Consider the following 61,428-nt stretch of genomic DNA (forward strand, 5'->3'; position numbering starts at 1 on the left):
AGATCTTGAGCAATTGCCTTTTTAATATTCATAAACTTTGAAGTGTTTACAAAGGGCATATAAAATTTAATTTTAAGTAATTAAAATTGCTAAAGGGTAGGGTTTTTTTGGTTGAAAATTTATCAAGTTGAGACCAAAATTGAAGGCCTAACATGGGAATGAAGATGCTTGGAATATAATGGAGAGCTGCAAATGATGACATTGATCACCACTTGACAGCCATGAAGGTGTAAATGAAAGTTAGTACAGGCCGGATAGCATACTACATGCATATGACCATATATCTGTGAACATTCCTTACAACTTACATATACATACATATATATATATTCTGTGTGGTGTGTATATATTTGGAATAAATGGTGGGTCCCCATTGTGATTCAAAAATCAACAAACCTGCAGCCTGAATTGCCTTCCATGCATCTAGTTGGAAGGTTCTTTACATTTTACCAATTTATAACCCACACCCCTAGCTAGCTAGCTTAGCCTAGTCTAGGCTTAACTTGTCCAACAAATTGAAGTGCTGATCTGATCTGATCAGATCATTTGGTTCCTCTCAGCTCCTTCTTTAGGCCAAACAATGGTTCATAGTCTCCTTCCTCTAATGGTCATTTGTCATTTGACAGTGACATATTCTTGGAGAAAATGATAGCTCCAATCAAGTAGATAGAACACTACATCATTTTTTGTTACCTAGCTTCCTTGTCTTATACCTTCAAACTTATCCATTTTGTCACCTTTCTTCATCTACAAATTTAACAACTTAAATTTCTACCATACCTACTTTATTACCAAACATAATTACTTTATGTTTTTAAAATAAAATAATATAATATAATGGGTATTCAAATTACTACTAATTTGGGCTAATGCTATGGAGACTAGTATTTGAAGATCGACGGGGTGTGCCTTGTTTAAGACTCCTTACTGTGAGAAGAGACTGTGTTTAGTCTCTTCTAGTTGTCCCCCTTCCTTTTGTCATAAGAGTAATCGTTCATCAACAGAAGTCGGAAGGCCGAGTCATGTCTTGCATCTTGCTACTAGTATGATGAATTTAAAATGTGACAATAACTATTGCATAAGTATAAGAAAATATAACTGCACCATTGCTGCTACTATCTATAACTTTTAGTATAGTGACAAACACTTAATCCTAGCAATTAATATCAGAGTTGTTTGTTGACAGATATTATACATTCAATATAATATATATTATTTTCTTTTGTTTGATTATATATATAGGGTAGGGAGTTGGAGGTGGGTAGTGTTGGGACATGCATGATAATTATATATGGAGTTGAAAGCAGTAATAGGGTGGGAGTACATTGAATAAGAGTGTGGCTATGAAATGAAATAGGAAAGATAGTTTTTAGGAAGAATGATGAGCATAATAATAGTGGTAGTAGCTAGGGAGTCCTTTAATGCAAACCCTACATATTTGTACGGCGTAACAATGCAACATGCATCTCCCAGGTCAGGTGTTTAATTAGACCACAAAACAGCGATGCTTTTACGTGGCTAACTCCAAAACCTAGGCAAGGCAGGCATAATGTTAATGTACGTCACTCGCGTACGGGGACGTCGTAGCTGTTCTCTCTGGCCCGCCCCCACATTTTCATTATATATGTACCTTTGATTTGATTAACCAATTCAAGGTAGTTTAAACTTTAAATTAGCTGGTGCATGTGTTTTGTTGTTATCTAACGTTGTAATTTTAGTTATTTTTTTGTCAGACCACGAAGTATCAATGAGCATACTCTAATTGTATGAGGCATTTTTGAATTAAATCGGCTCGTACCATACCATACTTAGACTAATCTCTGTTCACACTGGCCCGGTGATTAATGTAATTTTAGTTATTGATCGAGTTTGTAAGAATGTTTTGCTCATGATGATGTGATGCAATATAATAGTGTTAAATGTGTACAACTATATGTAGTTGATACAAGTGAGTTGAGAGAGTACCGATACAATAATAAGTATTATTTGGTGATGCGAAGGAAGAAATTAAAGACACGAGTAATATATTATTATCTCACCAAGCATTATTCAAGAGCACAAACTTAGTTGGAGTTCTAATTAATATATTTTCTTTGTAAATTTACTTCATAATATTCATGAACTCTTTTAATTTGATGCATGCATGGTGTTTTTCTATCTTTATTTTCAAGGGATCGGAACAAAATTTTTCTTAATTATTCCACTTGTAAAAGTTATATAAATATGCTAATCGAAATTATTTGGATCACGTGCTTATCACTATACTGGTATTGTTAATAGTGAAGATCGACAAGTCAAAATTTATAGTTAGTAATAAAAACACAATCATATTTTTTTTTATATCGGTTATTGTTTAACCATTAACATCACATTTTGATGACAAAAGTTGGACTTGACTTTTCATGCCTTGTTCAAAACAATCCCATTATTATTATTATCAACTTTATTGCTCTCTCATGGACTTCTTCTTCTTTTTTTTTTTTTTTTTTTTTTTTTTTTTTTGTTCCCTTTACACTTCATAACCATCCGATATGATGGCTAAGACCAAATGGCCAATAAAATATAGTATAAAGGAAATTTCCTCTCCTTTTTTGTTTTTCCCCTTCTCATTATTAAAAAAATGGGCAAATTGGGAGAATAGAAAGAAAACAAAAAGCCTATTTATTAACATTTAAAAACAGGTGAAAAATGAAAAAGTGGTGATTTTTTGATTTTTTCAAATGAATGGACCATGGTGTATATTCAAAACAAGAACGATATATCTATAAGGATCGGGAATGCACAAAAGATGAGAGGTAAACCACATAAATTGTTGAGCCTAATCCAATCGAAAAAAATGCCATTATAATTTCACAAGATTCCTTCTCTACTAGCAGTGGCACTATATACACAACGAGACATCAACATTCAAATTTAAAAATTTGTCAAGACTAACTAATAATACTATGTATCTAAGAGTACTTTTAACATCCATATTTTATAATGTATGAGCTATATTTATATTTGAACTTGAACCATAACTCAAACAAAAAATTTAAATACTAATTAACTTTTTTTTTTTGAAACAAAATTCTAATTAACTTAATTACATATATAAGTATTAATGCATGGATACAACCGCGTCGTCGGCTAGGAACTAAATCATAATCGCATGGCTGTGAATGCGTCTACGTGTCTAACTTCTTTGTCAGTCTACTATACATATATGTACTAACACATTTTTTTTTTTGGTTAAAAAAAACAAATAGAAAAGTCATGAATATTATTAGTCAATAAGAATGGACAATGACTTTTCTAATTATTGGAAGTGTGTATACGAAGATAAATAAATCCTTACGATTTGAATTATTATAAATTCATGCGATATATATAAGTTTGAACCTTAATCCTAATTTTAATTTTTTTTTTACTATTTTTGTCTTAGAGATGGGTGGAGAAAATAAATCATAAGATGGGGTTTCTCACCGTTCCTATTTTTAAAATAAATTATAAAGTAAATTTATTGTAACCAATATTATTATTCTAATTTTTTTTTAAGTAAAAATATGAGTATTTACTATATTCGCTTATATGATTTATAACTATAAATTTGAAACTAATATAATATAATTATTTTCAATTCTTTGGAGTGACCTCATCCAATTCATGTTGCGATCAACATCCCTAGATATTTAAGATGGGAATTTGAGATTTAAATGGAATAAATCTTTTTTATTTAATTTAATGAATGATAATTGAAGAGTGATGCTAAATATGGCAACATGAAGTTTAGACCAATAATATTTGGTTGAAGATTAGCGGCCACTAATTACGTGTCATACAGTGGACTAATATAAGTGGGGCCCAGAAACATCTAAGATTCTACCCAATTGCTACATAGTGTCACTATTGGTCAACAAAAACAACTCGAAAGTTGAAAATAACGTTAGGCATTGCCTCCCAACTTGCATCAGTTTGGCCTAATATAACCATAACTAGTGGCTCTAAACAAAACTCCATCCATCATTTTTTGTTTCTTCCATTTCACCTACAAATCAACTCTTTCAGCCAGCCTGTGTACTGTTTGCTTTCATTAAATACTCCCAGCAATAATGTACATACAAAAACTGAGTACTAACATGCTGATTTTGACTTTTTTTTTTAGTTACTAGTTTTTCATGCATCGAAATCCGTGTACTCTTCATCACCTGCGCTTCAAGTTTTAGGCTCAAATATTATTTTATACATTATGCAAGTATGGTGTTTTTGTTATTTAGGTTTTTTAAAGTTGTTAGGTGAAAGTTTAGATGGTCAAATATAGCATTCTATTGTTTGATGCGGATTATTCAAAAGGTTATGCAAATAAAAAGGGGTATGATGTCTCCCAAGCAAAAAAAAAAAAACGTTTTCTCATTGTATCTATAACGCATAATTTTTCTGGTATGAGTATTTGTCAAAAATAAAATTAGATGCTAATAATTTAGAAACAATAATGGATGTAATATATATGAAGAATTATTAGATCTTGAAAAAGGTTGAACAACAACCAAGAAGACTTGTAAATCTCCCAAGTCGATTGTATCACGTGAGTTGACCCCAAATGCTGGGTCTTCTTCAACGTCGGTAGGAAATGAAGAAAATTAGAATAATCAAGCAGTAGTCAAGCGCAATATGTGTTAATTTTTAATATAAAATTGCGGCTAAATAATAGTATTTGTTTATTAATTAATCAATTTTTTTGTTTGGCTTGATTGCGTGTGAACAAAGGATCATTTGATCATAAAGTTGACAAAAAGGCAATCGAATAATGTGCTCTTGACGTGGCAGACTCACAAGAAAATATTTTCTATCTGTTTGGGATAAGTCATCCCCATTTTTATTTTATTTTATTACTATAGGTTGGACCATTTTTTATTACAACTAAACTATTTTTTTTTTTGAATGCAACTAAACTATTTGATTTGATTTTTTTGGAAGAAAAGCTGTATTCATCTTACTATATACAAGTGTTTTTATCTTTTTGTTTCTCTATATTCCTTTGATGATTTATTCTTTGTCAATATTCTTTTGATAACTATGACAATTTGAACTTTTTATCTATTTTGATATTATATTAAAAAATATATTTTATTCAAATTAAATTAAAAAATGTGTTCTATTTAAATTAAAATTTTAAATTATTAGTGATAGTGTAAATGTTTTGGTGATCAACTTACACTTTAGATATAAATAACATGATAATGGTAACGAAACAAGATATTTTACGTAGAAATTCAAAAAGAGAAAAATAACGAGACTTTTTAGGTTGCGCTAAATTGCAACCCACTATTATTGAATAATACATGTTGAACAATACATGTTCTGACTTACTTTACTTCGTGCTATTGAAATACAAATTAAATGAAAGGATGTGGTCGGAATTGAAAGCCAACTAAGTGTGAGTAATGAGGTCGGGAATCTAACTAATAAGCGTGAGTGGTGAGGTCGGAAAGGCCACTAGGAATTTGACTATACGAGGTCGGGAAGCTCCAGTTGACATGCAGCAAGTTTGGGAGTCAAAGCCTCCCTCACATTAGGTAGAGTGCTCTATTTAATTTATACAAAGTGGTAATGTGACATAATGATGGTAATTTATAAATACTAATATAGCTAATGTGGCATCCATTGATCGGACACCCAGGCCGATCACGGTATGTGTAAGTTGTTGAGGTCAAGGCAGAGTTGACCTATCTAGCTAGCAATGATGGTTGAGAAGTACACAGATGTTTATGTTGGCAAGTCTACTAATAAGGAGGCCAGTTAATCCACTGATATAGAGGGTCAGCAAATAGACATACTGGATTGGGAAGTGCACATTGCATATAGGCCATTTTGGGGTTGGAAAGTGCACATGTAGGTTATTCTAGAGTCTAGAAACGCACATGTAGGCTCTTTTTAGAGTCAGGAAGTGCATATGTAAACCCTTCTGGATGGGATCAGGAAGTGCACATGTATACATCTATGGGGTTGAAGTAGACATGTAAACCCTTCTAAGGATGGGAAGTGACATGTAGACCATTCTAGGGTCGGAAAGTGCACATGTAGACCCTTCTAAGGTCGGGAAGTGCACATGTAGACCCTTATATATATGGTTGGGAAGTGAACATGTTGGCCGTTCCAGGGTCAAGAAGTGCATATTTAGACTCTTTAGAGGTCGAGAAGTGCAGATTTAGACCCTTCGGAGGTCAGGAAGTGCACATTTAGACCCACACAGACCATGTGGACACGAAAAATAGACCACATAGGACAAGTAGGCCGGGTTGTTCTATAACCTATCAATTAACTAGGACACGCCTTTATTATTATTTTATATTTATTTTTAATAATTAAGAGAGTTTGTATTTGTGAGAGATATATTGTGATGAGAATACTTAAGATCGAGTTGGAAGTAAGAGGGAGTTTTTTATTTTTTATTTTTTTATTTTTACATAGGGAATGTTTGTATTCCTAGTCCACAAACTATATATAAGCAAGAGAATGATGACAAGATTAAGTGTGGACATATAGCAATTACGGTTTGTCAGGATCAAATATATTATAGGATGCTAGACGTGACTCTTTAAGCCTTCGTCTAACAATTCTCTCATAGCATGTCAACCTTAATTACACAACGTGCCTTAGCTTGTTTATACATATTTTCTTGTATCAGGTAATACTTGTAGTTTTTCTCTCGTTATATATATATATATATATATATATATATATATATATATATATATATATATATATATATATATATATATATATATATACACACTAGACTATATTATATTATTTTCAAAATAGGATGCAAGGAATTCTTGGTCAGCTACAAGTCATCATATTGCGTAAAGCAAATAAGATCAGATGCACTTCTATCTTCATCGTATGATGATGTAATAAAGTAATATAGGATAATCCTTAACCATCTAGAAACCATTTTATAATCTTAAAAAGAATAATAAATTATATATTTTTCTCCTAAATTCTCCGAGCAAAGATTCTAATGCCGTCATTAACGATCGACTTGTATATGGTTTTCGCATTTCTTGGTAACGCATGATATGAGAATAGTGAGGTGCATATATAATTAATTAATTCATAAATTACAATAAATTCTAAGCTGATTAGAGTTCATCACCTTCGATTTATATAAATATAAAGGATCCCATTTGTGTGAGACCGTCTTATGGATCAAGATCTGTGAAACGGGTCAAGTCGGGTCGAGTTAATATGTAAATCTAATAATTATAGTAGTGAATGTAATACTAAATTAGAAATAAAATGTTTGTTACTTATAAGAGAAAACATAATACTTTTGAGGACAAATATAATACTTTTATATTTTGATGTAAAAGTTATTTTTTAATCAAAAATATTATATTTTTTCTTATAAGTAATGTTGCACTTATAAAGAAAAATGTAATACTTTTACATCAAAGATGTAAAAGTATTATATTTTTATTCAAAAATATTACATTATATTCTGCCATATAAATATTAAAAATTTTATTCAGGATTTAGTATTACATTTGCGAGTATAAGTATTACATTTTATTTTGACTCGACCTGTCTCACGAATCGGATAAGGATTCGTGGGACGATCTCATAGAAGTTTTTGTCAAAGATAAAATAAACGATGCCACTTAACAATTCATCAATTTAAAAGAAGTGTATATAAAATGAGTAAAATACCAAGTTTGAATTAAACACCATGTTTCAATGGCTAGATTTGGCTTTTCTCCCATGCGACAATGCCGATTGTCGAGTTCAAACGCTTACCATTATGTCAAAAAATATAATTAGTAACAAAATTCAACTTTATTTCATTATATTTGCACATAATCGTCAATGTCGTCACATTTCAATGACAGTAGTATGCTACACTCAACTCTCCGAGCCTTCGCGCAACCGGATTGATTAATTAAATGGCTTAATTAAGTAAGTGGTTATTGATTCTGATTATCCATTTAATAATTACTCATATTAAGTAATCATCATCTGATCTGCTGATGATAACCTTGGCACTTGGAAAGTGTAGTATGGTAAATCTTGAATAATATCATTTGGATAATCACAAATCATTATAAATATATACCAATAACATGCTGAAAAGGAATGAATATAATTGAATATATTTTAACCAGCTGGCCAACTTTGCCCATAGTGCTAGGCTGCACTTGGCAAGGATTCTTGATGGAATATGATTATATCACATTTACAAGATGGGGTGGCTATATATATATATATATATATATATATATATATATATATATATATATATATATATATATATATATATATATATATATATATATATATATATAGGGTAGGGTTCTAGTGAGAACGTGAGAACACATCATGTGCATTCATCTAATATTTTTTAATGGTCTAAATTAGTGTGTGAACGCGCATTAAATTTGTGCAAACACACTAAATCGCGTTTGCACACATTTAATGCGCGTTCCCATACACTTAATCTAATCTAGACCATTAAAAAATGTTAGATGGATACACATGATTGGATGTGTTCTCACCTAAGCACATGTTCTCATATGATCTTTTATATATATATATATATATACACACACACATTTAGGTGCACCTATAGTTATAAGTAGGTGCATCTAGGTGAAAGTAGGTGCACTTGTAAGTGATTTTACCTGCATAGGTGCACCAACTACTTGCACATATTACATGCATCGAAAGACACGTGGCGCACGCTGGATGGTTCACAATTTTCTCTTCTTCCAAAAGGCTGAACCCCAACCCTAAGGGCCCCCCACACCCCGGCCCGACAGAGCGGTGGGAGGTTGTAAATCATGGTGACTCAACTGAACATTAATCACAGAGGCTAGACCGGTACTCACTGCGCACAAGGAGCCCCCCTCACTTTGAGAGGTTGCTCCCACACTACCGCTGGTGAGACTCGATCCCTGGTCATTCTCCCAAAGTTTCACCTCTATGACCAGTTGAGCTACCCATGTGGGCATTCACAATTTTCTCTTGAGCAACCGTTCGCATGAGGTCGCACCCCAAACATCATAACGTAAATAATTTAAAATCGAGATTTACATTGGTCGATCACACAATTGTTAATAAAAATTTGAGAAAAGAATATGTGAACACGTCAAAGATATGGTTGGTGATTAACAGAAATAATTTATATGATTATTTGATGAAGGTGGGTGGCATAATATAAGATAATTAGATGATGATGTATAAAAGGCAAAAGGGTATGAGTAGAAGTGCACAAGATGAGCAAAGTATATCTGCTTAAATATAATTTTAAAATAGAGTTAGTGCATTGAAACATAAAATTCTTGATAAGGATGGAATTTCTATAACTACACAATAACTAATAATAATGTGTACTCGTGTTAAACGAGATTGCTAACATTGTTTGGACCAACTACCTTAAGTTTAAGTGGAATCATCATATCGATCAGATCATAGCAATTGCCTAGATAAGATAACGTATATTATTACCATGATGTATGTCTATATTCTCCTTAACAATTATAACTATCCATACCGGAAGTACCAATTAAGAGAATGGTTACAAAAAGCAGTTGATAACATTTGTGACATGCATGCATATGCATTGAATGAGACATGATTCTTTATATATAATACCCCACCACTAACTTGGATTATGCAAACATGATCCCATTTGGGGAAAGGTGCTATTCATAAGATAGCAAAAATCACACATGTTCGCCGCCGGAAAAAAAAAAAAAAAAAAAAGTAGTAAAACATACACTTTTTAGTGCAACGTTAAAAAATAATAATAATAAAATAAAACAAAATAAAATCAATATTGATTTTACCTACTATTGTTTTATAAGAAATGAAAAACATGAAGTGTTAAGATCATATCAATAATAGAAAACAAAAACGAATAAGAAGAGTTTAGGTGAATCGGTTGAGAACGTATGTTCATGAGAGGGAATGAGATTTTTGTTAATTGTGATGATCAAATATCTAGAGTTATAATTAAACATCATATTTATAGATAACAATAATGATACATTATAAAAATTGCTCTTGTATTGTACTACAAGAGCACTACCCCCGCACCCCCGATCCACTTAGCAAACCAAGTTTAGGTTCAAATCATAAAGATAGATGGTATTGCTTCGTTGCACTCTACTCCAACCCTTATCATCTCCAATAACATATAAAACATATACAACAACAAGAAGTAATTTTATTTATTCATTGTTTTTTCAGTATGTTAGGCAAAGGGTTGGATCTGAGGACAAAATCCAATCCAACATTCTACCGTTTGTTGTGAATTTAAAATATGACATATTGGCATTGGCTACGCCCGCAAGCATATAAAGAAATAAAGTTATGTTTTTACTATTATTAGTTACGACTTTTGACATAGTAATATATGTTTGATCTTGACTATGAATATCATAACATATCAAAATGTTATGAGCGTTTCAATTGTTTAAGCAAGGCACAATCAAAAGCGAAACGGAAAATTCACTCACATAATTTAATGTTAAATTACAAGGTATACTTTATACTATTAACAGTTAACATACACATGCTTGGCGCGCGTAACAAACACGTTGGTGCTTTCATAATTAACTATAAAATAAAATAATATATTTAGCTAAATGATTAACCATATAATAACATTAAAATTAGTTAAATGATCTAAAACTGCTAGCTGCTTAGTTGAGAAGTCATGAACCTTGGGATATCAGAACAGATTTACTTGTCTGCATATATATGTTTTCGTTTACTATTGTTTTATGTCGCTGATTGTGACTTTTTGTGAGCTCATAGCTGGGTACATAGAATTCAGACTAACTATACAAAATATGCACTATACATGAGTAAAATAACATAAAGTATTGTTATTATTTTATTTTGAACTGCAAACAAACGTGCATGGAGTTGGAGTGTTGGAATTAATTTTCATCTTTTTTTTTTTTTTTTACTTTTTTTTTTCCAATGAAAAGTAAGTATCTACGATCTACTTTTTCACTTTCACAGTTTCAGGTAATGACACATTATATACTCCTTAATTCATTCATTATATTCGTCAAGTGGCAAGAGCTAGTCTTGAAACTTGAATTTTTGGTTAAAAGTTTGAAATTCACTATGGGAGAAAGTAAGGGTAAACAAATAACTGGTGGTGATTTGGCAAAGTACAAGCAATCGAAGGTGAAATACATAAATAAATGAGAGTGAGTAGAGTATGAATTATCATTACAGATTTTCAATCAATTCACCGGTTACATTTCTAAGCTTGTAGTGTGTGTATTAATTCACACTCTACTCACTATCACCAATCGTAGCTGTTCACGTGTCCAAATTTAACGGATTAAAAATACTATTTTTTTTAAATGCGGTATGTAGCATTTTCATAAATAATTGAACTTTGATGTGCAAGCAAATTGTATTAAAAGTACATGTAACGGTTTCATATAATGAACCGTGTTTCTGATCCATTAAATCTGTTCACGTGGACGGTTGCGACGATTGATTCTCAATTCTTTCTTGGACATTCGTTCTCACCTGAGCTCGTCCATATATATATATATATATATATATATATATATATATATATATATATATATATATATATATATATATTCGCGTCGGCGCGTGAGTCCACCTTCAGCGAGTTTTTCCGGCGAGATATTCCAGATTGGTTTTTTGCCCTTCTTTCGACTTTTTGGTGAAATTTGAAGGTTCTTTTTTAGATTTGTTGCAAAACTTCTCCCTATGGTGTTTGTGTTTTGGTATAATCGTGTTTGTTTCTTTATCTCCAGTATGCCTTATCCCATGGGGCTTCAGTTTCAACACTATTATAAAGGCCTTTGATTATTTTCTATGTTTGAAGTAAAGGGGAATGTGAATATATATATATATATATATATATATATATATATATATATATATATATATAACTTTTTAAAAATAATAAAAAACTAAAATTTAAACCTAAATTGTAAATATTAAACTCTCAGTAAAAAGTGAATCTCTAAACCAAATAAAATCAAAAAACAATCATACACTCTAAAATCCACACGTTAAGTTCATTGCACTTTCGTATTTTGCAAAATGTAATTTTTAATATTATAGTTTACACTTTTTAATGTTTTACCATGTATTTTTAAACAACATAATGCGTATTTCTAAAAAATCCTGTAAAGTGCACAATATAATTTTAAAAACTGCAATAAATTCGCCTTAGTTATGATAGGGACGTGTTTATTTGGGTAACTTTTTTTTTTTAATACATTATCTTCCCTAATATAATTATTCCTAGATGTTTGACTGCGTTTACATGCTTCTTTTTAATGACTTAAAACCATCCAACTAAGCATAGAGCAAAGTCACCATGGTTAAAATTCAAGGTCTAAGCTATGGAATCTTTGACTATTCTTAGATCTAAATCATACTATACCTACATATATACACATACAATTATACAATGTATATTATATTAGGTATTATCACTATTAATATCAATAGTATCGGATATGACTAGATATATATTATATTAGGTATAATCTGCACAAGTGCTAATAAACTAAATATACTTCGTATTATATATCGATATATCTAACACGATGTGTATCAACTTTTTATTGAGAAAAAACGTGTACAAAAATATTTTGGACCATCAGACCAAGTCAAAGTGGGTTTATTAGGAAGCTAGATGAGCTGTTGAAGATTATTTAGCAAGAAAAGGGTTTGAAAAAAAAATAAAGAAAAGAAAATACTACATGGACTTTATTTCTTACTCTCAACTCTTATTACTCTCCATAAATTTTTGATATAGACATTTTTCTGAAATTCATATAATATATATATATATCATATTCTTATTTGCCACATCATGAAGTAAAAGTGGGTAAGTAAAATTTGAGAATACATATAATTAAACTAGAAATATGAGATAAAATGATGAAAAAGATATACATATAGACCAAGTCTAGTCTACGTGGGATGCGTACCACTAAACCATTGGCGTAGGTCCATCCCCACGTGACAAACCAAACAACATAATAATATTCATTAACACACTTCCCACTTGTAAGGAATGGCACCACTTCCCTGCTTGCTTACATACCTAATTCCTTCATGTACCGTACCTCTACGCTACTTGTATTCTATTTTATTTACTCCCCCAACTTACATAAAAAACAATTCGTTAATAATGTCCATAAGAGTGATCAATTGGGTGAAGCATAACTCTCATACTTAAATGTCACGAGTTTGATTATTACATTACACACTCTCAAATTGTGAATTAATTAACTCATTACGAACAGTTGGTAAGCAAACTGTTAATGTAATTATAAAGTTGAAAAGTCAACGTTTAACTTGAATGGGATCCAAACTAGTCTTAGAGTGGGATGATGTTAATGAAAGGTGTTGTGTTGATAAATCTAAATCTAGTTGATATTAGGTTAAAAAATTAGTTTTACCGAGAATAATTTTAATTTGGAATAAAAAATTGGGTGTTAACGTAGAGGTTATTTCAACCAGATAAAACTTAACTAAAAATATGGTACAAAGTGGGGACAACATAACAAACGAATAAGGTCACAACCAATACGGAAAGGCAAAACCCACCGTTTAACGCGTTGGGTTTTATCAACTTGCGTGGGGCCCTTGAGTAATTGGACTCGTCCGTACAGAAATTAAACAACCATTTTATATCCTTTCTTTTGTTTTTTAAAGAATTAAACCATTTTATATCTAATTTATGCACTAAAGTTCAACTACAGTATAATGCATCATAACATAGAATGTCAATACTCAATATGCGATTGTTTAGAACATTTAGTTTGTAGAAACTAATAAACCGAATTATTTAAAGTAAAATAAATAATTGTTTCATTAACAGCCAACATTTAATTTCTTGCATCTATCATGAACGTAATAATTTTTGTATTCATTTTTTTTTAATAATAAATGTATCATATTATATAGGTAAGTGGGTGTGCCGAGAGGTCAAAAAGGGTGGGAGAGAAAATTGAATGACATTTTTATTATCTAAATAACAACCGTTATATTACTTTGTATATCAAAATATATGAAGGATTATATTGACTTTTGTAGGCGTGCGTCAAGTTAATTAAGAGGTTTTGTGTTAGATTTTCTTTCGAGTAAGAGTTATATTTTGTTTGTGTGACACGGTCGAATCTCGAATATCGATTAGTTTTAGATCAAGATATTAGATGTCGTATGAAAAGGAAATAGAGAATAGTGTGGAAGCAAATTAAAAGCTAATTTAAGCATTAGCCTTAAAAGTTGAAACTTTATGCATGCTAGAGAATAATGAGGCACCATAAAATTAAAGTTCAAGAATCATGGTTAACTAATTAATGTTATTATGAGATTATGTTTGTGTCAATTAGTAAATAGGAAAGCTAGTTAAAATTTTAAAAATATATAGAAGTATTAGTATAGATTGAATAAAAATTAACTATACGCATCACTGCATGGTTAGAAAATGATGCTTATAATTAAGGGAGAAGGATAGATGTAGAGGTATATAAGAGAATTAATGGAGGCATGGAGTTTGAATGTGGGGAATTAAACAATGGCTAAAAGCCTAAAATTGAATGGTAATGCAAATTAAAACAAGGGAATGGGCAGCTGTGGTAACAAGGACTAAGGAGATGGATAGATATTGTCAATGTTGAACATCATTAAATGATTGAATTTTCTCATAGACATTAAGGTTTTTGAATCTAGGCAATAAGACAAATTGGAGATGGGAAGGACGAATCAAATCATGCCAGGTAAGATTTTATGGGAATTCCTTTATTGGATATGATGAGCTTTTGTCCTCAAATCTATCCATCCCCTTAATTTACATTGCCCCATCTCCTCCCCATCCCATTGGACTTCAACATGCATTTACTACTTTTCTTCTTTCTTCATTTCATTTTTCCGGTTTTAGATAAGTTCTACATTTCTAATATTTTTCCATTCATAGAGAAACCTAAGAACTACTTAAATTGTGATAGAGTCACGCTAATATTGCATTATCAGCTATCACCCCAATACACGAATACCTTTTTCTTTTTCAAATACAACTATAGAAACCCATATTACCATCATTATTATAATTATAGTTTGAATTGAATTGGTCAATTATGTACAGAACCTATCCTAGACTGGTTTATCCCCTTGTAGTCATTTTGTCGATTAGGGTCATGAGGTAGAATTTACCCAATGCACACTTCAAGTAATGGTTGCAAATTTTCTTTAGACACAAAAGATTATAGAATGAAGCATAAGAAATTAAAAAAAAAAGTCATAATTATGTAATTGTGATATTTGAGGCTTTGTGTATTATTTGTTGATGCTTTTTAGCTAGTACACCAACTACTGCATTCCAGATAAACATTATAAGTAGAGAGAGAGAAAGAGATGCCAATGCCATGCCGCAGTAGCAGCAAAGTTCAGGGGGGATGAACTTACTATATTACAAGGTCCACACTCATGTGAACCCCATCAACTTGCTCATTATCCTAACCCCACACCCCATCACAACATATACATACACCCACATGTATCTATGCATATAAATGACATATATAAACTACTACCCACCCCCCTACCCATCGCATGAATCTTCCTAGTTCCTTACCTTAATTGTCCTTGGGTTGACCCACACTATCCACATCTCCATATTTTTTCTCAACATACACAATTTCAAACAACTTGTATTTACTACATTAAACATATAATAAAAATAGCCATACAAAACTTGAGGGCAGCTATATCTGTTTGTATATATATGCTACAACTTGCTCTATCATCACCAACCCAATTCATACTTCTATTCCTTCTTTTGCTTTCTCTCTCTCTCTCTCTTCTCTCTCTTGGTCTGTCTCTGAAATCAAGCTAAGAAATAATGGATGCAAGCAGCATAGATGAGAGCAGTTCTAGCGACTCTATGTCGGTTGCGCATGCTTCGGCATTGAATTTGCCGGCGACCAAGTCGCCGGAGAGCCTGTGCCGAATGGGGAGCGGCGCGAGCGTGATCATCGACGCGGAGAACGGGGTGGAGGCGGAGTCCGGCAGGAAGCTGCCGTCGTCGAGATTCAAAGGCGTGGTCCCCCAGCCGAATGGGCGTTGGGGGGCCCAAATCTACGAGAAGCACCAGAGGGTGTGGCTAGGGACGTTCAACGAGGAGGAGGAAGCCGCCAGGGTGTACGACATCGCCGCCCAGCGCTTCCGCGGCCGCGACGCCGTCACCAACTTCAAGCCCCTGTCGGAAACAACCGACGGCCGCAACGGAGACGATGACTACGAGGCCGTGTTCTTGAGCTCCCACTCCAAGGCGGAGATTGTCGACATGCTCCGCAAGCACACCTACACCGACGAGCTGGAGCAGAGCCGCCGAGCCTTCAACATTAACAATATGACTACTCCCCGGAAACCGGAGGCCGATAGATCCGCCAAGTCCCGGGAGCGGCTCTTCGAGAAAGCCGTGACTCCCAGCGACGTCGGCAAACTGAACCGCCTCGTGATCCCCAAGCAGCAAGCGGAGAAGCACTTCCCCCTCCAAAACGGCGCCGTCACCTCCAAGGGAGTTCTCTTGAACTTCGAGGACACCAACGGAAAAGTATGGCGGTTCCGGTACTCGTACTGGAACAGCAGCCAGAGCTACGTCCTCACCAAAGGGTGGAGCCGTTTCGTGAAGGAGAAGAGCTTGAAAGCCGGAGACATTGTGAGTTTCCACAGATCGACCGGACCGGAAAAACAGCTCTTCATCGACTGGAAGGCCAGGAATGGGACCGGATCCCCCGACATCTCCACCGTCCCGGTTCATCCGGTTCAAGTGTTTAGACTATTTGGAGTCAACATAAGCAAGAGTACAGTATCCCCTATGGCTATGGCTATGGATACCACCAATAATATCAGTAGTTGCAGTGGTGGCAAGAGGATAAGAGAAGTAGTAATGGAGTTCTTGCCATTGGAGTGTAGCAAAAAGCAAAGGGTCATTGATGCTTTGTAACATCGATCTCCAAACTCGAATCTCAAACATGAATAGTATATGTTATCTCAACTAGGCCGGTTTTAGAAATCACCTTTTATTTCTAATCTTTGGTTTTTAATTTTTTTTTTTTTTTTTTTTTTTTTTTGTTTTGTTTTTGGTTTTGGTTTTGGGAAGGAGTTGAAGGGAGGGATGGGCAGTTGCAAGTTGCAAGTTCCAATTTGTATATTAGTGTTTTTAGGGAAGCTAAGAATGGTGGCTCTAATAAAGAGCTCATCATCATCAACAACTAGGTAAACATTACCAAAAAAATGTGGAAATAGAAATAACATCTTTTAACTTGTTCATGCTCAAAAGTACATACGTTTCTTGTATTGTTTTTATATCTGTTCTTATGCTTCACATGCTACCTATTTCATTTTAAACCTTTTCCCTTTGTCAGTGCTTTCCAAATATATACATCTATATCTTGCCATACATAAAGCCTATCTAGCTATCTAAATTAGCTCGAACTCGAGACTTCTGATCAAATTGGAAGAAACTCGTACCACTTCATTCACATCATCCATATATCGTGTATGAAGAAAGTGTTTTTGGTGGTGTTAAAGCATAGGAACATGGGATGCATGTTGTTAGAACTTTAATTTACTACTTTTAGATAACTTTAGTTGAACTGTAGAGGGATTTAAAACAGGATAATACGATAATGTTTTTGTGTTGTTGGATTGTGAAGAATAATCTGAATCAGCATTAAAGGGTAGAAAGTTTGGAGCCATCTAAACCAATGTTCCAAATCTGGGGGAAGTATGTTGTGGAGTTAATCTTTCCATTAGTGGCCTACAAACATCAGCAAAAGAAGGATTGATCTGAAATCAATTCAAAGGAATTGAATTATATTGAAGATGAGATTCTTGTTCTTGTATTATCAATTTAGTACCAACCAAAATGCCAACATTATTGTACGTATATAGTGATGGTTTCTCCGTATTCACTTATCATGTTTTGTACTAATCTTGCTTTATCCCACTAGGTTTAAGAAATAATATATATTGTTCCAGTATAAAACGATTCTTTTACAGTGAAGTTGATCATTTTTATGGAATATTTTAAACACCATTCAACTATATATAATGTCTACAAGATTAACATCCGGGTAATATATATATATATATATATATATATATATATATATATATACCCACATGTACATATATGTATGTATATACATGTATTCTCCCCATTTTCCATTCCTGATATTCTTTGGTCTAAATTTCTTGGAACAAATATTAATAATTATCAGTTTTATTTGAATTCCGGGTTTCCCACCCAGTCATCAATCAAACACTGTTTTAAGTTTGTTAGGTAAAGTCTACGTTAGAGAATGTAGTTGTGGAAAAGCTGGTTTAGTTGCACTGGTCTGGCTGCATCCAGATTTAGTAATATAATATGCCTACTTGCTTTGTTTTTTGCTTTATATATATTTCCAATTTCCAAAATTGTTAGGCACTTTATCCCTTCATTCTTCCACGGAAAACTATACTTTCCCAATATCAAAATAAAAACAATGTTTCAATTCTATATTTTCAATTCTATATATATATATATATTCTTGGGTTTGGAAGAATGGGTATAATTGAATAATGATGGAAATTAAAGTGATTTAGAGATGATGGCGGATCCGAGTGATTGACTACTTAAGAGCACCCAAAGGGGTAGAACACAAATCTTATGGGAACTTGTAGTACAGTAGCGGAGTAATAAGACAGGAATGAGAGATTTGATTCGTGTTAGTCATGTATAAAGAAAGCAAAATATAGAGCGGTTGATTTCTTAGTGAGTTTATTCTTGTAGCATGAGAAATGATTGAAGGTGTATGGGTGTCTTTCTTTCCTTGTTCGCGTGTTTCTTAATGACAATAGGTTTGTAGTTTCAGGACCTAGAAATGTTGTACGTCGCGGTAGGAAATTAAGTATTTATTTTCAGATATTTCCGTCCTTATTTTGATTAAAAAAAAAAAAAAACTTAAAAGGGATTTTCTATAATAATGCATTTGTATTGTAGTATGTTATGTTTGTGTATGAATTATCATATAAAAACTACTGTCCGACAGCTTTGGGGTGTAATTAAATAAAGATAATATTAAAATTTGATAAGATTCATGTTTCATCCTGGGAATTGGCTAAGCACCGTGAATCAATTCAAGTGCAGATTCATGAACTGTATCTTTTTCAAAACCAACGTGATTTTTAGAATCTTAAAACTAATTAATTCTAGAGAGCCTAAAAGATGTACAAATTTTTGTATTTAAATTAATCTTCCATCTGTACTGTCATGAAAATTCCAGACAATAATATTTGCCCTTGCTTATTAAACAAAATCATAACGCAGTATATCATTAGCGAGCTTTAATTATTGATCGAATTGATCATAATTATTATAATAAAAAATAAATATGATTAAAGATATAAGGAATAATTCATAACAAATCAACTTTGAAGTTACAAAGTCACATATTAATTTTGTTTGAGTAATACTTGACTCTAAGAGAGTCACTTTATACCCCTAAACCACAAAGTCATTGGCCAGTCACATATTAATTAATCATCGATCGACCTTTGACTAGTGAAATAATCCCTTCGTAAAAATGCGCAGCATACAAATCCAACAATATTGAAGCGAGACTAAAATTGAGATCATTACATTATCGTATTCATATTGCAACTCAAATACAATTAATCACTTAATTTTAATGATAATTGAAGATTTGTATATATCTATCTTCTATAATCCATAAAATATTTCTCAAATAATAAGCATATATTATGTGTGCGCCTACAATTATCAACAATTAACGTTTTTTTTTTTTTAATATGTAACCCGTTGAATACCGTGACTAATCTGATTCCCTCACTAAATTGTAGACAATGATAAATGAGTCATTTTCACTCAACTACATCATCGGGTTATTCAGGTTCTTAATGACAACCTTAAATAATTGTAAGTTGCATGGCATAAGAATTCGTTGTGGTACGTCTAAATATGTGGGTTTGACTATGAACTCTGCCTAACTCTAATCTATGTCACAAGGAAGACAGCCAGTTTGCCCAAAGTCAACACTGCACATTTTAATTAATTAATTTCTCTAGTATAATAATGTGAAATGTAGGCATTAATTTACAGTCAAAGAAGGGATATTAGAATTACAAACCACTCTTCAAATCCCAAAAAGTTAGCAACAAATATCTATTTCAATATTGGTTTGTTCATATCATGAAGAAAGATTTGGGTGAAAATGTCAAGTGATCATTATATTGCAGGATTAAAATTATACTTCTTATAAATAAGTGACTTTTAGCTGGCTGACCAACTAATCGCCCAACTAGGCGACCTAGGCGTTGAGTTGGGCGCCTAATTCGGCCGTGTTAGTTGAGCGCATAACTCAGCCGAATCGGACGCCTAACTCGGCTGAGTCAGTTCCCAACTCAGCTGAGTTGGCGCTCAACTTGGCCGAGTGATTTTTTTGCTTGCTCGGCTACTCCTCTTCTATATTTCTCCAACTATGTATTCAACTAATCAGTTAATTAATTAACATATGCATTTGACCAGTTTGAGGGATTATAATAGTCTAACAACTTCTAGCCACAAGTGAGAAAAGTTGAGATAATATACTCGAATTACTCCGCCGTCTAGGCGCTAGGCGCCCCTCGAGCGCCCGACTAGCGCCTTTTGCAACATTGTATATATTACATGCTCAACATGCTCCTTACATATACTAGGAATGCGTTTCATCTCAACTAAAAAATAGTGTAAATTAATATTAAGCATATTTATATTTATATTTTATATTTTCTATCCACAATCAATTTATTCTAGTTTGAGGTTCCATTATATTGTTGTTTCTTAGAAACATCTGCAGCAATAATAAATGTAATATAATGTCACACATGTTGTTGCAGTCTTATTGTAGGACATCAAAACAAATAAAGATAAAATGAAAAGAGTAGTTCACACAATTAGATCGAGATTTATGTGACAAATTTTATATTGTTGTTTAATGAATAAATAAAACAAAGTATATAGAATCCTCTCCAACTTGTGTTAATGCATGCACCTTTTGGCATATGTGTCATAAGCTTTGCTTATACAATTCAATTACATGAATCTTGATAAATATTAATCTCTTGTCTATTTTATGTCTTGTTTATTATTTGTTGATTGAATTGACTCCTTTTTCTTTGTTTATTTTTTTTTAGTAATTTTTAATTATTTTTAAATTCAATTTTTTTATTAATAGTAATTTCAATGTACTTTTTGAAGTATATAAATTTTATATACTAATACCAAATTTAATATTATAAAAAATTGAATTAAAAATAACTTAGTTTCAATCGAGTCTCGTTAATTAAATTAACCATCCACATAAAATGTGATGGAGAGAGTATTTTTCAGTATATAATTTAAATATAATAATAATTTTTTCTAAAAAAAAAAAAAGACAAAATAATAATATTAGTAGGGAAAATTAAATCATAAATACAAGGAGAGAATAAGTTTCAATTCCCTAGATCGAATTGAGAACCTGTGACTTTATCAAGAGTATAAGTTAACATGTTCCCATGGGCACTGGGTCCCTTCGACCTAAAGAAAGTGTAATGTCGTCGGGTCGGGATTTGATGAATCAACTCGTTGCTTCTCTAATTAATTGAAGTATAGGGCTTAATTTACTATATTTCGAGATAATCCTTGTATAAGAGGAATCATTTATTTTTCAACTTAACCCGACCTAAATAGACATTAAAGTAATATCTTTCTAAACTTATATTGTTAATAAGACCCTGATAATTTTATTCAAGATAAAGCTAAGCTTCCATTATGAACATGTACATCATTCTAATATGATTTTTTTTTTTAATTAATTCAAACCCATTTGTTTTTATTAGAAAAATAAGCTATTTACGTACTTAGACAAAAAGCATGTTACATTGCCAATAATTCTAATTTTACTAAAATAATATGGGGAGCTTGGTAAACGTGTACCTGAAATTTCTATTACAACATATATGGACAGCCTAGCTAATGGCTTTTGGTTGGTTGTTTTTGACTTTTCATGCAAGTAAGTGTCATTAAATTAACCTTCAAAAGACAAGGTCTTGCTTAATACTTTAAATGTACATTCTATAAATTACCTAATATGTCCCATTTGTTAATCCAATATGCAATAGATTGCCAATAAAAAATAAATAAATAATCCGAATAATGTATACCCTAACAGAGCGTTTAGTTGGAGGGGGGAATTATGTGGGAAAGGAATTGTAATTCCATGGAAGTTGAATTACTGGGAATAAAGTGGGAATTTAAATTCCAGTGTTTGGTTGACAGGAATAGAATTACTGGGAATTTCAATTCCAATGTTTGGTATACATGGGAATTGAAAGGGAATAAGTAGTATAAAGTCAAAAATGTCCATTATTGTTGTTAGACATTAATTTTAGGTTAAAAAGGGAATGGGTAATTTTGACTCATCACTATCTTTTTTTTCCAGGAATTAAAATACCAGGGGGGGACATGGGATTTTAATTCCATGAAAATGGGGGAATTGCAATTCCATGGAATTACAATTCCCTCCAACCAAACTACGGAATTTAATGGCCTTTGGAATTAGGTGGGAATTAAGTGGGAAAGGAATTTAAAATCCCTCCAACCAAACGCCATGTAAAGAGTGAGGACGATTAACTTGTAATTATTGAGAAATCTTGATAATTAGTAAGCTTAATTGGTTTGTCTTGATATTAAGATTATGAACATATTTTAACTCCTAAAAGTATAAAACAAAAAAGGTATCTTGGAGAAAAAAGAAGAACATAATAATAACAAGCTAATAAGTTTGTTATTAAGAATAGAAATCCATGTTTGTTTTGATATATTAAGATTAGAAATCTATATTTGTCTTAATATTAATTATGATTAGAAATTCATTTTTGTCTTGATATTAAGATCAGAAATCTGTGTTCTCATGATATTAAAATTAGAAATCTACATTTGTCTTGATATTAAGATCAGAAATTCATATTTGTCTTGATATTAAGATTATATAAATTCGTGTTTGTCTTAATGTTAAAATTAAAATTCCATGTTTGTCTAATATTAAGATTAAAAATTCATAGTTTGTCTTGATATTAAGATTAAAATCTATGTTTGTCTTGATATTGAGATTAGAAACAGATTTTGACCCCTAAATCTCAATAAAAGCATAAAATCAAAAAATATCTTGTAGAGAAAGAGACACCAACATTAAGAAAGATTCAAACCACATGACAACCAAAAGTTCAACTACTATATATCTACGTTGTCACACTAGTTTGACAACTTGCTAATGAGATATTTATTTATCATGCAAGACCGAAATTCACACTATATGATAGATTTCAGTGATGCAATATACTTACCACATCTCTTCATGGTAAGTCACGGTGTCACGTCTCAAATCGAGCAGGAACTGAACTCGGCTAACCTGACCGACGCTCGACACTATACAAATAATTCCAACTTTGTACACCAAATACGTTCTCAAAGGGACACACACACACACACACACACACACACACACACACACACACACACACATATATATATATATATATATATATATATATATATATATATATATATACACGCACACAAATCTACAATTTTTTACTTGATTTAACCAAAGAATTCGTAATTTTCCATGTAAAAACTCCCATGTCTTATTATCTTGTCATCCTATATATATTCATGTTGGATTAAGACTGAATGGGCTAATATTCAACAGGCTAGCCCATTACTTTAAATATTAAGGCCCATTTACCATAAAAATCTTCAATACCCATTTTCTACCCCAAAAATAAAAATAAATAAATAAATAAATAAAATCTTTCCTCTTCTCCCTTCTCCCTCTGTCTCCCAGCGGAAATGGCTTTGCTGAGTTCACTCTCCTCCCTTGCCCGTGCAGCAGCACCTTCTCCACTGCAATCTTCGACGCATTTTTATGATGACGTCAAGCACCTGTCGTCATCTTCTTCGCTCTCCGGCAGCCACCTTACTTCCCTCCACCTTTCTCCCTCTGGTACGTTACTCTTCCGGCATTCCCTTGGGTTTATTCCTTATACATAAATAAATATATACATGTGTGTGTGCTATTTTAAGCTTTGGTCTTTGGGATTTGTTCATTTGGGGTTACCCAATCTTGAATTAGTACACTAATGAGCTGTGAATTGTGGTAGTTTTAGATGTTCTGAGCTTGATGATAATATCCTTTTGTTGTGCTCAATTTTAGATAAAAATTCCAACTTACATAAGAGGTTTGTGATATCTGCGAAAAGAATATCGGGTTTGGAAGAGGCCATAAGAATTAGAAGGTATTACTCCATTTTTCTTATACTACAGTATGTTTTTTTTTTCTTGTGGCAGCATTCATTATGTGTAATAATTTGATCTTCTGTACTATGGTGATGTACAAGACATATATGATTATCAGGCAACACCTTTAAGCGAATTAATGGCATCATTTCAATTGAATGTCATAGAGTAGCAAATTTTCTTCCTCCATGCTCTTTTTGCAATGTGTATATTGATATATTCTCCTTGGTAGTTACTGTTTTCTGAAATTTAGGAACTTCAAATGAATGCTGAAATTGATCTCTTTTAGTAAGTTAGCAATAAATTACAAGTTCAGAAGCTGTAAACCTGTGTTTCTGCACCATGTTCATACCTAAATGCTGAATGATTGACTAGTGTGACAAACTGACAATAAGGAATAATGATGTGAAGCCTAAAAGTCATTCTGCTTGTAGCCCTTGGAATTCATCATTAATTTCCATGTCTTTTTGAGTTTTGGTTCCACTAGTGTGTCTCATTACTTGAGGTTCAGTTAACTTCTTGCAAAATTTTGATTAATTCGTATTTCATGGGAAAAGAGGGAAAACATAAACTAAACGTTGTTTGCTGGAACAGGGAGCGTGAACTTCTTGGTTCTTCTAATAATCCTAAGAGAAGGCTGCCTTTAAAGCGAGGGCGGGTATCACCACGGCTTCCTGTGCCAGATCACATACTGAAGCCCCCTTATGTAGGCTCAAGAGAGTTGCCAGAGATCGCAAGTGAACATCAAATTCATGATGCTGAAGGAATTGCTCATATGAGAGCAGCAGGTGAGCTTGCTGCCCGGGTGCTAGAGTATGCAGGAACATTGGTTAGGGTAAGATATTTGACACCCATTACTTAATTTTCAATATTGATTATTTTCAGACTACTTTATTTCTACTAACTATAGAATATGAGAAATCAAGTATCAAACTAATTCTAAATTTTTATTGAAAGAGAGTATGGCCCTTTTCTTGTTACAAACATTCATCTGGCCTTTTTCATTCTTTGTGGAAAATTCAATTTTTCTGTAACTTATTGTGTGGGGGAATGGAATTCATTGCCAAATGCTTATGTTTGTGATAACAGGAAACATATCACACTCATTAAAACCCTGGATAAATCACTCATTTCTTGATTTATTACTTAAAACCTTTAGTATGCCATGTTGCTTACAAACTCTCATGTTTATTATCAGCCATCAGTAACGACAAATGAAATAGATAAAGCCGTACACCAAATGATTATTGATGCTGGTGCTTACCCTTCACCTCTGGGCTATGGGGGTTTTCCTAAAAGTGTGTGTACATCAGTCAATGAGTGTATGTGCCATGGAATACCTGACTCTCGCCAGCTACGGGTAGGTGATTTTCCATTTCCACTTTTGCCAACTCAATTTACTTCTGATCACTGAAAAGGAAAAATACTGATAATGCAGGATGGTGACATAATAAACATTGACGTGACAGTATACTTGAATGTAAGTTGTGATTATACATATTGTGTTTTATTGATTCCTTGTGTGTTTCCAATAAACCTCTTGTTACAAAGTTCACGGTGTTTGGTCTATTTGTCAGGGTTATCATGGAGACACATCAAAAACCTTCTTTTGTGGCAATGTCAGTGAGTCCATGAAACGACTTGTGAAGGTATATCTTTTTGCTAACTAAAGAGATAGCTTATAGTAATTTCCTTAATTAGAAACTCATGCCAGCCAGAAAACATGATCCAGAGTTGAGCTTTAGCCATTGATATTTGTTGAAACTTGAAAGCTTGCTGTTTCAGTCACACGCTATTGACATTGTCTCTAAAAATTAGCCATTGAATAACCATTCTGTTTCTTTTTTCTTCCTTACGCAAGTTTTCTATTGTAAATACACGTTTCTAGATTCAACATACATGAATGAAGCTTTCTCTATCTTCCATCTTCTACACCATAAACACTTAGCAAATCTCATAGATTTATGATCTCTATAATCTTGAAATCTCTTATGGCAGGTGACTGAGGAGTGCATGTATAGAGGAATTGATGCTTGTCAAGATGGTGCCCTGTTTAGGAAAATTGGGAAGAAAATCAGGTGTTTTTATCTTGTGAACATTATCTTTCCTCTAGCACTTCTACCGGCACTTTGTAATTCAATCTCCTTTGTATTTTGTATATATAAACCACTAAAATATAGAGAAATACTATTTCCAAAGATCTGTTAATCCCGTGCAATTTGCATACAAATACAATGGTTTATGGTTTGATACATGATATTGATTGTTTCTAAAGTTATTCGGGGTTATGTTTCAGTGAACACGCAGAAAGGTTTGGGTATGGCGTGGTGGAACGTTTTGTTGGACATGGTGTTGGGACCATATTTCATTCTGAGCCACTCATATTTCATCATCGTAAGTACCTTCCAATTTGGTTCACTTTGACACACCGCCATGCCATATTGACATTCCTTCCATCAATTCTATTTGCGGTGCCAGTGCTTACTAATTATGATTTATGAAAGCTATGCAACTAAAGATGCTTGACTTCACTAAAATCCCTAAGAATGTTATTGGCCCTAAATTGGCTCATTGTGGTGTAAGATAGCACTAGTTTGTGAATGTCAAATCAAACATTGCCTTTCTTTGTAACGTACTGGTTTTCTCTGTTTTTACAGGTAATGACAAGTCTGGTTGCATGGTTGAGGGGCAAACATTTACAATTGGTGAGTGCATTTTCTTTGGTTTGTTGCACGAGTAATGTGTTTGTTTTACTTTTCCTCAAAACCGTACCCCTTTATCTCTCACAAAGAAGTCCTATAGTCATAATGTCAATGAGAAAGTTGCATTTTCTGGTCATTCAAAATGTGATGTCGGTTTAACTCGGGTGGATCTGTGTGGTGATTACTGCAGAACCAATTCTTACGCTGGGAAGCACAGAGTGTATAACCTGGGAAGATAACTGGACAACTCTGACAGCCGATGGAAGCCCCGCTGCACAATTCGAGCACACGATTCTGATTACAAAGACGGGGGCTGAAATTTTAACGAAATGCTAACCCGAGTCAGTTTTATTAGTAATCGAGGCTGGTGATATTGTGGTTATAACTTATAAATGCTGCATTGCATTGCTTTCTCGTCGAATTTAGTACAGGCAGAATGAGCAGCTGCACCACATAAACTTGCACGCGATGAAGTACAGACAAATGCACCGAGAGAGACACATGGGCTAAATGTACAATGTTGGTGGTTCCTGTCGCACCAGAATCTGGATATGGATTGAACATTATATCTTCTGAAGATTCACATGTTTGTAATTCATTTAATGAGTAGTAGGTGTTTGTTAAGGTTTATTTAATGACAAGTTGGCGATATGTATGATGATTAGTTGTGTCTAGTAAGATGACAATTGATTGATCGGATCGGAGTAGCGTAACTCTCGTCTCTTGAGAGATGTAATTTACCTCGATATAGTTTAACTGGTTGATTAATTAAAAAAAAATTAATATATTTATTTTATTACACCAGCCTTAATCAAAATTTTAGTGTAAGGATGATTGAGCTATGGGGATTAGAGTGCAGTCTTTATTTAAAATGCGTAGCCGACTCGAACAGCACAACTACGGGCAGATGAATGTGTCAACGGTCGATTCGTACGTGTCATCCACTCGCAGACTAGGCAAGTCGGGCGGAAATTGCGATTTTGTTGGCCCTTGTACACCGCGAAAAGCCAACATCTTTTTTCCGCGTTCAGTAGGGGGCCACAGCCTTACGCGGCGCTTTGGTGCGCGTGTGCACGCTTTAGCTGAAAAGATTCCTTCTCTTTCTCTTTTAAGATCCAAGGCCCTCGTGATTCTCCAACGCTCCCGACAGGTATATTCCAAGCAATATATACACGTGATGGATTTTAAGGGATTAGGTGAAGTGAAACTCCATTTTCACCCTCTATTTCTTGTGGGAATTCAATTTTACCCCCAATGTTACCTTTGATTCTTCACTTTTACCCCTTTTGAGTTGACAACGACCTTAAACACCAAACTCCAAGAAAACTCTTGTCTTTCTCCCTTATTTCCTGCTAATATTTTAGCATATAGAACATTTGTCAGTTTCAATTTTTTTTTTTTTAAACAAAATTAATTTTACTTTAGCGAAAAGATAAGATTCATAATCTAATTTTTATAAATTCAATGACTATAACTAATTATCTACTATACTCATGCTATAGTTGTATTTTGCAGCTTTAATTGAATTGAAAGTGCTATAGTTATAATTTATGACAATGACAATGATATATAATTAATGGTGGTGATATGATTTGTTTCCTATATTTCCAGTTGAACTAAAGTAATAATCGGTTACAATGTGGGAATAGTCAATTTTAAATAATAATTTTTTAATAAAAAATATGTATGACTTGTAATATTATTATTTAAAAATTTTTAACCTGATTGATTTATCTTGGAACATAGCACACCATGGCCCACTGTGTGCCTAATAATTATGTGGTCTATTATTTTGACAAGTTAATAACATATATAATTAAGTGTATGTACGAGATAATAAATTAATATGGAGTACATTTTAATGTTGTTTAGAGGGTTTAATCAATTTTTTCTGGTGTAATATGAAAGCTAACAAGATTTATATATTATAAACAAATCAAAACAAATATGGGATAATATTTTAAACAAGGTGGTATTAAATTAAAAAATTGTAATCAAGATTATCTTAAATTGCGTAGAGATTATCACTTAAAGAAGCCAATTAAGGTCACATCAGGGAAGAAATTGAATTGAGAATTGAGAGTTGGAGATCTGGTGTTTCTAATTGTAGGAAATTAAATCGGCCCCTAGCCCCTCGGAGTTGTGAAATGGCAATTTTCAGTTCTGCCAGTTCATAGTAATTAAAAGGGTTGCCAGAGGACAAAACCCGCAAGTTGTGGGGCAAAGATCATAAATATGGCAACCAAAAAAAAGGATATTATTTCTTATTAGTCATTGATCTTATCTGTTTGCCGATGGGTCACGTCAATCCCAAGAATCACCTTCGAATATTCAACAGCACATTTCTTTCTCTGTGACCAAAAGAGAAGAAAATAAAAAGTTAAACGTGTACGAGTATTAAAGATTCCTTTCGTATGTGACGCCCCGACCTCGATCCAACATCCTGCGGCGACCTCTATGCATGTTTTCACTCATGTTATGCCATTCTTAACTTGCTTAATTTGCAGTTTGCAGTGAGTAATAGAATTTGTAGGTCCTAATTTTTTTTATTTATTTTTTTTAATATTTGGATCGGAGTGCATGCTTTGGAGATCTCAAGAATAATACTTGTGCTACGTTACTTCCAGTATACGTAGCAAAACCTTGTTATAATTTATAAGTCACAAAATTTATTGGAATCGTTATCATAAATTGGAATGCTCTCGTATTTGTATTTATCAAAAGATTTAAGGTATAATTGAAGATATATTTGAGCAATTATTTTAGTCTTAAATGATAAATAATGCATGTAGTCAAGATATTTTATAAATTTATATATAAAAAATAAACTAAATTTCGCGACAGTCATTTCTTTATAATATGTCTTTGAGATCGAACACAGTAGTCAGTACAATAACAAAACAAGTTGGTATTGTGACAATTGACTAGTTCATAACATCATGGTAGAAAATGGATTGTGAAGCAAGCTAAGCTCATTTAGAAACAATTGCATATATCCTTGGTTTTAAAAGTTTATTCCATTTAGTGATTCTATTAGATCCCATTGTCCTAATTTTTTCCACCAGATCCTTCCATTCCATGCGACGACAAAAAACCTGCCCCCATTTAATCCCCCCGGCCCCCTTCCTCAGCTCCCACGACAGAAACCCACAGTTTAATGTCCTCAACACATCTAACAATTAACACAAAAACAAAAAAAATTCGCAAGAATTAAGAAATCAACCAACCATAAATCTCCATTTCAGCCATGTTGATCACCATCCATGATCCTGCTGCTAGCACCAATTACCCAGAGAAAATGCGAAGATGCCAAGAATATATTGAAGCCCTTGAAGAAGAACGCCGCAAGATTCAAGTTTTCCAACGTGAACTCCCCCTTTGTCTTGAGCTTGTCACTCAAGGTACGTACCCCATTTGCGTATATATATAATCGCACGTGGTTTTTCAAGAACTAACGATGTTCATCTGATTGTTAAGATTAGATCATGATCATATATACTTACACATATGTAGTAATTTCCAAATTTGGAAATAACCATTCTAATTTATTTTTCTTTGTTTTTGGAAACTTTGAGCAGCGATAGAGGCATACAAGCAACAATTGTCGGGAACGACGACTGAGTGTAATTTGAATATTGGGCAATCTGAGTGTTCTGAGCAGACTACATCTAGTGATGATGATGAGGGTCCTGTGTTGGAAGAATTTATTCCTTTGAAGAGGGCTTCATCATTATCTCAGGACGAGGAAGATGATGAACAACAATCTCCTAAATCGGCAAATCATAGGACTGATGATGATGATGATGATGACAACAATAATAATGGTGATTCCAGTGATTCCTCCAAAGATGGCAAGGTTTCCAAGAAACAAGATTGGCTTAGATCTGCCCAGCTTTGGAATCAGTCATTCACAGATCCAACCCCTAAAGAGGTAATCTCAGCTCTCTTCCAAACTAATTAACAATCATCTCATCTGCTTAAATTGCATCTATCTATCTGAGTTAGCTAAGGTTTCTTTACATGTACTGTTTATCTTTATTTTATTGTATTTTTTAATTTTTTTTTTGTTTCTGTTTGCGTGGATTAATATAGGAATCTCCAAGCAATTGCAAGGTGGGAGTGAAGAGGAATGGGAGTGGAGGAGCGTTTCATCCGTTCAAGAGAGAGAAGAGCGCCGGAACAAGCAGTCCCGCCGTGCAAACGCTAGACAGTACGACGGCCGGCGTGGGTAACGGCAGCGGAGGTGGCGGCGGTGGAAGTAAGAAGGAAGAAAAGGAAACACAGTCCCAGAGAAAGCAAAGGCGGTGCTGGTCGCCGGAGTTGCATAGAAGGTTCTTGCAAGCCCTCCAACAACTCGGCGGTTCACATGGTACGGTTGACGACAAAACTCCTCAAATCACAAATTTTAATTTACAGTGAATTAATTATTTCCGTGAATAAATAGTAATAAAGCTAAATTTCTACAACGCCTTAATATTTAAATTATTCATTTCCATAAACAAAAACTAATTTTATTTTCAATAATAAGTAATGTCATATTATTATTTAGCATTTAAATCTTATTTTGCTAATAAATTGTGCAGTTGCCACGCCAAAACAGATCAGGGAATTAATGAAGGTGGATGGTCTTACAAATGATGAAGTTAAGAGCCACTTGCAGGTTTGTGAATATAGACTATTATTATTATTATTATTATTATGGAATGGAGTTTGCAATATATAGATATATAGCCTTTAATTTGTAGACTGTAGAGAATCCAAGAATGGCAATAAATAGTATAGTTGAACTTTAACGTTGTTGTTACTTAGCTTGTACAAGAATGGATCTTAGATCTTCGCGCGGTATTCTAGAAACCACAAGAATATTCCACTATTTTATGTTATTTTCTTTTATTTACGGACTACATTATTTTTAACGAATGAAATCCTCCTATGTTACAGAAATATCGGCTACATACTAGAAGACCAACTCCGTCCATTCGTAACAACGGTAGCCAGCAGCAAGGACCACAATTTGTTGTGGTGGGGGGAATTTGGGTGCCGCCACCGGAATATGCAGCAGCGATGGCACCTCCGCCGACGTCCGGTGAAGCTGCCACTTCAAATGGAATATACGCGCCGGTCGCCACCACACCAAAACAAACTCAACAAAATAGAACAATTCCATTCTCCGGTGAGAAAGGCGGAGCACGGCGTTCTGACTCACCCTCCACCTCTTACTCAACGCACACCACCACCACTTCTCATTCTTCCTAAGACTAATCATTTTTCATTGTACATTTTTTTTTTCGAGTGCACGTGTAAAAGAGTTAACATTTTTGCAATTAATCGTCTGAATCAGCATGTAATATTAATGGGTTACATATTATATATGAAATATATAAATAAAGAAGAAATTATAGAGTTGTTTTTTATTTCAAATTTCAGATTTTCCTACCTTAGCGTGTTTAAATTTCTTAATTTTATGTTATATATATAATAATAAAAATTTACATGAAATTTCTAAATATTTTTGAAGAGTTTAATAATGACCTTAAAGTTAACATAGATGACTTTTTATGGAGTATAATGAACAAAAATAATGTAAATGATCAAATGTTTAATTTGTACTGAACAATTAATATTTTAAGTGTAATATCATTATCAAAAGGACCATCACATTAATTCATATGTATCAAACCACGTGTTTTTTTTTTTTTTTTTTCAATTATACATGCTTAGATTATCTTTAGTTGCAATCAAAAGTAATAGAATATATTATTAATTATGTTGTTTTAACTTATATAATATTACGATAAATCCTTATAATACTTACTGATCAAATCAAATATATTTTGATTGATATATACTTTATTTGAAATTTGACTATCAATAATCAAGACATGTCTCCTCTCTTCCTTTTGTGAGCTAGTTAGCCTGTGTTTTTACAAATTTACATGCATTTGCTACAATGTCTTGGACGACTTTGAATTGATATTCACCTTTGTTCCACTTTAATATATAATAATAAATTGATATTGTTAAATCATGAGTTAAAACTATTAAAAATTAACGATAAGTATTAGCGCATTATAAGGCTATACATACATAGAATCATTCCAAAGAATATTAATCAAGAAAGGATAAATAGTAGAATTCCGATGTTAGATTCTTGATGAATGTAATTTAGGATGCGACAGATTGCAGTCTAATGCTTTCTTTGGTAAGTTTAAAAGAATTGAAAGTATATATCCATTCCAGTTTAGTTGACGCATAGTAGGAGAAATATAATCTAATTAAAGACAAAAGACAACTAATGAAATAACAATAATTTTATCATTTTATTCCACCAATGCATAGCAAACGATTAAAAAAAAAAAAAAAAAACAGACGACAAACTTAAATTATTAAAGATTTGTTGGGAAAAATATATAGGCATAATCATTTGTTTTTAAAGGCTGGCAGTGGAATATTCTTGGCATAAGAAGAATATGCATCCTTCTATTATTATTAAATTACAAAAGTACTAACCACTAAATTACACAAAAGATTGTGAATTGTGATGGCTACATCTTGTGTAGTACACGTACGTTTGATTGGGCAAATATATTCTCCATTTTTTTTTTTAATCTTCAATTAAGAATATTATTCCAAAGAGATATTCGAAAATTTAAGAATCTTACCTAGTCGGAGATTCCCTTCATGGCATATTTTGGCATGTTATGACTTGAACCATAAATCTTTGAACAAAACATTGACCCGTACGTGTTTGCAGATTTATTGTCCACTTAAAATGAAATTATAAAAAGTTGCATGACATGATCAACATTGATATCAAACTTGAAGTTACGAAACTAAACTCATGAGAGGTAGCTTTAATGTTGTTTGAAGAGGAGTTAGGAGTTGAAACAAAGGATGTATAACATTAAATTAGGGGAAACAAAATGTGTCTCTTGAGAAAACAAAGTACTAAATTACTACAATTTCCTTGGTGTCCTACAAAACCATGAATTCATTTCTGAGCCTCTGATAAAAATACAGTGAATGTGCTCCCTTTCAACACACAAACAAAATGTGTCTCTTATTTAGTGCGAGCTGTATGTATATGCAGATGCCGGGGAGTTATAAATGTTGCGTTCTGGAGACTGGAGGGAAGGAGGGAGGGAGGTTATCTATCAATAGTCCATTCCGCCCATTCCACCACCCATGGCGGGCGTTTCCTTCTCCTCCTTGGGAAGCTCGACGATCACAGCTTCTGTGGTTGTCAGGAGGGAAGACACGCTGCAAAGAGCATTAGGATAGAGATAAGCGTGCGTTCAAAGAGAGAGAGAGAGAGAGAGAGAGAGAGAGAGGAAAAACAAAATGAGTTTTGGCTCACCTGGCAGCATCAACCAAGGCTGTTCTTATAACTTTCAATGGGTCAATAATGCCAGCTTTCACCATATCCACATATTCACCTGTTGCATATGGAATGGAATGTATGTATTCTTAGACATACATATTTCGTTCTATTATATGTAGAGTAGAAGAAGCAATGGACAGTGGAATGCAATATCGTTCATATACCTTTTGCTGCATCATATCCGAGATCGGGGTTATCTTGCTCCAATAGCTTACCCACAACAACAGCACCTTCTACTCCAGCATTAGAGGCAATTGTGTAAACTGGCGTCTGCATTTAGGAAATTGCATCCGTTGGTTAGGGAAACAATTGGATTGTTTCACTTTGAAAGCTGTATAGAAATGATAACTAAGGTTAGAAACCCACCTTAAGGGCATTCTGAATAACTTGAACACCAATCTTCTGATCAAAGTTGGCTGTGGGCAACTTATCCAATTCTTTTGATGCATAGAGAAGTGCAACACCACCGCCAGGGACAATTCCTTCCTCAACAGCAGCTTTTGTGGCATTTAATGCATCGGTAACTCTATCTTTCTTCTCACCAACCTCGGCTTCACTGGCACCTCCGATCTGCAGGTTGAAAAATAAATTGGTTAACTTAAGATGGATAAGCAACAAAAACATGATGGACAACTTTAGTGCATACCTTTAATACAGCCACACCACCAGAAAGCTTTGCTAATCTTTCTTGCAACTTCTCCTTGTCATAATCAGATGTGGTTAATTCAATTGCTGATCGAATCTGCCAACATAAACACCACAAAATGTTACCATGAAGACATTCAACTACAGCTTTTAAATTCACATCACAATACTGATTGTTTATATCTATACACAAATGTAACCATGGAGACATTCAACCAGCAGCTTCTCACACAAACCTGTTCACATCTTTCTTCAATGGACTTTTTCTCTCCCGCACCATCAAGAATAACAGTGTCATCCTTTGATACGGTGACCTGAAACAATAATTTCCCTTGTTAGTAATTTAGTACCAGTGATTCAGTGAACTACTGGGGAAAATCAGATAACTATGTCAATTTATGCGAAGAACACATACACTAAGGAAATAATTCTTAATTGGGAAGGGAAATGTACTACCCAATGAAATAAGGAAACTTAAAATAATTTAAAAAAATAAAACACCTCAAATTCAAGTATTGATTTACCTTTTTACATGTTCCTAGCATTTCCAGATCAACATTTTCGATGTTCAATCCAAGCTCTTCGGTTATTACCTGATTAATATAATGCAAACCTGTTTAGCAAGTGTTAAAAGCATATGATTTAAGGGGATGACAAGAACAGTTCTCACTTGGCCTCCTGTCAGCGTAGCAAGATCTTGAAGATTGGCCTTCCTGTTTTCACCAAAGCCAGGAGCTTTTATGGCACAAACCTGCCAATTATTTTCATATCAGAATTCAAATAATTGAAACCACAGTAATCATGATTAGGTCTAATCCTTGGCTAAGTAATACCTTGATTCCAACACGAAGTTTGTTGAGGATAAGAGTCGCGAGGGCATCGCTATCCACATCTTCAGATACAATCAAGAGGGGTCTTTGTCTCTACAATAATATGGAGAGAGGCATAAATCTCCAAGGCAACTTTTACAGTAAGCCTATATCATTATCAAGAATTTGAAGAAAGAACAACACCTTCAAAGCCAACTCCAAGATTTTCACAATAGCATTTATGCTTGAGATTTTCTTCTCATGGATTAGAATGAGAGGGTCATCCAACTCCTGCAAATTGGGAGAGTAGCAGAGTAGTAAGCAAGTATTTATGAAGAATTATGCTTTGTATGTAAATAATAATAATTGCATAGTACACCAGCCATCAGATTATGAAAACTTACACATTTCTGGTTCTTCTGGTTTGTAATGAAATATGGAGAGATATAGCCCCTATCCAGCTTCATCCCCTCCACAACTTCCAGCTCATTTAATAATGTCTTTCCATCCTAGAATAGATGCAACCACAACATAAAGAAATTAATTTGTGTTGTTCCTTTTAGCAATGTTAATAGTGTTAAGAAAACAAATACAAGCACTTACTTGAATTGTGATGACACCTTCCTTGCCTACTTTCTCCATAGCCTTAGCAATTAGCTCACCAATCTCTCTCTCCCCATTTGCAGAGATTGTCCCAACCTGTTAGTGTAAGAAATTAAGGAGCATTACTGAGAAAATGACTGGAGATAGAAGATCTACACAGTAAGAACTTGATATCATTTGTAACTATTCAATAAGTTCATGAGAGAAGTGAGAGTTGGGAAGAAGGGGAGTCCAGATATATAAGACTCCTAGTGCATACAGAATTTTACAGAGACAATAGTGCAGGGTAATGTACATCTATGTTTTGCACCAAGAACTTATAAGGCTTTAGATGCACAACACTTAAAAACTGATAGTGATACCTGGGCAATTTCCTCTGATGTACTAATCATCCGGGCTCTGCTCTTCAGGTTTGTTACAACAGAATCAACAGCCATGGTAATGCCACGTCTCAAATCCATCGCATTCATACCAGCTGCAACTGACTTACAGCCCTCAGCGAATATTGCCCGGGTGAGGACTGTTGCACAAGTCGTACCTGGTTTGGGGAGAATGCATCCAAGCTAATAAGTTGGCATATCTAAAGCATGTATGTGAAATGCACTTTGAAATAGGCCTAGACTCACCATCACCAGCAACATCATTAGTAGCATTAGCCACTTGCTTTACAAGGCTTGCTCCAACATTCTTGACTTTGTTATTGAATTCAACACTTTTTGCAACAGTGACACCATCTTTTGTCACTTTGGGAGCACCCCAACTTTGTTCAATCACAACATTACGCCCCTTAAGAAGTGAAAAGAAAAATCTGTTAACGCACCCATACTAACAGAGTATCCTATTAAAAACATTCACAGAAATTAGTTCCCTTATATTCACAACCAAGGCCCCAACCTTACAAACAAGGCAAAAGCAATAACACTGGAACTCTCTCCCCTTCCATCTCTATCTCTATTAGAGGACCAACACTCAATGGTCAATAGAATACATTGCAGAACTGAAGAAATTTATTTGATCCAGTGTTCTCTAATTCAATGATGTCAATAGATCAAAGGGCAATGCACTGAATTTTGTTTCAAGGGAACAATTTGATAAGACAAAATCTAATCTGCTAACCAACTACAAAACTTAAGGTAAAGTTTACATAAAACTCCCCAACATTGATGGTAAAAAATTCTTTAAAATAGAAACTGAGCCAAGTCATCCTAATTCGATCTTTGTAAAGTTTGTTGCTTCTTAAGCAAATGATTTACTCTGTACAATATTCTTAAAAAGTATAAGCACAACTACCATAAGGAAATAAGTAGGGAACAGATTAGTAGAAAATGCCTCAGACCCAAAGAATTCTCAAGTTGAACACTTGAGACAAATACCGAATTACAAGTTAGAAACATAAAAAATAAACACTTTACTTGTCACAGCCTCAACAAAGATCACATCTTTAGAGTAAAATGTTCAGTTCAAAAAGAATAAATGCAATACTTTATGGATTTAACACAAAGGGAAACTCTCATAAACAACACCCCATGTGAAAAAAAACGTTTTCTAAAGACAAAATGATACCTTTGGACCCATGGTGACTTTAACTGCATCAGCAAGCTCTTCTACACCCTGGAGCATCAATGCCCGAGCTTCCACTCCAAATCTTATATCTTTGGCAGCATAGTTTCTACTCCAACTTAAACTACTACCAATCTGGATATTAAAAATTGCATTTTAGGGACAAAGCCATCACATTATACAGAATATCCCAATGCAAAACCAAACTTCAAAAGAATCCGATCTACTGAGAAAACAATAAAGTACCTGTTGGGTGCTGTTCTTAGCGACCCTGTAATCATAAAAAGTGGAGGTTTTAGCAAAATGCAGATTCTGCAAAATTCAGAAAGAACTGGGATGGGAATTGAAACGTTTTCAAGACAATACCTGGCCTTAGAGGCAAGATTTGCTGCAAAACGATACATGATTTTGACGAGAAGTTTCCGCTGATGATAGAAAGATTCAGTTATGTGGACGAAGAGATAGCAGAGCAAGAAGTGCGGTTGCAGTGAAGCAGGGGGTTATATATGACTAGAGGCAGAGAAAAGTCTAGAAGGAGGAGCTTCTAGGGTTTTGGGGGTTTATCTTGTTAAGGGTTTAAGTTTCAAACCCTCGAATGCTATACGGCAACGGTTCTACCTATATATGACAATTATCAATTATGTATGGCAATGAGTCGGATAACACTAAAAAAAAAAATCATAATTATTCATTATTGATATAGAATGAGTTTAGATAAATAAAAAATATTTGGTATTAGTATAACTGAGAATACTTGTACACCATATTGTATGTGTGAGCATATATGTATATCTGTTTTATAATCTTAAAAAAAAAATTGATCAAATTATAAGATAATTCTACTAACTTGTTACTCAAATATTGTGGGTTTAATCTACCTGCATTTCTCTATTTCTGAGGTTGAATTTCCGAACAACTAGGTTGGACGTTCTTAGTAAAAAACTAAGAGTTACATTAGTTATTTAGTTAGCCATTACTTTAGCGATCATTAATTGGCACAATCGACTTAACTACCTAGTTATGAGGGTATGATGAGTTCATATTTTATTAGATATTTAATATCATTTTTATGCTCAAAATGTAATTATCATATTTAAAAGATTTCTTGTTTGCGTTTTTGTTCAATTAGGTACAATTTAACTTGATCAAAGCAACTGAGTGATTTTCATGCAATATGGAATGATAGAAAATTATTTGGAGCATAGAAGCATCAAAGGAAAAACAAGAATTGGACCAAGAGTTACATTCCAGGGTTGTACATGGTGTATACCTTAGTATAAAAATAGTACGACGAGTTGTCTAGAATGTTGGTAGCAGGCGTCATATGGGGTACCATATGACTGTATGATTGGTTGTGCACATCAAAATTTTGTTCAAGATAAGTATCTACACACAAGTCTTCCATTAGGGTGCTATGTTTATACAAAAGAGAGACCAATAAGAATAATATTGTGTATATATATGTTTATACGTAATTATGCATACAAACATTGAGTACTTTAAAAGTAAGCTATACTAGAAGACAAGTTTGATTGAATTAGAGTTGAAGCAAACCTTTATTCCATATTGTTCCCAGCACTTTCATGAGCTATATAAAGATGCATAAATAACACAACTTACCAGCCCGGCCATTTGTTTACTAGTAGTCTCTAACTTCTCTTCCCTAAAAGAGAAAACCAATATATTCTTGGCTAGAATACATACTTAATTAGCATTCTAGTCGGCATATCATAACCACCAAGTCATGGATGACCTTGATGAGAGTATTATCATGGAACATGTTATAGCTACACACGCTTGCAGTGGTGGTATCAATTTTAATTCAAAATTTATTTTTGATTATGTGGAGAAGGTTTTCAACATTAACACGGTTTGTCATACTACACCTATTACTACTTTATATTTATTATCTATTATGAAAAAAGGTTTATTGAAATTTATCTTTGATGTATTTTATATATCTCAAGATCAGATGATCGAAGTTATATTATACCATCTAACTTATTAGTTTGTATGATGCTTCCATTACTTTTCTTTTATATGGATATATATATGGGGTTTAGGATCTTGGCGAAACCACGCAAGACAGCCTAAATACACAATTAGAGCTCACTCATGAGGACTTTTCATATCAAATTAGACAACTTTCTTCTGAGGTGATTCTTCAATTAACCTTTAATTTGGTATATGTATATACTATTATGAAATATGCATGAAAGCTGATTTATTGAGATGTGATGTGTGATTAATGTTACAATAATAAAATTCAAAATCTATTTTAATTTTCAGATATCATTTAAGAGTTTGAATGAAATTGATGGTCACCGGAACACAATCTGTCTACTAGACATGTTATCAGCCTACACCTGGGAGGCTAAGCCTGTCATGATGTTGGCAGCTTTCGCTGTGATATATGGAAAACTCAATATTCTTCTTCCCCAACAATGCTATCAGAACAGAAGATTGGGCATTTTCAAACAAGCATTGTGTCCTACACCATCTTACACTAATATTGAGAAGTTAGTTAATGGTGATTCCATCAAACTCATGCTAAATCTTGCCAAGTGTGTGGTTCATCTTTATCAACTCTCATCTTCCTCTCCACCACAATCACTAATTCTGGCAAATTATTGGATTACAAGAAATGTTCTTCATTATGCCCATCAAATTCTTAGCTTTGAGTAAGATCAAGTATCTAATTTATTTATCATCATATATATATATTAGTGCTATATATTCTCTATTGGTATTCATTTTCAGGTCCAAAAATGAGGTAACAGAAGAATCCACTTTAATTGACAAAACTAAAAGCATACTCTCTGTTTGCTGCCAACTACTAGGTTGGTCTCTGAAACCAAATTCATACTTTGTGTGGTGTCAATATTTATACACATTCATAATGATGGCGGAAGAGTGGGAATGATATTAATAATTATGGTTTGTTATGTGCAGATGCAAAAAGGATAGATAAATCTTATGAGGCGTTATTGCACGCTTTTAGTCATTCTTCTAACAATTTGGAAGTTCTCAAGTTAATTTTCAATGTCACAGATGATGAAGCTATATTTTATGGACATCAGGTAATTTAATATATATTTTAACAAAAAATGAAGATTAGTACTTCTCTTAGCCTTGTAATAGTGGGATATGAGTTTAGTTTATTGGTTCAGTATGCAGTCACCATGGTTTACATCTTCCAAAATGTCCTGTCCAGCCGAAATGTTGAAACTCTTGGAATTAGAGATTCAACCTTTGTGAGAAGAATAGTGGGATATTATCCCAACTAGAAGTTAGATTATTAGTTAGGTTTTTTTTTTTTTTTAGTTAAATAATATGGTATTAGTGATTATGATTTTTTGTAATTAGAGAAGTGGCCACCGAATAAGTCGTTTCGAGAACCAAGGACTGGTACTGATGATAACTTCAAGCACAAATGTGTCTGATATTATCTTTCTTGCCAATCAGTTGCGGAAGAACAAATACGTGCGAACCATTTGGATTCCTATAGTAGATTATCCTAATATGTGGAGTAATGAAAACTCAGATTGGAATCTCAAGTTATTTGATTGCTGCTATCGTGTTGATCCACTGGAAAAGATTGCACCACAATTTATAAGATTTGTCTTGAAGACATACTTTCCACCCTTCCAAATTGGGGGAGAACCATTCGTTATTTCATTGGATAATCGCGGAAGATTGGTTCATTTTAATGCGTTCCACATGATGATGACATGGGGAAGCAATGAGCTTGATGTTCCTAGTGTTACCGATGGATCTGATTTATACTTGTCATTATTACAAGACATGAAGAAGATGATCTTACGTGCTGGTGTTAATTATGTGATTGATGATATTGACAACAAGATCAATATTTTCGCCGAAGACTTTTATAGAAGGATCAGTAATTGGACGCGTGATATTAATTCAGAAATGAGTAGATCGGTAAGTTTATTCAATTCTAAACTTTTACTAATGCAACTACTTGCAACTATATATCTACAATACAATTAACACTTTCAAAAAGGTGCAACAAATTAGGTATTAACTATATATCTACAGTACTATAATCGATGACTAAATTAAGTATTAACTCATTTTAATTATATTTGTTATACTATTTTCACTCGATAGGTTCGTTCCTACAACTATACAAGCAGCAAAGAGAAAGCACTTTGGAATGCAGAAACTTGGTCTGTTAATCTTGTCATATATCCTTCCCGGTTCAGCAAGATAAGAGGATGGGTAAGTCCATTTTCAACTTATTACCAAGTCTGCAACTACATATAACGGTATAACCTTGTTTTATAATTAAACCCCCCAACATTTTATTTTTAAAGTGATTTTATTAAAAAAGAACGAAATAAACATTCGCATCATTTGATATTTTCATGTTTGAACTTCAAACTGAACATTTTATAACACTATAATCTTTGCTTGGATAGAGTGAGCAGGGAGAATGCATTTTCTTATATGGAGGGAATAACATTAAATGCGTTGAAGAATTTGCAACAAAAATAAAGGAAATTAGTTCCAAGATCCAATTGGAGATGAAGTTGGCATATGTTGGAAAAAGCATAAAAGTTAAGTCCGTGGTTGAGAATATAAGTGATTATGTCCATAAGAGTAGAGACTCTCGGAGTTTTTGGCTACGACTTCGAAGTGTGTTGGTGTCAAGAATCAATTATTTGAATGAAATTGGCATTGATGAAAGGGGTGACAACATTGCTAAAGGACTCAAAAAATTGCTAGCTTATGAAGCTAGGGGTACAACAGTTGGAGGATGGGCACTGCTAAGTGAAGGAAAAGAAGTGATTGTGTGTGACCTAACAGATAAAATATTGGCAGTGATGAACAAATATGAAACATGGAAAGACAATGTGCCCAAACAAGGTTTCAGCCAAGCATTCAAAGACTGTTATAACAAGATTACTTCTTTGTCCCCTTCTTCTAAGCATCACAACCCATGTTGTGCTGTTGAATATCCACTCACTTTAGGTCACATCCCTGAAAACATGGAATGTCCTCAATGTTTTCACAACATGCATAGATTTATCACTTTCACATGTTGTCATCATCTTAACTATTATGAGAACAACTTTTACTAGCATACAATTTTAATCTATTCATATGTGTATTCCAAACTTGATATTAGCTTGGGCAAATTGTTATTTATCAGTTTCTACAATATCCCCGACAAGTTACGTTAGCTCAACTGGCGAGTTTGAAAGCGTCGATGAAGAGACCATAAGTAAACCCCATCTTAAAATTGTTCAAAAGGGCAAGAGGAAAAGTGACCTTAGGCCGGCTGTAGTAAAACCGTGTCACATACTCCGTGAGCAGAACACACACCACAGCAGCGATTACATCGTTCACTCCTAAGGCTCCAAATGACAGGGAGATAGTTTGCGCCACGTAGAATCCACCCAGCAAGGAGATGCCTCCGAAAAGAGCCCTTCGAGAAGGGCTTTTGAAGTAATTTCTTGACACCTCGGGCAGAATACGAATGATGTCAACCAACCGTCGAGGCCCCTCGTTCTCTTGCACAGCTTGGATCAATAGCCTTGATGAGGATTGCAGAACATATGTCCTACTCCTAGATGATCTTCCTCTGGGGATTGGAGCTATGCCATACTTGGTGGAGGTAATAGATGTCGAACTCAAACAACAAAACATTTTCTATGCCTCTAAAGTTGGTTCAAAACATTCTTTGGCCCTACAATAACATTGATTCATAATATGAAGTTATTATCATCCTCAAAAGGAAAGAACAGGTAATACGAAAGACAGAAAAACAATGTCAGAGACACATACTGCAAAAAGACAGAAAAGTAAACAAGTAGCAAAACAAGGGAACTTCATGACAAACTTTTCTTTTCAATTGTTTTCAGAGTTTAATAATTTGGTCATATATACAAGAACAATGTAATCCAACATAGATTATATGAACTAACCAAAAACGGATAACCAAAAAAATATTAGCATGTAATTATTGATCTCAAACATTTTGCATTTTAAACTACTTAAGTCGCTATTCTCCTTCAACACTAGCTTAAAATCAGGTAGTAGTGTCATCTAACTCGAGCTTTTTCAGGGAATTGATCAACTTTGGCTAAAACTAATGTCCACAGAACTTTGGGAGCTGCTGCTAGTAGCACCTTCATTATCTTCAATTTAACTAATCGAGCGCGTCCTTGAATATTGATAAAATTATGAACAGCACACAAAACTATATGTTAATGTTATTCTCCTTGAACAACATATCCTCAATTTCAATAAAATTATGAACTGCTAGCAAAATCATATCGGTATCATGAAATTTGGCATTCAAAACAATGTTCTACTCCTGCTGTCAAATCTTTAAAATAAGTACACTCAGTAGAACTGCTAGCAAAATCATATCTTCAAGTTCCTCCCTTTAAGCAGGCTACGCAAATTTGAATTAAAATTAGCATAAAAATGGTGTTGGAATAGTAGCTAAGCTATCAAATCCGAGCATTTATTCATTAACTGGCAACTAATTTTTGGAAAGAAAAAGTAGAAATGCAAATGAATGGGAACGCGAAGTATGATTCCAAGGAAACCGGAGATTTAACTTAAGACAAGTGCTGGGCACGGCTAGCCACCTACTTCTCCGCCGTCCCCGCTTCAAAATATATTAATCGAATATACTCGAAACCAAATTAATCAAAACCGAAAAAAATTAAATCAAACCCGATATTGAAAATTTCTAATTTAAAAGCAAGCTGAAGTTGAGGCGATTGAAGAAAAACGCATACCTGTATTGCATTCACGCCCGGAGAGCGCGGTTATGGGAGCGGCGGTGGCTGTGGTTGAAATGTACTGAGTAGTAATCTAAGAAGCTCAGATTCGAGGATATAATAGTAAAAGAATCAATATGTACACCTTTGGAAGCTAACTAAACAACAAGCCTACAGCTGGAACAAACATAAAATTGTCGAATATTACAAATACTGTCCTCCTTCAAAAAGATCTCCATGGAGTGTGGGCAAGTAAAATCTCCAGTTTAAATATTATCCTTCAATTTAAGTGTGGCAAAAGTTATTGACTTGTACCACTTGAAACTTACTCAAAATTAGTTAACAAATCCACACAATTGATACTCAACCTCAAAGTTATTGGGCTCGTTTGGTAAATGACATTTTGACCTTAGTCAAAACACGAAACTAATTATTTAGTAAAATTACGGTTTAGAGCCTGCCATAAACGAGATTGGTTAAGCACTTGCTCTTGCAAAATAGGGGTTTTTGGATGGGAGGACTAGTCCCCCATTACCATTGATAGAATCTTTGATTGAAATATGTACAAGAAATTATTATAAATTTATTATTAATTTGTTTCTACACAGTACTACATTGTACATTTATATTTGATTGTTCTCAACATTCTTAAATGATACACCCTCCACATTGTATGCACAAAACAAATGAAAATTGTTGTTAATGGCACAACTAGGATTCATTGGTGGGAGGTGATATATCCAGAGGTACTCCTGGAGTAGGTTCAAGAACCTTTGCAGATGGTAATTCCTTTGACAAAATCTCCTGAGGCATTATGGAACACAAAGTTATGGCTCCTCATCATCAGAACTCAGAAAACACCATTTTACCAAGAAAGACATATATACCTTAAATGATTCTATTGTCCCCTCAGCCTGAACGAGACTAGCAAGAATCCCTTTGCTATCAAGGTCTCCGTTTTTCATGGCTACAATGAACCTGTGAAAACCAACCAGACACCGATGTTTATTTCTGACTTATTGTAAGTTCTGTTTCTATGTTCAAAAGCAAGCTGCTTTAAGTAACTTACTTGGCAGAGAGGAGCTTTGCGAGCTGAACCGCATCTTCTTGTCCAGAAACCAATGTGAAGTTCGGTAAAAGTTGCTTTATGACAGGAGTGATAACGATGTCTGCTCGTTCTTTTTCTAGGAAAGTCTTGTTGTAGACGCAATGTGGTTCGTAATATAGAGTAAGCGCGCCTTGTGGAGAAGTGACAAGATAACTGGAGCATATAATTAGGTACAGAAAAATAAGCTAGGTTTCTAACTTTCTATTGCCAGAGATTGAAGACAGACTGAACATATAATAGGCAGAATGTGTACCCATTCTCAGGTCGCTGCCAAGGAGGACCAAGAACTGGCCCGGCAGTCGCCCTCACTTTAACTCTAAACCCGTTGCTCGCTTCAATATCGTAGTCCTGACCAGGTTCCAAGTATGTGACCTAACAAGATTTTGAAACAAACATTAAAAAAACTACTTCATAACGTAAGAGAAGGCACACTGCATAATAGTGATGTTGCAAGAACATTTAACATAATTTTCATTGTTCTTGATATGTTATTTATGTTGAATGCAGAAAAATTAAGAACATACAAGCTAATTAATGCATCACCTACATCGCTGAAAAGAGGATCCAACAGTCCTTTTGCATTCGGAGTTGCAATAACTCTGAGATTTGGCGACTTCTGAGAGAGGGGCCTTAAGGTGTTGAGATGACAATGATCATCAAGGCTTTGTGTAATCAGTAGATAATCAACTTCTGGAAGATCATCAAGCTGCTCTAAAATCACTAACTTTTCAGTCCTAAGTAAAGAATTTAAAACAACTACAACAAATTCATAAGAAAAGATACTAATCACTGCCTAATATTAATAACATAAGAAGAAACAACAAAAAGTACCTGGAAATTCTTCAAAAACTTCTTGGCAGCATCATAAAGCAAAGGAATCCCAAAATCCAAATTACCTACCAAAATAGGATCCACCAATATTTTTACCCCTCCGACTTCCCACAACCAAGTATTTCCCTAGTCAAATTAATATGAATTGCACAACAATCAAACCTTTGGGGAATGAGAAATTAAGCAGAAAACCCATTCAATAGACATAAGAATCTAACCTCCAAGTAAGTTAATTTGAAGACATCAATCCCAGAGTAATTAGACTCCACAGCATTTAGGTCAGAAACCACAGCAGAAATGCCCTTAATCATCCTGCAAAGTAACTAAGTAAGTGAACATACCCCAATATAAAAATAGATTTTGCAATTCTTTCATACCCGGAATACCTACCTGGAACTTGAGGAATTGAGAGAAGTGGCCAAAAATGGAGTCTTTTGAGGTGTAATGAAATGGGTAAGCGAGAAAGGGGACATGTGTCTTCTTGTTGTACCGCAAGCTGGTTGGCAGGGGAAGCATGGAACTGAATTGCAGTGGAAAGCCATAAATATATTCAAGAAAAGAGAAATCTTTCTCTGTAGATTTTAGATCTTGTTGGATAGTTTTCACTTTGGAGGATGGTGTTTCTCTTTCTATGTTTATTTTAGCCACTCGAATGGGCATTTGGACTCTTTGACTGCGCTATTTTGAATGGTTTTGGTTCTGCCATTTGGCTGGACTTCTTACCGCCTAATTTATTTCAGTAGCAACTTTTTCTCCAGTAAATGGCATGCAAAGTTGCAAACTTGATAATTACCCAATAATTGTAATTATTTATTGAGAAGATTGCCAACTTCTTACATGTAACATTAATAACAGGTTTTCTTCGATTTTTCGTATGTATGTATGTATGTTCTTAAGTCCACAAAAACTGCTTTAATTAGCTATGCTTTCCTGGAAGGCAAAATCACATCTGTACAGGTTTCTTGACATCTCAAATTTTGAAAACTAGACTTCTCTCCCACTTCTGGGGTTGATAAGGTATGCAGCTAACAATTTTTACACCTTCAGGTGAGGGTAACTGATGAGGTGCCGGGATCTTTTGATGCCACACAACCTCGTTTTCACGTTCATACTTTTGGAGCAATGCAGTCATGCTATCAATTATCTGGTTGTAAACTGATCTCCATGACTCCTCTTTTGGCTTATGTTTTTGTTTACTTTTCAATGCAAAGTGAAGGACTCCAATGGCAGCTCCAGTTTGGCCATCATTCTTCAGACTTTGTGCGAGATACTTGTAACTCTCCAACTCGTGCAGGGTTTTGCAGCTTGAAATGTAATCCTGCATACACAGAATTGAAGATGATGGGAACAATGAGTTAATGAGTCAAGACCGATCGAGCAAAAACTATTGCACATATTAATTCAGTCCGATTCTGGTGAGGCATGCATACCATAAAGTGCGACGAAATATCTTTGCAGTTCTTGATTGCCACCTGCATATTACAAAGAGCTTTTTCAAGAAATTCACTAACACCATAATGCAGCTTTGCTAAAAGCCCTCCAGTAGTCCCTTTTTGCTCTGCTTTCATTGCAGCAACAGCCTAATAAAGTTTTTTGTTGCATAGAAAAAGAAAACAATTGTAAGAAAATTTGAAATTCACAATGGACAGACTGACCTTACGAAGAAGAGAGAAATTGAAATTCGTAAAGACTAACCTGGGCCTCAGCCAAGCAAATAAGGCTGAAAACAGCAGACACAGTCGTCAAAGCCTCTGGTGGCCGTTCTGGAGGCAAATTATGCTGCAAATTGGGAAGAACTTCATGAGCTATATGATGATAAACTCCTGCAGCTTTTCTGAAGAGAGAAGTAGATTGCACGAGATCTGTGAAATAGTAGAAATATATATAACATTATAAGAACCAACAACAAAAGATTTATATAGATTGCAGCATTGATAATGGGTGAAAATTAAAACTTGTACAAACCTGTGCATAGAACTTCTCTGGCCAAATCTTGGAGCAATGCACCATAAAGAAAAAGAGCCATCCCAAGCTCAAATCTCAAATCATTAATCTGATACAACTTTGGGCTTCTATTATTAAAGAAAGATGATGAAATAAGAGGACTACACCATGTTATCTTGAGGTCTGAAACCCAGCCAACTACACGAGGGTGTCCTTTCATCAAATCAACACAGCCAATTAAGTTTTCCAGCAGCGGCAAATACTGTTCCACATTTTTTATGTTCTGCAAGAGACCATAACCAAAGCATACAAAATCACAAATGTACTATACAGAGATTGAGATTGAGATTTTCAAATTACTAAAAAGAAATAATTACCTGCTCATAGCGAGAGGTCAACCCCCCAGACATTTCCCTTGCAATAGCCTCTGTGACACAGCTGTTCTTGTTAATAAACTCAATAGATCTCCTTCTACAACTTAATTCTTTCAGTTGCTCAAGGGTGCCAGGATCACTAGCCACAAATGCATCTTCAAATATGACCTATGAATATTTCCATAGCAAGAACTACTTAAAATTACAAGGAAACCAAAATTTGATGCATCATATACAGGGAACTACAAAGAAATAGTCAAATGAGAAATTTGATTAAAAAAAAATTCAGTATGTATTGCTCAAAATTAGGCTTTAAAGAAAGCCCAATCCAAGCATAAAGTAAGCAGGTGCTCTGTGCTCAGCTCACAAGAAAGGAAATCCAATTCTGAATAAATACATACATTATCCTAAAGACAAACAAGAAAGGACAAACAGTATCCTAACTTCAAGACTTCATGTCAAGTCAAGCAGATTAAGGAAAACCCAAAACTTATATCAAATTAAACAGTAAACTGCTAAATGAATCCCTAAGCAAAAGTTTGACTTTTATACTCAGAAACATTTCATTTATACCCACCCCACCCATATGAAAAAGAAATGAAATGCCCTCTAATTCACTGCTAAAACCATGCAATCAGAAAGCAACAGACAATCTAATGACTATGAACACCAAAATGAAAATGTATATCTGCTTCACAAATACACACAGATAGATATAAAGCATATATGCGATCTTTTGAATGTAGAGAAGAGGAAGGAGCTTACCTGAGAAGCTTTTAGCTTTGCCAGTCCTTGGAAATTGATCATCATCTTTAAAAAGTAGCTGCTGCTGACAGAAAAGTGAAAACCCAACAAGAATACCAGAAAACTAGATTCTAAAACTGGTATATATAGAAATTGCCACGAAACTGAGTGATCCCTATTCAAAAATTGGATCTTTAATTTTTGTATATTCATTCAACAAAAAGCTCTCTTTTAGCTGAAAACCGGCCTCTGAAACAGCGGTCGTTTTCAACGTAATCTACCACACAATTGCTGTTTCCTTCTCTAGTAAGAATACTGATTGCCATCCCAAATTATTTATTACTCCGTAATTATTATTGGATTAGACCATCGTGAGGTGGCTTCCTGTGGGCCCGCGCAATACCGTTGTAATGTTTTGGGTTCTTGACTCGTTCCAGCCCAAACTCCAAAATTATTTATTTACTAGATAAGTGTACAAGATTAATTAATACTACAGAACATAACATGTGTTCTCTTTTTATATTATATTCAATTATTATTTACTTAACGTCAAGATTTTTACTTATATATGGGTATAAAGTTTTTTTTAAAAAATTAATCCAAAAATGCATAAATAAATTTGATGATGAGTAGTATGTTTTCAGAAATAAAGTATATATTTAATCAAACCCAAAAGGGATTTGCTCTTTCTTTCATGGGAATAAAAGAGCAATTATATTACAAAATCTCCCAACTGGGCTGGGGATATCTCAACAGTATAATATATATAATTAATAATAATTAATAAATGTAGTAGGGACAAAACAATTCAAAAGAGTATATAATCGATCATATCTAACAGGGTGATCCTATCCTGCAATTTAGTGCCCCTGCAAACCTAGTAAGCCAAGTCACATCCTCCGCTTTAAATGGCTGTATACCATCATACAATTGATGGTGCTTTGACATGAAATTTGGATCCCCAGACTGAACAAAGAAAGCTCCAGACATGTATATATCTCCCTGTGATCTCCATGTCCACTGCATCCATTCCTGTGGAGTCCCCTTCACTCTGTGAGTTATCTCTTTTTTGTGAATGTCTGGAGGAGCGATGAACCTGTTGCCTTGACTAATGATAGTGGGGTCAGAACTACCTCCAATGGCATACATGTTCCAATGTGTGTAATCATTGTTGACCACATGGATGTATCCGAACCGACATCTGGGCATCCTCTGAACCAATCTCTTCCCGAAGTGGTTGAAAGCAATGGTGATTTGCATGATCTTGTCTTTTGGGGAAAAATCATTTGCACCAAACAACATCACATCATTGTGGTCGGTGAAGTGGCCATTTGAAATAGTGATGGCGGTGGATGCTTCAATGGCGTCAATTAAGCCGTCGTAACAGTTCCTCATGGACACATGATCTACCCAAACATCCGAAGAACCAAAGATGGAAATACCGTCTCCGTCGCTCCTGGTTCGCAGTCCATAGTGGTCAACGCCGTCTCTGATCATGCCACCGCTACCTTGGACGATGTCGTGGACACGTATGCCATGGATGATGACGTTCTTGATAAATTGGAGGGTGATCCCGGCCCCACCACTGACGTGAACTTGGAACCCACGCCCATCGATGGTCTTGTCGCTTTGCATTATCAGCTCTTGGTTAAGCCTGATGTTCATGTCTCGTGAAAAGATTATCCACAAAGGTTTCTTTTGGATGACCGCATGTCGGAGAGTTCCAGGTTTGGGATTCGAAGGATCATCAGAGTGGTCATTAACCACGTACAAAACGCCGTGCTTGCCGCCTATGGCTTTACGCCCAAACCCCATTCCGCAATCGGCCAATCTCCTCCGATTGTTAGCCCAGTTGGGCTGGCAACGCCAGCAACGGTCGATAGGATTTGTGGCATTACACGGTCCATTGTAAGGCTTACGATGCGCTAGCTGCCTCCTTGTGTCATCTGATCCGTTAACGAACTTCTTTCTGTCTGGTTCATTCTTGGATTCCAACAATGTCCTGCACCAAATTTATAATTAACTCACAACTAACACAAACATATCTAAATTAAACAATTATATTTTCCCATCTATCCACGCATGCATAAAAAACAAATTAAACGTAATACGTACTTATGAACTTCGTCGTTGAATGCAGCACTAACATTAGAAGGATCGGGCTCGAATGTTTTGAGGGCGTGCTCCCAGGCTTCTATTTTACGCTGCTGCCATACCTCGTCCCACTCAGCGATGTGACCCGAGATGCTGGGGAGTATTATGGCGAAAGTAACCAGAAACATGCAAAAACAATTGATATTAAACCCGGCCATTATCTTAGCTACGGATATTATATCAATTTCTTATTTAGTACTTTTTTTTTTTTTTTTGTTTTGTTTTGTTTTGGTCAAGATTGAACCCTTTAGGTATTGCTGGGTTCAACCCTCCCTGTCACGGATTGGACCCTCAACTCTTTCCTTGATTGGAGAGGTCTTAGGCCAACCCAATCAGAGGCTTTTATTTTGTTTTTTTTAGATTGATATATTCTCTGTTGTGAAAAATACTCCGTAGGTTGCTTTTATAGTGCAAGACTTGTGTGTTTGTTTAGAGAAAGTGGCATCACCACTCATATTTTTTGTGGTATAAACAACATAAACCATTGGAAGAATAAATTTAACTAAATTATCTCAGAAATAAATTTAATGAATTAATTATATGTATTAGGAAGATAAATTTCTCCTCTTTTTAAGCACAAAATAAGATTGCTCATCTGCATTAATTATATCCATTTGTGAATGTATTTTTTTTAATAATAATAATAATATAATAATATCATAATCTAATCTATTATGAAAATATATAATAAGTCTCAATCCCGGTTATACCCATAATTTAGCTATATTTGGCAACGGTTTATTTAAGAGCTTATAACTTATTTTAAACTACTAATAAGTTATAAGCTTTATTTGGTAATGTTTCCAAAATAAGCTAGTAGGTTAAATAAGAGCTTATTTTGAAATACTAGCTACTTTCCAAAAATAAGCTAGTAGCTTCGTAACATTTTTTCATTTTTATTTTTATTATTTTAAATAAATGACATCCTTTACTTCTCCCCATTAAAACTTTTTTAGCCTTTTTTTTTCTTCTCCTATTTAATTTTGAGGAAAAAAAATATTTTATTTTTCAATTATAAGTTTTCTTGGGACCACTTAGATGGTTACAAAATGAGTCCATGAGGTTAATTTTTTTATATTTATTTCACCTCCTCAACCGACGATGGAGGTCTACTTGATCATATGAATATGATTATATATCTAAAATTCACCTTCAAATTCAATACAATCATATGAGTTCTATAATGTTTTATAAGATTCTATAAATCTTTACACTTTAAAATGTTAAATTTTAATAGATAAACAATCCTACTTAGAATTTAAAACAATTTAAAATTTATGAAGATGTCATTTTTAGTCGTTTTACATTTATGTGCATTTTTCTTGTAGTGCTAGTTTAATAGCTCTCCATTTTTCAATGCTACTTTTCTTTGCCAAACATAGCCTTTATGTCCTTTTCTATAGGCTATTATAGATATTTTATTTATTTATATAAAATAGAGTATAAAAATTTATCAAAATTATTTACATTATTATTAAACAAAATATAATTTTTTTCTCTCTATATATAATCTTAAAATACAATGATTAAAATTTATTACATTAAGAAATTGTAAAATATAATTTAAACTAAAATTTTTTAATTATTTTTATTTATCTAAATTTTAATATTAGGCATGAATTTTTGTGCATACAAAATACTTATATATATATATATATATATATATATATATATATATATATATATATATATATATATATATATATATATATATTATTAGCTAGGTTGCTATGTCTTAATTTGATGAAGCTGCTTTGGAGTGCTCTTTTGCTTCGTAGCCCGTCTCGTTGCGTGGCTTTATTTTCTTGCATGTAGTGAAAATGACTTTATTATATTGGTCATGCACTACGTATCTGCATGGTGACAAATTATATCATGCACCGCAGTGCATAATCGATTATGCACCGCACATCAAAACGACGTCGTTTTGTTTAATGAAAAGAAATGGCATTCGTTTCGCGCTGTTACGCACCCTTTTGCAAAAAGTAACTTAGCTATTCAGTTTCATTTTGTACACACTGCAGTTTCAGTTCAACACAACTACAGTTTCATTTTGATATAACTACAGTTTCATTCGATATTTATAGACTCAAATATGTGAAAATGTTATTTAATTTTATTTTATACATTATAGTTTTATTAAAACACAACTATATGATCATTTTGATATAATTACAGCTTCATTGTACAATATACAATCAAATATGTGAAATGTTATTCAGTTTCATTTTACATACACTGCAGTTTCATTTCACCACAACTACAGTATCATTTTGATATAAATGCAGTTTCATTTGATAATATAAAAATAACATGTGAGGCGTGTCGATTTAAATAAACTGTAATATCAGTCGGTAATTAACATACAAAAAAAACGTGCGCTTCGTTAACATTAACGACGCACCGTTTCTTTACTTAAAGAAACGACACTGTTTTGACCGCAGTCCACGATATAACGAACCCTGCATGGTGGGGTATCTTATTGGAGGCCGGGATGAAAGGTGATTATGGAGGTTGAGAAATTCTAACCACACGCACGCTCCAATGCATGGTTATTTATGTTGTCTTAATTATATTTCTATGTAGGTTTCAATAAAAACAAAAACAAAACAAAACAAAAAAAAGATTGAATTATTTCCAAAAATAATATATTCAACCAACTCCCATTTTTTCATCAATTAAATCCGATTCTTTTTTTACTTTCTAGAAATATCTTAGCTAATGAATGAGCCAATAGTTGCTCTTGTTATGCATGTATGTATGTATAATATTTGGTACAACAGTATATAATACAATAATAGAAATACCAAGTCATTTGTATTTATGTATTGGCCTTAGATTTTTAGAAATATTTCTACCATTAAAATATTTTTCTAGGTGATGAAAAGCTCATGATTTTATAAATAAAAGAATTATAGTTTAATTTACATTAAAATGTTTATTTTTTTATTTGCACCAAACTTTTTTGGCATGTAAGCTGCCAAGCCGGTTAAATTTATTTCAATCCACTCAACTAGCAAAATATAGTTGAATAAATTAAAGAGGAATATTGTCTTGAAAGGGATAGAACGAAGAATGTGTAGAGCATGATTATCGTATTAAAATGTCACAAATTTGATTCTTTTTAACCTCTTTCAGTCGAACTCGTTGCACATTACATAGGAGCAAAAAAATGCGTGTATGTGTGTGTGTACATACTGGTAGTAATTGTTGGTTGATAAGTGTATTTTTGTTTATATTTTTTAATCTATTTTATTTGTGAAATTGCTTTAAAACATGTGTGAATTATGACTCATTTGTGTTGATTTTATTTCAAGGTACAATTAATCATACCAAGTGAGAAATTGAAGAATTTTGGACAATTTTAATCAATACTTGAGCCAAGGAATCAACCGAAGAGAATCAAGAAGCATTTTGGAGTTTGCCGAACAGAGATGGACTGCCTCTTGGACGCCCATCCAAGAGGGTGTCCACCTCTAGCCTAGAAAGTGGAGTTTCAGTGCATTCTGTAACCGCCCGTTTGGTTCACAGAATAGGCTGGGAATGGCATAGCATTCCCAGTAACAGGCCTATTTTTTTGTTTGGTAACAATGTCTATTACCAGGAATAATGTTCCTAGTAATAGCATATTACCTCAGATGAGGTAATAGCTATTATTAGGTCCCCCTGGTATTAACTTATTCCTGAATCCTCAGGAATAGAATATTTTTTTTTTCAATTTTAACCTTATCTTTCTCGTCGTTCTCTCCCTACGTATCATTCTACCCTTCCCCAATTCCTTCATCATCAACATCAAAGTCAAACAATTCTTTCTGCCACATCAAATTAAAGCATCATCAACATCAAAGTCAAGCATTTCTTTCTACCACATCAAATTAAAACATCAAACAAAGGTAAATTTTCAAAATTTTATTCTTTACAAATTAAATATTTAAACATTTAATTATATATATATATATATACACACACACACTGCTGCGGCTGCGGAACCCTCCGCGCCGCAGGAGTATATATGTTTACATATATATATATATTTTTTTTTTGTATAAAGGCATTTATGTCTTTTAAACATATATTCTATTCCTATTCCTTAACCAACCAAACATTGGAATACAGTTCTCAATGTCTATTCCTTTAGCGAACCAAACAATAGAATACAATTAATATTCTATTCCCTATGAAATAGCATTCCTATTCCCTCCAAATTCATTCCGTGAATCAAACGGCCCGTAAATACTTGGATGGGATCCCCCTTTGGATGCCCGTCTCTCGAGCAGTCCATGTACACGTTTTCTCTCTTGAAATGTTGGTATTGCCTCTTGGAAACCCGTCCCTTAGGGCGTCCCTCTGCACCTTGTTTCATATTTAAGCCTTCTTTTTTAATCTTTTGAGGGGAGTTTGAACCTAGATAGCTTTAGCTTATTTTCCTTCATTTCCTTAGTTTAGATTAGTCTAATATTACATCTCTAATCTAACTGATCTATCAAGCCTATAATTACGGATTGGAATGAGATTCAACCACGAATTTCACATTTTTAATAGAGAAACTTTCTCACTCTTCTTTTATTCACTTGTGCAATGTTCATGATATTTATTTATGCTATTTCGTTATTTATGTTTGTGAAGTATGAGTAATTCGTTTATGGGCTCGGATTAGGGTAATATTGTCAACCTATATGCTAAATATGTGATTATCGCATATAGGGAAAAAACTCTAACCTAGGGTTCATATGTTTGCGATAAGGTTTTATATTTGAATCTTGTTAATATTTGGTACCTAGCATTTATTAGCTTGCTTTTGGAGAGTTCTTTACCTCAACGAGAGTTGGGTGAAGAACTCAAACCACCCCTTACTCAAACTCGATTTCTTCCTATGAGAATGGGGGGAAATTGAAGATTTTAATTTGATGCTTTTGTGCTTCTAGATCTAGGAATTGATACGTAACGTGATGCTTTTGTGCTTCTAGAACTAGGAATTGATACATAACAAGAGTGAGATAATTCCTTTTTCTAATCATTGTTTATTTGCTCATGAAAGTGACTTTAGGTTCGGATTCTTATGTGTATTTCCCGTATGTTTCCTTGGTTGTTTGTTCTCCCATAATCCCTTAAGTTGTTAAGGATCTAGACTGTATTATTTCCTTTTTTATGAAAGCTATTAAATTGTACTATCTGTTCATCTATACTTTCTTGTTGAAGAACAAAGAGTCAACACCGCCAGGCTCGATCTCATGACTTCCTATATGGGAGAGTTACTACATACTATATGAGCACAAAGTGTTTGGTAAAATGCATTATTTCCTAATTTGAGCCCCATCTCTCATTATTGTGTTTACCTGTGTTCTAATTGTGTTATCTCGTTAATGTGAATTTGCTTGAATTCCTATGGATTCCAATACTTTATAGTATCTAAAACTTTAGTGTCATGCAAGTATGTAAATATCATAGTCCCAATCCTTTGCGAAACGACAATTTTCACCAATAAACTCACCACTATCATTTCCGTACAGCATTGGCATGGGTAAGTTCAGAGATTGTGGGTGGGATACGCATGTCTAGGCTGGGTTCTACAGCAATGAATTCAAAGGTGAGGTATAATAATAATAAGAGAAAGGTGGTGGATTGGAAGTATAGTGAGGAGGAAGCTGGTGTATGTGTGCGACTTTTGGTAGGGAAATGGCATGTGAATAGTGAAAGGTATGTACGTGGTGGGGGAATGGAAGCCTTTGACTAAACATCATCAACAAGCATGAAATACCAAATACGCCTTTCACTTTCACTTTTCACTTTGGACAATCCACAATATAATGATATATGAAGGTGTGTAAAGTACCAAAGGAGCTAGGGACTATATATATTTAGCTTAGTGGGTGTGGATCTATCCCCCCCCCCCCCCCCCCCCCCCCTATTCTAATCTCTACATCACAAAAGTCTAATCAAGACCTCCCCATTCAACACCATCATTTCTTCTAGCTCACCTACAAAAAGTTAAAGTAGTAGTTTAAAATATAATCACGAATTAAATAATGATTGCAAAGTCCATCTTTGACCCCCATAACACCCCACACCTTGGCCCCATTTCATCAATCAATCCGCCTTGATGTCCTCAACTAATTAAAGTCGTCATTCCTACTCCGATCCCTCCTGTTTCTTCACAAGCCTAATTAGGCCCCGTAATACTCGCATGCTAATTCTTAACTATTAGGAATCTACTACTACTTTGCATTCATCCTGATCATTCTTTCAAAATTTTACTTCTATGACTAGTTGAGCAGCTCATACGGGTTTGATCGACTATTGTCTTTCGAGAGATCAAGGTTAGTAAAAAAAATAAAAAATCAAACATGCACAGATTTCATCGGAAACCAAGATTTACAAAGACTACACCGAGATAAACCAGTTTAAGAGATTTACAAATACTACACTAAGGTAAATCAGCTTAAGTTGTTCATAATTAATTAACTCAGCTAAAGTTACTATTAGCTAACAATCTCGGCACTCGATTGAAATTATAATATATTTATACAGAAATATAATTTAGTCGATAGGTACAAAACCTCATATAATAACTACCGTTCTCTTGTCATCCACAAAAATGATTACTCAAAATAAAAATCATTTTGTTCACATGTTCCCAGTTCCCTTAATTATGTTGTTGATTTACACTCCAGTAATTATGTTTTTGTTTCATGAGAAAAAGACGACTTAAACTGTATCTCTAAGAGGAGACTTTTTCCTCTCATCCCTGTTGATGAGCTTTTCCTTCTTGTCCATGGTGGCATGTTTTAGTATCTTCATGATCCTTCTTATCATTTATTACTCCAGAATTCTCCTTTTCAAGGTTTCCCATCTCATTTATTACCCCAGGCTTCCCCTTTGCACTTACTGCTCTTTGGTGGTTGAGGAATTCATTAGTGCCCCACCTCCTCGTTTTTATTGTTGTTCGATAGTTAAGGTTTCTCTTTACTAGTTCCTGCTGACTCATTAGTTGTTTGTCCCCTTCATAAGTCTCCTCTCCTGCTTTGTCTGTTTCTCCTTCTCAAGCTTCTGGCTTTGTCCTTCACTCAGCTCCCCTCACTAACCGTGTGTGCATGGCTTCGAGTAGTAACACAACCGAGAGTATGGAGCTGGAGTATGCAGCTCTATCTCTCCATGATCCTGAAGAGCTGGAATATCACATCGACGAAGAAGGAAATGAAGACCCTGAGATCGATACTCCGTTCGTCCTTGTTGGGAAGCTGCTCACGGACAAACCCATAAAGTTTAACTTTCTAAGAGATACTATGGCAGCTATCTAGAGGCCAAGCAAAGGGATGTTGGCGAAAGAAGTTGACTACAACCTATTTATGTTTTATTTCCCTCATGAAGTTGATATGGAACGGGTTCTGGAGGATGGACCTTGGTCCTTTGAGCAGGGTTTACTCCTTCTCCAAAGAGCCGATCCACATGTCTCCCCGACTACTGCGAACTTAAGCCATGCAGATTTCTGGGTCCAGGCATATAACCTTCCGGCGAGCATGCAAAACAAGAAGACAGCTGAGATCATAGGAGCGTTTATGGGAGAGTTCATTGGAGTGGATGAGGCTAACTTAAATGGAGTTTGGCGGCAGTTTATGAGGGTAAGGGTCCGCATCGATATCTCCTCTCCTCTCAAAAGAAAGATGAAAATCAAACCGAGCAAAGGTGAAATCTTCTACGTTGAATTCAAGTACGAGAGACTCCCGACCTTCTGCTTTTTATGTGGTTTGATCGGCCATAGCGAGAGGTACTGCAGCAACCACCTTGAAAGATTAACTAAGGACACAGTTAGACCTTTCACGGCTGAACTCAGAGCTGCCGGCCGGCGAACTCAACCGAACCGCGGGCTTCGCTGGTTGTTGGAGGAGCTTCCCAGACGGTCGCCAAAAGTGGAAAATCCTGAAATCCCTTTACCTCACGCAAACCAAGCTCAGGGACAGATGGGAGGTTTAGGTGAAAGTTCTACTGGAGATGGGTTTTACCCAGCAGGTCATACGCAGATGGACAGTGCTCAAGAGGCAGGTTCATTTAATGGAGAGCAGAGTCAACCGGTTGCACATTTAATGCTCACGGTTCCCATGACCAACCCGGAACAGGCTCTTATTCAATATGGGTCGTCTGTTGTGGATCAAAGGAAAAGAAAATTGGGCTGGACCGAAGGTGAGTCCATTGTTGAAGATCACATGAGTATGGACTTCTCTATTCAGCCCAACGTGTCAAAAAACATGCTAGAGGCGGGACCTGGAGCCCAGGCCCGCCTAGATCAATGAGTTTCTTATCATGGAACTGTCGGGGTGTGGGCAATCCTTCGACAGTTCAAGTGTTAGTGGACTTAGTCCACCAGAGGAAGCCCGTTCTGATTTTTCTTATGGAAACTTTAGTCAATAAAAATAAAATGGATGCTATTAAGAGGAAGCTGGGATGGCAAGGATGCTTCACTGTTGATCCGGTGGACCGTGGAGGTGGGCTGGCTCTTCTTTGGAAAGACAACATTAATGTTACAGTATTATCTTATTCCCAAAATCATATAGATTCCCAAATTACTCTGGAAGGCAGCAATCTTTGTTAGAGATTTACCGGCTACTACGGGATGCCGAAAAGAACGCGCAGATCAGACTCCTGGAATCTAATCACAGATCTTGCGGCGAGAAGTGATCTTCCATGGCTTCTAATGGGAGATTTCAACGACTTGCTTAGCCAAGAGGAGAAACGAGGTACTCACCCCCATCCTGAATATCTAATTAGGGGTTTCAGTAGTACTATCGAGAGGTGTGGTCTGAGCAATTTCCCCTTCAATGGCTATCAATTTACTTGGGAGAAAGGGAGGGGGACTCCAAACTGGGTAGAAGAAAAGCTTGATCGAATTTTGGTCTCTGTTACTTGGCTGGAAAACTTTGAGAGAGCTAAGGCTTGGTCGACTATTGTTCCCTCTAGTGACCATATTCCCCTAATTCTTTTGCCTACCCCCACGCCAAAAATTGAAAAGAGAAAGCGGTTTAGATTTGAGAACACCTGGATTAAAGAAGATTTTTGCCGCGAAGTTGTGTGGAATGCATGGGACTATTCTAGGGGGGAAAATATCTTGCAGCGGCTGGACAGGTGTAGTAAATCACTCTGGGAATGGGGCAGGGGGCTCACAAAGGATTTTAATAAGAGATTGGAACTTAGTCGCAGGAGAATGGAGGTGCTCAAAAACAAATCTGACCCGGATAGTCTCATGGCCTTCGGGGAAGCCCAAAAACAATACCTCAATATCCTCAACACTCAAAGTGATTATTGGAGACAAAGATCTAAGGTGGCGTGGTACAAACACGGGGATGCTAACACAAAGTTCTTTCATAATGTTGTGAAAACAAGGAGGAATCTGAACAGAGTGGAAAAGCTTAAGGATGAAAATGGAGTTTGGAGACCT

At 34.5% G+C, this 61,428-nt stretch overlaps 9 protein-coding genes across 10 annotated transcripts; 4 read left to right on the top strand and 5 right to left on the bottom strand.

The window, feature by feature from the left end:
• Nucleotides 1–15,779: 15,779 nt before the first annotated feature.
• On the top strand, nucleotides 15,780–17,370 carry LOC109176229 (AP2/ERF and B3 domain-containing transcription factor RAV1-like). The gene is made up of 2 exons (XM_019325685.1): nucleotides 15,780–17,110; nucleotides 17,142–17,370. The coding sequence occupies exon 1, from the start codon at nucleotides 15,902–15,904 to the stop codon at nucleotides 17,006–17,008; it is 1,107 nt and encodes a 368-aa protein (XP_019181230.1). The 5' UTR covers nucleotides 15,780–15,901; the 3' UTR covers nucleotides 17,009–17,110; nucleotides 17,142–17,370.
• A 6,518-nt stretch (nucleotides 17,371–23,888) lies between these two features.
• LOC109176271 (methionine aminopeptidase 1B, chloroplastic) lies at nucleotides 23,889–27,794 on the top strand. Its single transcript, XM_019325733.1, has 10 exons — nucleotides 23,889–24,092; nucleotides 24,303–24,384; nucleotides 24,980–25,220; nucleotides 25,584–25,745; nucleotides 25,824–25,865; nucleotides 25,963–26,034; nucleotides 26,384–26,463; nucleotides 26,682–26,779; nucleotides 27,043–27,090; nucleotides 27,278–27,794. The coding sequence occupies exons 1-10, from the start codon at nucleotides 23,939–23,941 to the stop codon at nucleotides 27,421–27,423; spliced, it is 1,125 nt and encodes a 374-aa protein (XP_019181278.1). The 5' UTR covers nucleotides 23,889–23,938; the 3' UTR covers nucleotides 27,424–27,794.
• A 2,327-nt stretch (nucleotides 27,795–30,121) lies between these two features.
• On the top strand, nucleotides 30,122–32,508 carry LOC109175296 (myb family transcription factor EFM-like). The gene is made up of 5 exons (XM_019324537.1): nucleotides 30,122–30,488; nucleotides 30,666–31,018; nucleotides 31,180–31,456; nucleotides 31,671–31,747; nucleotides 32,029–32,508. Exons 1-5 carry the CDS (start codon nucleotides 30,335–30,337, stop codon nucleotides 32,341–32,343), a joined length of 1,176 nt encoding a protein of 391 aa, XP_019180082.1. The 5' UTR covers nucleotides 30,122–30,334; the 3' UTR covers nucleotides 32,344–32,508.
• A 1,457-nt stretch (nucleotides 32,509–33,965) lies between these two features.
• On the bottom strand, nucleotides 33,966–38,675 carry LOC109176191 (chaperonin CPN60-2, mitochondrial). 2 transcript variants are annotated; one of them, XM_019325636.1, is made up of 18 exons: nucleotides 38,452–38,552; nucleotides 38,332–38,356; nucleotides 38,089–38,220; nucleotides 37,152–37,311; nucleotides 36,888–37,063; nucleotides 36,526–36,621; nucleotides 36,327–36,431; nucleotides 36,127–36,213; nucleotides 35,947–36,036; nucleotides 35,784–35,864; nucleotides 35,638–35,706; nucleotides 35,350–35,427; nucleotides 35,115–35,210; nucleotides 34,835–35,038; nucleotides 34,633–34,738; nucleotides 34,445–34,523; nucleotides 34,241–34,347; nucleotides 33,966–34,202 (listed from the first exon to the last, which is right to left on the bottom strand). In XM_019325636.1, the coding sequence occupies exons 1-17, from the start codon at nucleotides 38,487–38,489 to the stop codon at nucleotides 34,242–34,244; spliced, it is 1,728 nt and encodes a 575-aa protein (XP_019181181.1). In that variant the 5' UTR covers nucleotides 38,490–38,552; the 3' UTR covers nucleotides 33,966–34,202; nucleotide 34,241. The 2 variants fall into 2 exon arrangements, with proteins under 2 accessions (XP_019181181.1, XP_019181182.1); XM_019325637.1 differs by having other exon boundaries at nucleotides 33,966–34,347; nucleotides 38,452–38,675.
• Nucleotides 38,676–40,755: 2,080 nt separating this feature from the next.
• Nucleotides 40,756–43,259, top strand: LOC109175480 (protein SIEVE ELEMENT OCCLUSION B-like). The gene is made up of 6 exons (XM_019324739.1): nucleotides 40,756–40,766; nucleotides 40,846–40,925; nucleotides 41,038–41,165; nucleotides 41,452–42,027; nucleotides 42,217–42,327; nucleotides 42,528–43,259. The coding sequence occupies exons 4-6, from the start codon at nucleotides 41,500–41,502 to the stop codon at nucleotides 43,188–43,190; spliced, it is 1,302 nt and encodes a 433-aa protein (XP_019180284.1). The 5' UTR covers nucleotides 40,756–40,766; nucleotides 40,846–40,925; nucleotides 41,038–41,165; nucleotides 41,452–41,499; the 3' UTR covers nucleotides 43,191–43,259.
• Nucleotides 43,260–43,293: 34 nt separating this feature from the next.
• Nucleotides 43,294–43,758, bottom strand: LOC109175481 (uncharacterized protein ycf20). The gene has a single exon (XM_019324740.1). It carries the CDS (start codon nucleotides 43,756–43,758, stop codon nucleotides 43,294–43,296), a length of 465 nt encoding a protein of 154 aa, XP_019180285.1.
• Nucleotides 43,759–45,396: 1,638 nt separating this feature from the next.
• Nucleotides 45,397–47,445, bottom strand: LOC109175944. The gene is made up of 8 exons (XM_019325329.1): nucleotides 47,173–47,445; nucleotides 47,001–47,094; nucleotides 46,783–46,908; nucleotides 46,499–46,657; nucleotides 46,205–46,323; nucleotides 45,913–46,104; nucleotides 45,731–45,821; nucleotides 45,397–45,647 (listed from the first exon to the last, which is right to left on the bottom strand). Exons 1-8 carry the CDS (start codon nucleotides 47,322–47,324, stop codon nucleotides 45,555–45,557), a joined length of 1,026 nt encoding a protein of 341 aa, XP_019180874.1. The 5' UTR covers nucleotides 47,325–47,445; the 3' UTR covers nucleotides 45,397–45,554.
• A 123-nt stretch (nucleotides 47,446–47,568) lies between these two features.
• Nucleotides 47,569–50,106, bottom strand: LOC109175943 (vacuolar protein-sorting protein BRO1). Its single transcript, XM_019325328.1, has 6 exons — nucleotides 49,866–50,106; nucleotides 49,104–49,268; nucleotides 48,748–49,009; nucleotides 48,478–48,644; nucleotides 48,213–48,362; nucleotides 47,569–48,100 (listed from the first exon to the last, which is right to left on the bottom strand). The coding sequence occupies exons 1-6, from the start codon at nucleotides 50,055–50,057 to the stop codon at nucleotides 47,753–47,755; spliced, it is 1,284 nt and encodes a 427-aa protein (XP_019180873.1). The 5' UTR covers nucleotides 50,058–50,106; the 3' UTR covers nucleotides 47,569–47,752.
• Nucleotides 50,107–50,587: 481 nt separating this feature from the next.
• On the bottom strand, nucleotides 50,588–52,351 carry LOC109175940 (probable pectate lyase P59). The gene is made up of 2 exons (XM_019325326.1): nucleotides 51,960–52,351; nucleotides 50,588–51,846 (listed from the first exon to the last, which is right to left on the bottom strand). The coding sequence occupies exons 1-2, from the start codon at nucleotides 52,154–52,156 to the stop codon at nucleotides 50,679–50,681; spliced, it is 1,365 nt and encodes a 454-aa protein (XP_019180871.1). The 5' UTR covers nucleotides 52,157–52,351; the 3' UTR covers nucleotides 50,588–50,678.
• Between the last annotated feature and the right edge of the window lie 9,077 nt (nucleotides 52,352–61,428).

This window comes from Ipomoea nil, unplaced genomic scaffold (genome assembly GCF_001879475.1).
Source record: "Ipomoea nil cultivar Tokyo-kokei standard unplaced genomic scaffold, Asagao_1.1 scaffold0688, whole genome shotgun sequence".
NCBI classification, from domain to species: Eukaryota; Viridiplantae; Streptophyta; class Magnoliopsida; order Solanales; family Convolvulaceae; genus Ipomoea; species Ipomoea nil.

What these genes read in the sequence shown, in the direction of transcription:
- LOC109176229 (XM_019325685.1), top strand. Translation starts at nt 15,902, where the DNA reads ATGGATGCAAGCAGCATAGATGAGAGCAGTTCTAGCGACTCTATGTCG.
- LOC109176271 (XM_019325733.1), top strand. Translation starts at nt 23,939, where the DNA reads ATGGCTTTGCTGAGTTCACTCTCCTCCCTTGCCCGTGCAGCAGCACCT. An exon ending in ATGCAGGAACATTGGTTAGG is followed by an intron (nt 25,221 to 25,583) that starts GTAAGATATTTG and finishes GTTTATTATCAG; the next exon opens with CCATCAGTAACGACAAATGA. An exon ending in AAAATTGGGAAGAAAATCAG is followed by an intron (nt 26,464 to 26,681) that starts GTGTTTTTATCT and finishes GTTATGTTTCAG; the next exon opens with TGAACACGCAGAAAGGTTTG.
- LOC109175296 (XM_019324537.1), top strand. Translation starts at nt 30,335, where the DNA reads ATGTTGATCACCATCCATGATCCTGCTGCTAGCACCAATTACCCAGAG. An exon ending in TCTTGAGCTTGTCACTCAAG is followed by an intron (nt 30,489 to 30,665) that starts GTACGTACCCCA and finishes AACTTTGAGCAG; the next exon opens with CGATAGAGGCATACAAGCAA. An exon ending in CAGATCCAACCCCTAAAGAG is followed by an intron (nt 31,019 to 31,179) that starts GTAATCTCAGCT and finishes GGATTAATATAG; the next exon opens with GAATCTCCAAGCAATTGCAA.
- LOC109176191 (XM_019325637.1), bottom strand. Translation starts at nt 38,489, where the DNA reads ATGTATCGTTTTGCAGCAAATCTTGCCTCTAAGGCCAG. An exon ending in GTGGTGTGGCTGTATTAAAG is followed by an intron (nt 35,039 to 35,114) that starts GTATGCACTAAA and finishes TTCAACCTGCAG; the next exon opens with ATCGGAGGTGCCAGTGAAGC. An exon ending in TTATTCAGAATGCCCTTAAG is followed by an intron (nt 34,739 to 34,834) that starts GTGGGTTTCTAA and finishes TCCTAAATGCAG; the next exon opens with ACGCCAGTTTACACAATTGC.
- LOC109175480 (XM_019324739.1), top strand. Translation starts at nt 41,500, where the DNA reads ATGATAACTTCAAGCACAAATGTGTCTGATATTATCTTTCTTGCCAAT. An exon ending in ATTCAGAAATGAGTAGATCG is followed by an intron (nt 42,028 to 42,216) that starts GTAAGTTTATTC and finishes TTCACTCGATAG; the next exon opens with GTTCGTTCCTACAACTATAC. An exon ending in TCAGCAAGATAAGAGGATGG is followed by an intron (nt 42,328 to 42,527) that starts GTAAGTCCATTT and finishes TTGCTTGGATAG; the next exon opens with AGTGAGCAGGGAGAATGCAT.
- LOC109175481 (XM_019324740.1), bottom strand. Translation starts at nt 43,758, where the DNA reads ATGTTTTGTTGTTTGAGTTCGACATCTATTACCTCCACCAAGTATGGC.
- LOC109175944 (XM_019325329.1), bottom strand. Translation starts at nt 47,324, where the DNA reads ATGGCTTTCCACTGCAATTCAGTTCCATGCTTCCCCTGCCAACCAGCT. An exon ending in TCAAATTAACTTACTTGGAG is followed by an intron (nt 46,909 to 47,000) that starts GTTAGATTCTTA and finishes TAATTTGACTAG; the next exon opens with GGAAATACTTGGTTGTGGGA. An exon ending in TGGCAGCGACCTGAGAATGG is followed by an intron (nt 46,105 to 46,204) that starts GTACACATTCTG and finishes TATATGCTCCAG; the next exon opens with TTATCTTGTCACTTCTCCAC.
- LOC109175943 (XM_019325328.1), bottom strand. Translation starts at nt 50,057, where the DNA reads ATGAATATACAAAAATTAAAGATCCAATTTTTGAATAGGGATCACTCA. An exon ending in CAGAGAAGTTCTATGCACAG is followed by an intron (nt 48,645 to 48,747) that starts GTTTGTACAAGT and finishes ACTATTTCACAG; the next exon opens with ATCTCGTGCAATCTACTTCT. An exon ending in TTTGCTTGGCTGAGGCCCAG is followed by an intron (nt 48,363 to 48,477) that starts GTTAGTCTTTAC and finishes AAACTTTATTAG; the next exon opens with GCTGTTGCTGCAATGAAAGC.
- LOC109175940 (XM_019325326.1), bottom strand. Translation starts at nt 52,156, where the DNA reads ATGGCCGGGTTTAATATCAATTGTTTTTGCATGTTTCTGGTTACTTTC. An exon ending in TTCAACGACGAAGTTCATAA is followed by an intron (nt 51,847 to 51,959) that starts GTACGTATTACG and finishes AATTTGGTGCAG; the next exon opens with GACATTGTTGGAATCCAAGA.